The 71,087-nt window shown below is 38.1% G+C and overlaps 5 protein-coding genes and 1 long non-coding RNA gene across 11 annotated transcripts in view; 2 read left to right on the forward strand and 4 right to left on the reverse strand.

The window, feature by feature from the left end:
- Window positions 1-5,016, forward strand: part of LOC146458582 (uncharacterized) — a 6,135-nt gene extending 1,119 nt beyond the window's left edge. Inside the window, exons 1-7 of one of the 6 annotated variants that reach the window (XR_014858216.1) lie at window positions 1-332; window positions 728-935; window positions 1,254-1,345; window positions 1,597-1,661; window positions 2,785-2,855; window positions 3,264-3,394; window positions 3,787-5,016. The exon at window positions 1-332 is cut by the window's left edge and continues 1,119 nt beyond it. This is a non-coding gene — a long non-coding RNA (uncharacterized LOC146458582). The remainder of the gene's footprint in view (window positions 333-727; window positions 936-1,253; window positions 1,346-1,596; window positions 1,662-2,784; window positions 2,856-3,263; window positions 3,395-3,786) is intronic. The other 5 variants (XR_014858217.1, XR_014858218.1, XR_014858214.1 and 2 more) reach the window with 5 other exon arrangements.
- A 21,116-nt stretch (window positions 5,017-26,132) lies between these two features.
- On the reverse strand, window positions 26,133-30,098 carry LOC146458583 (uncharacterized). The gene is made up of 4 exons (XM_085090862.1): window positions 29,882-30,098; window positions 28,059-28,209; window positions 26,980-27,015; window positions 26,133-26,541 (listed from the first exon to the last, which is right to left on the reverse strand). The coding sequence occupies exons 1-4, from the start codon at window positions 30,077-30,079 to the stop codon at window positions 26,252-26,254; spliced, it is 675 nt and encodes a 224-aa protein (XP_084946988.1). The 5' UTR covers window positions 30,080-30,098; the 3' UTR covers window positions 26,133-26,251.
- A 2,818-nt stretch (window positions 30,099-32,916) lies between these two features.
- Window positions 32,917-36,214, reverse strand: LOC146458584 (small ribosomal subunit protein uS8-like). Its single transcript, XM_085090776.1, has 5 exons — window positions 36,132-36,214; window positions 35,793-35,932; window positions 34,352-34,431; window positions 33,527-33,612; window positions 32,917-33,050 (listed from the first exon to the last, which is right to left on the reverse strand). The coding sequence occupies exons 2-5, from the start codon at window positions 35,923-35,925 to the stop codon at window positions 32,957-32,959; spliced, it is 393 nt and encodes a 130-aa protein (XP_084946902.1). The 5' UTR covers window positions 35,926-35,932; window positions 36,132-36,214; the 3' UTR covers window positions 32,917-32,956.
- Window positions 36,215-36,255: 41 nt separating this feature from the next.
- Window positions 36,256-51,741, forward strand: LOC146458585 (echinoderm microtubule-associated protein-like 6). Its single transcript, XM_085091000.1, has 14 exons — window positions 36,256-37,596; window positions 38,017-38,142; window positions 38,586-38,772; window positions 39,563-39,668; window positions 40,574-40,768; window positions 41,512-41,726; window positions 43,661-43,849; window positions 43,953-43,997; window positions 44,752-44,871; window positions 46,078-46,249; window positions 47,617-47,745; window positions 48,704-48,969; window positions 49,289-49,445; window positions 50,294-51,741. Exons 1-14 carry the CDS (start codon window positions 36,707-36,709, stop codon window positions 50,389-50,391), a joined length of 2,895 nt encoding a protein of 964 aa, XP_084947126.1. The 5' UTR covers window positions 36,256-36,706; the 3' UTR covers window positions 50,392-51,741.
- Window positions 51,742-53,987: 2,246 nt separating this feature from the next.
- On the reverse strand, window positions 53,988-59,943 carry LOC146458586 (GFP-like fluorescent chromoprotein cFP484). Its single transcript, XM_085091001.1, has 6 exons — window positions 59,815-59,943; window positions 58,679-58,807; window positions 58,477-58,577; window positions 56,555-56,773; window positions 55,509-55,721; window positions 53,988-54,321 (listed from the first exon to the last, which is right to left on the reverse strand). The coding sequence occupies exons 2-6, from the start codon at window positions 58,778-58,780 to the stop codon at window positions 54,171-54,173; spliced, it is 786 nt and encodes a 261-aa protein (XP_084947127.1). The 5' UTR covers window positions 58,781-58,807; window positions 59,815-59,943; the 3' UTR covers window positions 53,988-54,170.
- An 8,232-nt stretch (window positions 59,944-68,175) lies between these two features.
- Window positions 68,176-71,087, reverse strand: part of LOC146458587 (uncharacterized) — a 3,703-nt gene continuing 791 nt past the window's right edge. Inside the window, exon 1 of the mRNA XM_085090777.1 lies at window positions 68,176-71,087. This exon is cut by the window's right edge and continues 791 nt beyond it. Coding sequence (XP_084946903.1) covers window positions 68,793-71,087 — 2,295 coding nt within the window. The 3' untranslated portion in view covers window positions 68,176-68,792.

Here is a 71,087-nt window from a genome sequence, read left to right on the forward strand (position 1 = left end):
AAGATAAGTTCCTACTGCGTTACAACGAAGAAAATCTATCGTGGGGAGAACGCCTCCTGGAAGACATGCACTTTAGATTAAGTTTCAAGACCATCTTTTTGAATCCTAGGTGAAACTTTGAAGAAGAAGGAGACAGAGGGTGATTCAAAAATGATTTCCTTGTATGCAGTCCAAGCTCTACCGCATTCAACAGAAGCTAACAAAGATGTTCCTGTTCCTGAATTTCCAATTAAATTCCATACAAAAGGTTTCAGTTAGGAATCGGACTATAGGATGGCCGGATGAGTGATACCAACAATCCACAATGTTACGCACAAGGTTATGAATAAAAGGTAGGTCAGAATTTCCTAGCTTTAAGAAACTGAGCAGACGGTTGTTGAAGACTTATATATCAGATATATGAAGCCAGGAGCCCTTATGGCTCCTGATGAAACTTATATATCAAATGAAGAACTAAAATTGTGTATTTGCCTGGAAACTTTCCTTTCAATAATTTCTTTCAAACCATTTCTTTAACGACTTAAGAACTAAACACCAAACCATGTGATTCTACAAGCGTGCTAAGTACGGAAACATCGTTCTCCTTCAGATCTCATCATCAATATAAATACCAATAATATTGCTTCAAGACGAGCAAAGTCCATCTGAGTCATTACGCCTCATGGAAGACATTGCTTAAATCAAAAGACGTTTAAATAGTTTCAGAAACATTTTTCTTGACTCCTAGATGAAGCTTTCAAGAAAAGGAGGCAGAGGATGGTTTAAGAAACGATATCCCGGCATGCCGTCCAAGCATTCAAGAAAAGCTAGCAAAGAATGGTTTTGTTCCTGTACTAACCCTACCCACCATACAAAAGGTTTCAGACAGGGTTCAGACCCTCAGTAGGGTGGGGTAGGGAATGACCGGATGACCAAAGGCGACCAATGAATTAGAGGTAGGTGAACGGTCATAACATCCAAGAAGAGTTGAATCACGTGACATTTCGTTAAAACAGAGTCCCTTTGCTCCATAACTTTCACCTGTTATAGAAATTGTTAAAACTACTATTTGTTTCCCGCAATATGAAAACAAAATAGTCCGATCTTTCCAAATTTGTCCCCTTTTCATGTCATGGTTGATGAAATGCTGGACTAAAAACACAGTCCGCTTTACATGAGTTCATTCTTCCCTTGGAAGGGGTGAGAGAGATTTGTAACAACTGAAACAACTGAGAATGGGTTAAATACTTTTGTATTTAACTTTATTCTTACAGTTCAACGCAGCTAAGGACAACCATCTTTAGTTTAGGGATAGCCACTTCGGATGATAAGAGGATAATAACTCAATATAATGAATAAAACACAGGTATGTGAGTATACTGCACTGATTTGATCACTGAATGTAGTAACCATACGCGACAAAGCAAGTATGCGTTTCCCAAGGATTTTCAAACATTGAAATAAAAGTTTTTTCAATAAAAGCCTAACGTAAAAGGTTAACGAAATTTGAAAAAATAAATTGCTATACTGAAAAGAATATTCAGTAAAATTCAGGTTTGGTATTTGAAAGAACCCTGAAAGAGTAAATAGAACTCAACCTAAATAGTTTTTTCCCAGTTACCAAAGACTGATGATGATACTTCCCACCAGGAGGAGACCGATGACAAGATACGAATTTACAGGTACGTAACAAGTGCTCTGGGGCCAATTTAATAAAATGTTTACACTTGTAGCTTACAATGTGGGCCCTTGTTATAACACGCTCATGCACTACATGAGTCAGCTTAACATTGTTAGAAGTCTTTACCAATAAGTTTTGAACTCGTTTCTGAACGAATCATTGGGTTAGTTTTTGTGTACGCTTCTCAAACTAACTACCCAGCTAGTAAACTACAAGTGTAAAATTTTTATTGAATTGACCCCTGATTAAAAAAAATTTAATTCTCTTCTGATTGCGATTGTAGAGCTTGGCCTCTGTTCAAGGAACAAAATGATCAACGCTTATCAATTAAAAACTACTCGATGTTTTCGTTTATCTTATTAATTCAAAAGGGTCCTTTTCTTATAGATTTATGATACTTATTATTTGAATCTGTCAAGGTAGAAATAAAAATTCAAAATAAATGTAAAATACAGAGATGCGAATTATAGAACTGAAGTTGAAGGCGCGGGGCCTGGACCCGGGGTGCGGATCTGGATACTAGGTATCGGTTAAAAAGTAACGTAGTGGCGACTCTAACCAATCAGAGCAAAGATCAGCTTTTTCCAGCCAATCAACATAAAAAGCAAAATTAATGTTGACTTGGTTCATATACACTTACTATCTGTTGCATATTTCCATATTTGAAGTTCAGTAAGTCGCCCTTTTCCGGCACTCAAAAACTATATAAAAACGTTTTTTAGCTATTAATATCTTGCTTGAATGAAAAGGTTATGACCTCGTTTTTTTTTTCGTTTAGAAGGTGGCTGTTATAGTTTAGCAGTAGGTCTGAGTGCATTACCTTTTTTGCTTCAATACTTTCTCCTAATTTGAAAAATGTCTACTTGCTCGGGGCAAAAGGCTAGAACGGTTTGTTTGATACTTGGGATGAATTTAACCGACACACGGTTAACATTGCCCAGTCTGCGTACGCAAACGGCAAAAACGGGAAAAACAAAACCTGTTTCTTCCGTCAATGTTTGCGCAGTATCATTTCTTCGTGTAGGCCTTAGTTCATGTCGGTTATATCAGTCACCTGTAGCGTAAACTAATCTTTAAGTACTCATAACTTAACCAATGATCACGATCACTGTTCTTTGTTGCAGCTTTATAGAGGCCGGATTCCGTCTCGAGACGCGACGATAGTTGCTCAAACAAGAGAAGAAGTGACTCAAAGGTATTTATGTCGGATATACGTGTAAGTCTCCTCGAAAATACCCCCCTCCCTCAAAGCAATAAGCGCACCAAATCTTGAAAGCCAACATCCTCTCGATAACAAACCCTCTTGGACCGTTAAAGTTAGCTGTTTAAGCTGTTGTACAATCTTAGCTTAGTGTTGCAAGACGGTGGCCGTCTTTTCATTGCCAAACTTAAGCAATATTGAAATGAAAATTCCTTCCAGTAATAAGCTCCTGAAAATAATTTCTGAAAAAGTCTTGGTACAAGTAAGCCTAAGGTACCTTCTTTTTAGTTTGATTGTGTGGATAATTTTCGCTGCTCAATAGTGCGGGAGCTATTCGAAGGCCTTTCTATCAATACTCATTGTCTCCAAGTAACGCGCCATTAGTTTTATTGAAAATTTTAGATGATTTTTGAGGGGAGAGAGGAGGGATGACTTCAAACAAGGAAATACATTAAACTGGAACTAGCTACGTACAAGATAGCAGAGCAGACGCCGCCTTCACAGGAAATTCTGCTCTGTCAGTTGGGTCACAGGTATGGGGACTTCAGTGTTACTACGCAAAGTTTATTTCATGGAGATGTTGTTGTTTATTGTGTATAGGACAAGTTTATCAGCATTATTTGTATTCAGAGACCTGTACCTGAATAATCAACAATAATAATAATAATAATAATAATAATAATAATAATAATAATAATAATAATAATAATAATAATAATAATAATAATAATAATAATAATTATAATAATTATAATAATAATAATAATAATAATAATAATAATAATAATAATAATAATAATAATAATAATAATAATAACTAAAATAACTAGACGTTTTTTTGTCGGTTTATAGTCTCTTTCTTATCTTCAACAAAAGAAATCTCAGCCGTTTGCAGGCTAATTCTTTAATTTACCATGACATGCAGCTCCATGAAAGAATCTTCGGCCGGCCTCACAAGATGCGAAGCTCTCTCAGCTCATACAACCGGAACAAGATCATCAAGATGGACCAGACGATGCTCTTGGGTGGTTACCATTTACTTTACGCAAACCACTCGGATGGAAATTTTCTGCATAAATACGAAATGATTAGGCATGTCTTAACTAAAGATGGATAACATGCAAAATGTATGAACATCAGCTGTAAATCCCAAAAGGAGTAATAAAAATGCATCACTTTGACCAGAAGCCCACAATTTCAGAAGTACTCAAAATGGAATGATGCATACGATTTGATTTTCCAACTGGAATCTCCGGGTTTTCCATGTAAATGGTAAGCATCCTGTTTCCTTTTAAAGTGAAGATTGTTTTGCATTATGCTTAGTAAAACTACTCAGTGAATAATCTTTCTAACTGAGTCCTTGTAGAGCGTTTCTTCAGACTGTGCCAAACTGCAGCTCTAAGGTTGCAACTGGAACTGTTTTCTAAGCCGATTATTAGAGTTGCATAAAGAAAAATACGTAACCATTTATAACAGGAATAGATTTCCAAGTTATATCTCCTGTAGATAACTTGATAGTTTAAAATAGACTAGGTTATTCTCTGGAATTTTGGCGATATTTTCAATAATTTTGTGGCCAAGGAAAAAGAAGTGGCACAAGCGCTCATAATTACGAGAACCAGAGAAAAACCGCTATATTAGAGGTACTCAGTATAAAGAAATGATTTTTATTATTTAGTGTGAGAATTTAATTTAAGGAGATACGTTAAGTTTATAATAACTAACGTGGATCAATGTCTATATGTTTTCTCACCCTTCTTGCTATAAAAAAAAGATCGCTCCGGAATGAAAGTTTTGAACGAAAGTCAAATTTATATGCAAACTACAAATTCCAGGAGGAATTTTGATTATAAGTTGGGAACGTTAAATGCTGTAGAATGCATAAATTAAAAGGGCATAATAACGTAAATTTTTAACTTTTCTGTAAGATTTGATAGTGACGGTTGGTAAAGAGACGGATTCAAGATAGCTCAAGAAGGAATGATATTTATATATAAGATATAAACGGGTAAAAGGTTTGGCAATAAAAAGAAAAAACTCATTAAGAAGGGATAAATTTATATAACATTGGAAGAGTGCGAGTGTAAGCTGACCAACTTAAAATTGAACATAATTAAAAAGGAAGAAGGTGTATATGTAAGATTACTAGAGTGTGAGTGGCAGCAAAAAACTAAAAACTCTATTAAGAAAGAATGATGGCGATTATATCAGATTAGAGTACAGTGCGCGTAAAACTAAACAAATATAAATAAATTAGGAACGTATGATTACAAATAGATAAGCAGAGTACGCGTGTTACTAAACAGTTAATAAATAAATAAATAAATAAATAAATAAATAAATAAATAAATAAATAGGAACGTATGATCACAATTACATAAACGAAGTGCGCGTGTTACTAAACAACTGATAAATAAATTAGGAACGAACGATCACAGTTAGATAAAAAGAGTGCGCATGTTACTAAACCAGTGATATATAAATTAGGAAGAAATGATCACAATTAGACTAAAAGAGTGCGCGTGTTACTAAACAACCGATAAACAAATAAGGAACGGATGAGCACAATTAGATCAGCAGTGTGCACGCGTTACTAAACAACTGATAAAAGAATTAGAAAGGAATAATCAGAATTAAATAAGCGGAGTGCGTGCGTAACTAAACGACTGATAAATGAATAAGGAGGAATGATCACAATTAGATAAGCAGTGTGCGCGTGTTACTAAACAACTGATAAATAAATTAGGAAGGGATAATGACAATTAGATAAGCGGAGTACGCGTGTTACTAAACAACTGATTAATAAAGTAAGAACGGATAATCACAATTAGATAAGCAGAGTGCGCGTGTTACTAAACCACTGATAAATAAATTGGGAACGGATGATCACAATTAGATAAGCAGAGTGCACGTGTTACTAAACAAATGATGAATAAATTGAGAACGGATGATCACATTTAGATAAGCAGAGTGCGCGTGTTAATAAACAACTAATAAACAAATTAAGAACGGATGATCACATTTCCATAAACAGAGTGCGCGTGTTACTAAACAACTGATAAATAAATTAGGAGCGGATGATCACAATTAGATAAGCAGAGTGCGCATGTTACTAAACAACTGATAAATAAATTAGGAACGGATGATCACAATAACATAAGCAGAGAACGCGTGTTACTAAACAACTGATAATTAAATTAGGAACGGATGATCACAATTAGATAAGAAGAGAGCGCGTGTTACTAAACAACTGATAAATAAATTAGAATCGGATGATCGCTATTAGATAATCAGAGTGCGCGTGTTACTAAACAACTAATAAATAAATTGAGAACGGATGATCACTATTAGATAAGCAGAGTGAGCGTGTTACTAAACAACTGATCAATAAATTAGGAACAGATGATCACTATTAGATAAGCAGAGTGTGCAAGTTACTAAACAACTGATAAATAAATTAGAAACGGATGATCACAATAAGATAAGCAGAGGGCGCGTGTTACTAAACAACTGATAAATAAATGAATAAAGAAGAAATGATCACAATTACATAAGAAGCGAGCTCGTATTACTAAACAAGTGATAAATAAATTAGGAACAGATGATCACAATTAGATAAGCAGAGTACGCGTGTTACTAAACAATTGATAAATAAATTAGAAACGGATGATCACAATAAGATAAGCAGGGTGCACGTGTTACTAAACAACTGATAAATAAATGAATAAAGAAGAAATGATCACAATTACATAAGAAGCGAGCTCGTGTTACTAAACAAGTGACAAATAAATTAGGAACAGATGATCACAATTAGATAAGCAGAGTGTGCGTGTTACTAAACAACTGATAAATAAATTAAGAACGGATGATCACAATTAGATAAGCAGAGTGCGCGAGTTACTAAACAAATGATAATTAAATTACAAACAGATGATTACAATTAGATAAGCAGAGTGCACGTGTTACTAAACAACTGATAAATAAATTAGGAACAGATGATCACTATTAGATAAGCAGAGTGCGCGTGTTACTAAACAACTGATAAATAAATTGAAAACGGATGATCACAATTAGATAGGCAGAGTACGCGTGTTACTAAACAACTGATAAATAAATTGAGAACGGATGATCACAATTAGATAAAAAGAGTGCGCGTGTTACTAAACAACTGATTAATAAATTTAGAACGGATGATCACAATTAGATAAAAAGAGTGCGCGTGTTATTAAACAACTGATAAATAAATTGAGGACGGATGATCACAATTAGATAAGCAGAGTGTGCCTGTTACTAAACAACTGATAAATAAATTAGGAAGGGATGATGATAATTAGATAAGCAGAGTACGCGTGTTACTAAACAACTGATAAATAAATTACAAACAGATGATTACAATTAGATAAGCAGAGTACGCGTGTTACTAAACAACTGATAAATAAATTAAGAACGGATGATCACAATTAGATAAGCAGAGTGCGCGTGTTACTAAACAACTGATAAATAAATTAGGAACAGATGATCACTATTAAATAAGCAGAGTGCGCGTGTTACTAAACAACTGATAAATAAATTGAAAACGGATGATCACAATTAGATAAGCAGAGTACGCGTGTTACTAAACAACTGATAAATAAATTGAGAACGGATAATCACTATTAGATAAGCAGAGTGTTCGAGTTACTAAACAAATGATAAATAAATTAGGAACGGATGATCACTATTAGATAAGCAGAGTGTGCGAGTTACTAAACAAATGATAAATAAATTAGGAACGGATGATCACTATTAGATAAGCAGAGTGTGCGAGTTACTAAACAAATGATAAATAAATTAGGAACGGATGATTACAATTAGATAAGCAGAGTACGCGTGTTACTAAACAACTGATAAATAAATTACAAACAGATGATTACAATTAGATAAGCAGAGTACGCGTGTTACTAAACAACTGATAATAAATTAAGAACGGATAATCACAATTAGATAAGCAGAGTGCGCGTGTTACTAAACAACTGATAAATAAACCGAGAACGGATGATCACTATTAGATAAGCAGAGTGAGCAAGTTACTAAACAACTGATTAATAAATTTAGAACGGATGATCACAATTAGATAAGCAGAGTGTGCGAGTTACTAAACAACTGATAAATAAATTAGGAACGGATGATCACTATTAGATAAGCAGAGTGTGCGAGTTACTAAACAACTGATAAATAAATTGAGAACGGATGATCACAATTAGATAAGCAGAGTGCGCGTGTTACTAAACAACTGATAAATAAATTAAGAACGGATGATCACTATTAGATAAGCAGAGTTTGCGTGTTACTAAACAACTGATAAATAAATTAAGAACGGATGATCACTAATAGATAAGCAGAGTGAGCGAGTTACTAAACAACTGATTAATAAATTGAGAACGGATGATCACAATTAGATAAGCAGAGTGAGCGAGTTACTAAACAACTGATAAATAAATTAAGACCGGATGATGACAATTAGATAAGCAGAGTGAGCGAGTTACTAAACAACTGATAAATAAATTGAGAACGGATGATCGCTATTAGATAAGCAGAGTTTGCGTGTTACTAAACAACTGATAAATAAATTAAGAACGGATGATCACTATTAGATAAGCATAGTGTGCGTGTTACTAAACAACTGATAAATAAATTAGGAACGGATGATCACAATTAGATAAGCAGCGTGCGCGTGTTACTAAACAACTGATAAATTAATTTGGAACAGATGATCACAATTAGATAAGCAGAGTACGCGAGTTACTAAACAAATGATAAGTAAATAAGGAACGGATGATCTCAATTAGATAAGCAGAGTGCGTGTGTTACTAAACAACTGATAAATAAATTAGGAACGGATGATCCCAATTAGATAAGCAGAGTGTGCGTGTTACTAAACAAGTAATAAATAAATTAGGAAGGGATGATCCCAATTAGATAAGCAGAGTGCGCGTGTTACTAAACAAATGATAATAAATTAGGAACGGATGATCAAAATTAGATAAGTAGTGTGCGCATGTTAGGCAACTAGTTATTATTGAACTAAGGTAGGGATGGTAATGCTTATGTAAGGTTAATTTAATTTTTGTGTTAGCAACCAACAATAAAACAACAATAAGAAGTGATTATGATATTTATATAAGATTTGTAGAGTGTGCGGTCTTAGAACAAGTTATAAAGTAATGAAGAAGTGATGGAAACAATTATATAAGACTAATCGATCTAATTATATAAGACTTATTGTTAGAAAACAACCGATAAATTAAAAAAAAGAAGGGTCGTAACAATTATTATATAAGTTTAGTAGAGTGCGCGTGTTACTAAATAACAGATCAATTATTAATGAAAGGATGGCAACAACAGTATAAGATTAGTAGAGTGCGAGTGTTACTAAACAACAGATAAATTAATTTAGAAGGGATAGCAACAATTATATAAGATTAGTAGAGTGCGAGTGTTACTAAACAACAGATAAATTAATTAAGAAGGGATAGCAACAATTATATAAGATTAGTAGAGTGCGAGTGTTACTAAACAGCAGATAAATTAATTAAGAAGGGATACCAACAATTATATAAGATTAGTAGAGTGCGAGTGTCAGCAAACAACTGATAAATGGACTAGGAAGGAATAGGTTTAACTGTAATAAGACTAGAAGAGCGTGTGCGTTAGCAGACAACTTATAATTGAATCAACAAGGGAGGGCAATGATTATTTAATATTAAAAGAGTGCGCGTTGCAACTGAATGGTGAATTATGAAGGGATGATGATGATGTTTATATAGGTTTAAAATAGTGCGCGCGTTAGCAAAGGACTAATAATTGAATTAAGAAGGGATGGTAATGTTTATATAAGATTAGTAGAGTACGCGTGTTAGTAAAAATCTTATAACTGAATTATACAAGAAATGGTAAAGTTAATATGAATTAAATTAGTAGAGTGCACATGTTAGCAAACAACTTATAATTGAATTAAGAAGGGATGGTAGTGTTTATATAAGATTTGTAGAGTGCGCTTGTTAGCAGCAATTTATAATAATTGAATTAAGAAGGGCGATGATATTTATATAAAATTAGTAGAGTGCGCGTGTTTGTAAACAACTTACAGTTGAATTAAGAAGGGATGGTGATGTTTTAAAATGTAAGAAGAGTGCGCGTGTTAGGAAATAAATGAACTAGGAATAATAATAATTTAATATTAGTTGAATGCACTTGTCAGAAGAGAACTGTTGGGTGAATTAATTGATTCAGGAACATGGATAATAACGATTAAATGCGATTAGTAGAGTGCGTATGTCAGCAAACAACTGATAAAAGAGTTAGGAAAAAATCGTGTCTGCTTACTTAAGATTTCAGGTAACTTATCAATAAATTAAAAAGGAATGATAATGTTTATATAACAAAACGAATGGCTTTTGTGGGTTAGCAAAATAACTTTTAATTGAAACGAGAAGGGATAGCAGTGTTTGTATGTGCTTCTGTTAATTAAATTGCCACGTTAAGAAACATTTAGACGAATGATGTGGTAATGAGCGATTTATACAATATTTAAGAGCGTACGTGTTCGTAAATTAGTGCTAGAGGAAATGTGCATTGATATGTTAAAGATTAAAATGAAAGGTTCACTGAGGTAGAACTACAAGTGTCTAAATAGAAAAAATTGGGATGAGACTTTTCTCATCCCAATTTTTTTGTTCAAAAACATGGGTACGACTTCATAAATTTTAGCCCTTGTAGGTCAGAGTAAAAATTCTCCCTTTTACTTTTCATTAAGTCACAAACATTGAAAACAGGTTGTGAAATTTTTAAATCAGGACGATTTTCACTTTCAGAAGTTGCCTGTTGCTTTGATTTTCACGTAGGTGGTAGGAGTTTTATACCTATCATAGAATCCTCGCTAACACGCGTTCCTTGTTATATAGTAACCGTTCGCGACCTTGCACGTGTGGTCCCTTTTAACTTTTCTGTTTCTAGAATTCGTTAACCTCACAAACGTTACTGCGTTGTGTTTCAAAAATGTGGCTCTCATGATGTAAAATAAACTTGTTTTATGTAAATATGAATAAAGGCGATTAGTTCTCCGTGCATTTAACTCTTTCACTTCCGGGTTCAAGAAAGAGCTGTGTCTGATGTGGTAATTTTTGAGTCTATAGATAAAATCCTGAAGTGTGACCATTTAAATGAAAGCTACCTTTCAGCACATTTCTGTGTTGCTGTTTATTATAGTGTACAAGGTTGTTTATAATTATACAACATTAGAGAGCTCATGACTGGAGTCGGACTCCTTCAGAATGAACACTCCAGTCAAGGCTAATACATAGATGGGTTTTTAAATAGGTTGAGAAAACAAAATCATAAATTTCTCCAGTTTCGAATTCCAGAGTGAAAGAGTTAAAAGGAGTTCACCAGGAACAGCACACAGGAGCTGGTCTCCAGGGCTCGGTTGTTCGAAAGCCGATTAACACCAATCCCTGAATAAAAGTTAACCGAGGTTTCCAGCTCAATCGTTAAAATGTTTTTAAAATCTAATTTTAGCTTAAAGTATAAAGAAAACTCAAGTCAAAACTCAAGGGAGTAAAATCTTTTGTAAAAATGCTTATTGATTAGTAATTAAACTCGTATCAAAGTTCACGTTAACCCAGGATTAGCTTAATCGGGCTTTGAACAACTGGGCCCAGGGTAGCCACAGTCAAGGAAACACTGAGTTTTTCTGAACAGTCAGGGAATTTTACTTTTCTCTATCCAAGAGGTTTGCAAAAGAGTTGGAAAAGGTAACAACGTTTCAAAAATGTTTGCGAACGAGTTCATTCCTGCAGCTTCTTCGCCGGCTTTGTTGCCAAAGGAATTGTCTTGGATGGTCATTAAATAGTAAGCGAGGGAACATTTTTATCCTCAGTGATGAACGGCAACCCTGGCAGCTGGTCTTGTTGTGTCTACCTTTCGGTGTTTGAAACGACAGCTCTCTATGGCCGCTAAGTGATAATGAAAGACGTTTTGTACGTGAATGCTGGTTTTTTAAACTGTTAGTTGTGTTTCCTTTCGGCCCCGCCCGGGAGGTCTAAGATTGGGGGTTTAGCTGGCCCGGGGTTTTCCTCCTAGGAGCGAGTGGCCGTACGGGGAGGTTTTTCACCCAGCTGTTGTTCCACAACCCCCTTTTCATTTAAAACTAGCCTTTGCTCATTTAGTTGTTCAGTTTTAATTTATTGCCAGTCTTTATCACTGGAGCCCTCGCCGAGCAGAATTATGTTATATGTCAAGCTATAAATCAACAACTTATTTTAGAGAACGACAATAAACATTCAATCTAAAAGTTCGAGTTATACAATCACTCCTCTTATCGGTAGGGTTCCGAAAATCCCAATAAATGACCGGGGCCCACAATAAGTTTCTTCAAATCGTGTTTTAATCGATTGATGAAATTTTTTATTTGCAAACTTGCCCAATGTGCTTAAGAAAGGTATGAAGATTTTCAAGATTTAGCATCCGAAATTAAACATTCACAACGAACACGCCAGAATGCAGAGAATCCAGCCAAGTACGCAAGTACTAGGCCGGGTTTAGAATTTGTTCACGGAGCTTAGCAGTGATCACTTGACCTTAAACTCAACCAATATCGAGCAGCTGTCTTTTTGAAATAATCTCTGGCCTGGAGACAAGTGACCTGCTTTTGGCCAGAGCCTTTTCTTGGTGTCATTTTGAATAATGCGTAAGACAAAGTGTAAGACCACGAAATACACGTCAAAAAGCATGTATTTCGTGGTCTTACACTTTGAGAACGAGCCACAGTTTAAAATGGAAAGAATAAGTCCATCTGGACGGGTCGAGAGAAGGCTTTTTTGGGTCTTATCAGGCCAACAGTATTAGAAATGTATGATTTTCAAGACGCGGTATCAATAATCCATACCCTTTTAGTTTTTCAGACTTAAAGACCAAAGTCGTTAAAAATCTATACCCTATTTTAGAGCAAAACAGCTCAAAACCCAAAACCTTTGGGGCCGCAAATATTTGCAGGAATGATAAAATTACCTCTTTTAAGAGTCATAGAGGCCCGCTGCTGTCACCCTCCAGATGACACAATATTTGCAGATTGCAAATATTTGAAATATATTGAATATATGTTGAATATATGTTTGCAATAAAGTGAAATCTTTTGCAACATTTGAAATTTTGAAGATTTGGTAATTTTTTAAGTGGGGTGTCAAGTACTGCTCGTGTGCCAGTGAGATACAGGTTCAGTAATGGAACCAAAAGGTCGAGACAGCAGAAAACAAATCGTAATTTTTAAGAAGATTATGACATTTTTTAATTTCAGTGTAAGACATGTTTCGATGTTGTAACTGACGATGATGTTTGTTTCGATGTTGTAACTGACGATGATGTTTGTAACATCGAAACATGTCTTACAAATTAAAAAATGTCGTAATCTTCTTAAAAATTACGAGACACAGATTGCGGTCACATCTACGCCTTAACTATAGTTAGTCTTCAGTTAAGACAATATAACTATAGTTAGATAATGAATACAATAAAATCTGCAATTCCACAGCGACAAACCAATGAGTGGTGCCGGATCACTTGTAGACCTGGATCAGCAAATTATCTCAAATACAAAATATTAACGGCAGACTGATCCCAACGGCGGAGGTGACGAACTACATTTTTTTCAACACTAACGAATCACGCAAAATTACTGACTACATATCTTGGAATTCCAAAAACCCAATCTATTTAATCCAACGTGAGAAGTGCCACTCCCAATACATTGGGGAGACAAAGCGCAAACTTAATGAACGTTTCGGGGAGCATCGCAGATCTATCCTGAATCACCATCAACTACTCAACCCTACTCCTGTCTCGCTACATTTCAACCAACCTGGCCACTCAATCAACGACGTCCAACTAATCCCGCTTGAACTTATACGCAGCAAACGTGACTCAGTTAGAAAGGCTCGTGAAGCTCATTTAATCAACAAAGCTAAAACATTGCACCCTCTTGGTATAAATAGACGTGACGAAACACGCCAGTGACATGTCTCACACTTGTAACTTAGTCCTAAACAACCAATCATTGTCACGAATTTTATATTTTAAATCTTCTTTGTAACGATCCTTTAATGTTTCTCACTTTTCTTTTTCGTTCAGCCCCCGAGGAGGGTTTGTATTGCAAACCGAAATATCGGGCAAATTTTTTTTTTTTTTTTAAAAAACAAATATATTTCAGTTATTCTAGCTTTTGTTGTTTGCTCTATCAAGCTCGTCACCTCCGCCGTTGGGATCAGTCTGCCGTTAATATTTTGTATTATAGTTAGATATTTTGGTAACGTGACCGTTTCTCTGTTTGTTCTAGAACGCTTTGACGATCCAAAACAAAAAGGATGTAGAGGGTGCTTGGGTCAAGACGGTGCTAACTATAGCTTGGTCTCAGTCACATGTGTTGGGACAGATCTCGTCACCCTGCCCTCTTAATGTTGCCGTTGGCAAGATAAGCTAGCAGAATAATTTGCGTTAAACAACATTGAGAGGGGGAGAGGAGCACGAAAAGGACATTTTTGACCTGGTCGTGAAGTGTCTATACTTAACTTGACTGAGACTATAGCTATTTTTATAATGTGAGCAGTACAAATTCCATCCTACATAACACAAAAGAAGCCGCACGGTACCAGACAATTCCATCCTAAGAAATTTATCGAAGTTGGTGTAAAAACAAACAAGTATAAACACAGTTGTCTTGCGCAGACAGAATAGACTGTTCACAGTCCCCCTATTTTTCCGTGGGATTCTCGAGACTGGTACGCTTCGATAGAACTGCCGCCATCTTGGTCTGTAAAAGCGAGCGCGATCTGGGGAGAGTGTCTAAACTACCGAGGGGAGCGGGAGTGGGTGTTAGTTGAGTTTTCCCGCCGCCTCCCAACTCCGCTACCCTCCCCTTGGTAGTTTAGACACTCTCCCCAGATCGCGCTCCAAGATGGCGGCAAACCAAGATGGCGGCAGCTCAATCGAAGCGTACCAGTCTCCAGAATCCCACGGAAAAATAGGGGGACTGTGAACAGTCTAGTTAGAGACTGGAACTCACTACCAAACCATATCATTGAAGAGAAAACAGTAGAGGCCTTTAAAAAGGCCGTCATGTACTATGCACGAATGACGCTGACCCTGGACACTTTTTAACATTTGCACCTCGTATTATTACAATTAGAATTAATGACCGCTTTTCCTGCTTACTCTACATGAAATTTATTCCTGGATGATTAAAAACAACAGATGGTAACTTTAGTTAAACCCAAGAAGGGTGAATGGGTTTAGACCTTAGTTAGGAAACGAAGAGCCAATCAAAATGTGTTCTTTGATATTTCTCTCGAATGCTTGCGTGTTATTTTATACAAGAAACACATGCTTCATTAACGGTTCGATTAACGTAGTTGTAACGATGAATCCCTCCCTCCCCTCCCACCTTCCACTCTTGAAGGTTCCTTGAAAAACGACGGATTGCAATCATTCCTAATGAGTTTTTGCCGATTTCTGTTTTCCAATTTAAGGCCCATTTTAGACACGGGATTTTTTTTGGCAGCTCTGGTCGCACTAAACTGCAATTTTTCTCGCGCAAGGTCGCATCTTCAAATTGTAAGCCATCTGCACTTTCAGCGCGTTATCGCTGTACGTTTTTGTGACATACACACAAGAAATGTGCATCGATTCAAATATGTTGGAAACACCTACAATGCTGCGGCAATAAATCGCGCTGAAATCACTAACTTACACACGCGATAAAGTTTCGTCATAAAAGTGCGACAAAAATTGCACAAAAATCTCAATGATTCATTCCTTTGTCATGAAGATAGCGCACGTGCGTTTCTCGCGCGTTGGTATAAAACTGATAATGGACATTGTTTTTTTCTACGGATCACCGATTTGCTATTGTTGGTAACTATTGTTAAACCTGATGTCGTGTGACTAAAGACAATATTATAGACTTAATTCAGCCTGTGGCTGCAAGGTTTTTGATTAATAATAAACTATCAAACTATAGAGTAAATTTCCCACTAAAACAACACCTTCGGCAGAAAGAGTAGTGTGAATTTCCAGTTGCGAGAATTTTTCACTTACGTTTTTCGACTTAGACACTAATAACCTTGCGTAAACAGCACAAGGAAAAAATGACAATCTCGCATGAGTCTGGAAGGAGTGCATATTTTTCGAGCAAAGAGGACGCCATCAACAAAGGCACAAGAAAACCATTCCAATACAAATCGCGGGCGCTCTCTTTATTCCGCAAGTCTGTACCATGTTAATCACAATAGAGTTGCAAAAATATTTGTAGTTCAATCAAATGTTAAGAAACAATTTTTGTAATCTTTCATCACTTCACGAATCCTACAACAATAATAAACCCTTTTGAGCCTCCTTTAGTTAGTCTACTAATGATCACAATGGAGTTGGCGGCACGCGCAGTAAGAGACCATATATTATGGAGTACATTTCGCGCAAAAAAAAAATAATCTTTAAGTGGTTTTCAGAATGGCCCTGTAAAGAAACACTTTCGGATGAAAATAATAGTGTGAGTTTCCAGGGGTGCGAAAAAGTATTTTTTGCTTCCATTTTTCGATTTCGCTTGGCGCTTTAATCAAATAGCCAATAGTAATTTTGTGTAAACAGCACAAAGAGAAATGACAAATTATCTGACACCTTCGGTTGAAAGCAGCTGGTGCGATCTAATTCGAGCATAACAATCTTTTTTGAGGCTATAATATTGTTTTGTAGAGTCATCAGTATACGTATGATAAGTATTGTTTGTCTTAAAGTATACTGGGGTTATAGTCAGTACATATAGTATGTCTTGTTAATGTCAGTATCGTAATAGACCTTTATCACGGTAATCTGTAGGCCAGGTAGCGAAGAACCATTTACACTGCTGAAAAGAGGCCAAGTTTGAGAGTTTTGTCTTTTAAAATAGCGAAAATATAGTTCCGCAAGTTCGGGATTTTTTGCAGACGTTTGTATGAAGACGGACAAAAGTTGCCCGTCTTCGTACAAACGTCTATAAAATTTTCAAACTTAACAAAACTATATCTTCATTATTTTAAAAGGTAACGTTCTCAAAACGATGCTCTTTCTAACTGTGTAAATGGTTCTGACCTCCAAGGAGAAAGGCTTTGTGGGCGAAAAAAAAAACAAAAATAACAAAACAAAACAAAACAAAAACAAATTATCTACAGAACGCCTTCAGTTGAAAGCAGCTCACACTCATTTAAATAACAACAGCAGAAGAGACAGAACTCTTTTTTGTGTCTGGTTGCTCACACGTAGAAGTAATTACCAAATCTTCGTTCAGTGCCTGAACTGTATTTAATCTTATCTACTTTTGTACAATTACCAATAAAAATAAACCTTTGGGACTATTTTTCTCACGTTTAATAGTCCACTCTTTAAATCTCCCTTTACTTCGTTTATGATAGGTAGATTGTTTTTAAAATGCATTTTAAGACTATTTTGGAATTATCCATGATGCAATTGTTGTGTAGATCTACATTAATCTACATATAGATCGCTTCCGGAAGTTGAACGTTTTTTGACTGGAAGCTAAAATCAGTTATACAATAAATTCAGACGGAGAAAACGAAAACAAAATAAAAAAGGGAGAGTCGACAAAACGACCACGTTGTACAATAACAGAGAAAGTTGAAGAAAAGTGTAACTTGATAAATCTCAATCAGATTAATTTTTATGTCATTTTTCTATTTCTAACTCGACTCTAACTCAGCTTGGTGCTGATCGGCACAGGCTGAGTAGCGACGAATTCCTAATGTTGTAACTGCTCAGTCATATGAATGTTAGACTGTTAGACTTCAGCTAAGGCTGAACCGGCGCGATTTTTTCCCACATTTTTTCTGTGACTAGATGTATGTGTTTTGAAAAACTCTGAAAACTGGACAATGGATCTGCAATATTAAATAGTTAAGTTGTCCGACTGTATTGTGCGGCCTAAGGGGTTTCGAATGCTTTGAAGCGGTGATCTGTCATACTCTACTCAAAATAAAATTGAAATGACCAAAAAATTATCAATTTAAATGAACGTCATTGCATAAAATCAGATATTGCACTTAATATACTCCGCCAGTTGACAGCGCGAGCCATTATCAGTCGACCGAGTTACACCAAGTAAACAAGTTATCGGAAGTTAAGTCAAGAGTTGAAAGCAAGGAAATGTTGTTTTTAGTCATAGCCAGCATGGCGTGTATGTTTGCTGTCCTTGGATACATGATTTATGTAACGGGAGATACTCTTGAGTTAACAGCAGCAAGAAGACCGCCTAAGAAGAAAAGACGCAAGAGAAGGAACCGTCGCAATAGACGAAGAGGGCCTGAAGAGAACGATGATGAAGTGCCAACCCATGTTACGATGAAATGATTCAGGTGAGATATTAATTTTGGCAAAAATGATTTGTCATAAAAATGTTTGTCCGGTGTTATTCAATAAGGCAGTGGTTGGTTTTTTTTCTTTCTTTCTTTTTTATACAAGGAGAACTGAATAAAATCTTCTCAGTCATCTGAAGAGGAATTTCAAAATATTCTCTTTAGTAAGTTGACTACCAACTTAGCTGATAAAACCCACCAAGACCAGACTTCGCTATATTTATTAGGACTAAGAATTACAGCTCTTATAAATCACAGGTATCGTGACTTCAAGGAGTTTATTTCGCCAACATGTAGTTTTGAAGGTTCAGTTAGAGTCTAGTTAAAGTATGCTAAAACATGAAAGAATGATACTTGAAATATTTAAGGGAAAGGCGCTTAATTGAAAGCTGAAGAATTATGAGGAGAAATTTTGAAAGAACATGATTGTTTCCACTGAATGATCCAAACCTATGCCGGCCACTGTCACGGATTACCAGTATTTCCAGTTTTCCCTTCGATGTCCGCAATTTCAATGCATTATTAACTGGAAAAAAGTAATTAACGCTTTAATGTAAAGAAAAATTAATAGCTTTATACCGTCAATCCACTAGGGAAATTTCTACGGGAACTCTGAAATGCGATGTTCAAAACTGACATGTAAATTCCAGAACTCCGTTCAAATTTCAAGAATACTGGCTACGCGTGATTCAGATTGACTGGATAAGAATACGAATTCTTGATAACAACTGCTCTTATCTGTAGGTACCTCGTTCGGCTCTAGGAAACAGACCTCCAGTTGCTGGCCTTACAACTGTGGAAGCAAAGTAGCGGAAAGTTTAGACTCAGAAAGTATGACTGTTCAGAAAAGATTCCGAACTACCACTGGTGGACTTCAGCCAAGGATGCCAGACTGAACATGATTTTATTTGGTCACAAGGTTTCCTGCAACTAGACTGTGTGTATTTTTACCGAGAAACTGGAGGATGTTGAATGGAATTTAATCAGCTATAGTTTTAATTGTGGTTAATGATTTTATGTTATGTTTTAAGCCTTGAGGATGTTTTGTCACAATTATGATTGTGGAATAGATGCAAGATTGTTTGAAACAATAATCTATTTAAATAGTCAACATAAACTAAATAAAATTTGTAGCTCAATAAGTTGCAAGTTTATTCAATATCGGCGCAGGTGTGATGCCACCGTGTTAAGGTCGACAAAAGGGAAACAAAAAAAACAAAACGTTCCTTTTGAAAGTTTCCGGCCCCTCCGGCTATTAAGAGCATTGCGGTAAGTGTCATGGGCTTTGTTCCCGCTAAGGGCGATTTTTCGCAGACTTAACAAAAAATAAAGGACTATTAGTATGTGATAAGACGCCGCGACAAAACTTTGAGAAAGTATTACTAATTAGCATGAAGTACACGCTATGCTATAAAAAATGTAGCATCCATGAATTAAGCGAGTTGGAAAAGCAACTGTTTTCACGAGATTTCCGTTTGTCACTCGCTAAGCGACTTGAAAAATTGCTCGATCGTGAAAACACGGCCATTATAGAGTAAATTTCCCGCTAAAACAACACCTTCGGCAGAAAGGGTAGTGTGAATTTCCAGTTGCGAGAAAAAATATTTTTCGCTTACGTCATTCGGCTTAGACACTAGTAACCTGGCGTAAACAGCTCAAAGAAAAACGACAATCACGTATGAGTCTGGAAGGAGTGCATATTTTTCGATCAAAGAGGACGCCATTCAAATGCAAATCAAATGCAAATCGCAGGTGGCAATCAATAATGTTGCAAAAATATTTCTAGTTTGCTCAAATGTTTAGAAACGATTTTTGTAATCTTTCAACACTTCACGAACCCTACAACAATGATAAACACTTTTGAGCCTCCTTAGTTAGTCTACTAATGATCACAATGAAGTTGGCAGCACGCGCAGTAAGAGACCATATATTATGGAGTACATTTCGCGCCCAAAAAAAAGAAAAAAACACCTTCGGATGAAAATAGTAGGGTGAGTTTTCAGGTTTTCGCCTGGCTTTTTAATCAAATAGCCACTTGTAATTTTGTGTAAACAGCACAAAGAAAAATGACAATCGCGCTTGAGTCTGGAACGGGTGCTGAGTTTTTCGACCAAGGAGGACGCCATCAATCAAGGTACAAGAAAACCATTCAAATACAAATCGCGAGCGGGTTCTTTATTCCAAAAGTCTTTAGTTACTTGAGAGTAGCAAGTTATCTACAGGACACCTTCAGTTGAAAGCAGCTGGCACGATCTAATTTACAATTCAGTTGAAAGCAGCTGGCGCGATCTTTTATAACAATCTCTTTTGAGGCTTTTTGGTGAGCTTAGCGCGAACAGTTTATATTTATTAGATTATGCCATGGCATAATGCATGTGCCAATATAGCGGATGAGTTAATTCTGTCCGTGATAAAAGTAAGAATTTCTAAAGCTTACTGTAATCAGTGTTTAATGCTTTATGTTGAAGTGATTTCGGAAGGAAAAATCAGTCTGTTTTGAAAACTGAGTTGCACAAGTGGCGGGATACATAGCCTGTTTTTTGTAACTCTTTTTTCAAAAGAAACAAGAGGGAAGTTTTCTTTCAATCAATTAACTCAATTATTTAGTCTTCTCTCATCTGGACTAAAACCGTAAAGGTTACTTATAAATTTAGAAGCACCTCCATACGTGTGTTTCTGGTAAAAAATGCTAGGATACCGGCAAGAAGTTTCCTTTTTTTCAGACACGGTTGGTAGAGCGCCGGTTTTGGCCTCGATTACTGTTTTTCGTTTTGGGTGAATATTTCTTGGCTCGTTAATAGTAAATAAGGGCATTTTAGGGCCTAAACCGCCCTTATTTACTACTCTTATTGCGTTCTCGGATATAAAAAACTAACACTTAACACACTTAAACAAATAACACTTTATTAAAAAACAGACAGTTACAAGCTGGTTGGCTTTTTGTAATGGAAATCGTTGTTCATGCCTAAAAGAGGCCTCGATCACTGTTTTTCGTTCTGGGTCAATTCTTGGCTTAACACTTAACACACTTAAACAAATAACACTTTATTAAAAAACAGACAGTCACAAGCTTTGGCTTTTTGTAATGGAAATCACAGGCCTAAAAGATAAGTTAACTTTCAAAGTTCAGTCGACAAAGTTAAAACTACATTTCTTACAAAAGATTTCGAACAGGCACCCGACTTCCGTGGCAGTGGCAAAGCAGCCTACACTCAATAGCCTTGTTATGCACAACTGTTTTTTGTATCTGATTACCCACACATCGAAACAGTTAAACCAGTAATTATTAAATCTTCGCCTACGTTAGTACAATTTCGCATATAAAGTTTATCGGGTGTTAGTGCATTAACTGTATTTAATCTTATCTTCTTTTGTACAATTACTAATAAATGAAAACCTTTGGGACTATCCTTCTCATATTTAATTTTATAAATTCGTAACGATGAGTAGATTGTTTTTAAAATGCATTTTTGGACTATTTTGAAATTATTTCATGCTACACTGATCTACACATAGATCGCTTCCGGCCTGGTTTAATTGCGTTTTAGTTCTTTCGTAGCAGTGGTGGGTTTACCCAGCAGGGGACCTAGGGTTCTATTGTACGCCCACCTGTCTCAGGGCGAATTGTAAAATAAAAGAAAATAAAATATATTTTGTTTTGGCAGTGGGTCTGTTTCCCAAGCTGCCCAGCATTTTGTGTTATAAACCAGTGGCACTAATCGGCAGTTTTATTGCACTGAGTGATAATTTATAACAAAACTAGACAATTATTTTTTTGTTTCTGTTGTCAGACAAACATTTTTGGGTTTTAAAATGGCATCAAAATTTTGTGATACTTTCAATTTAATCTTATCTGCTTTTGTACGGTTACTAATAAATATAAACCTTTGGTACTATCCTTCTCGTATTTAATTCTTATAAATTCGTAACGATAAGTAGATTGTTTTTAAAATGCATTTTTGGACTATTTTGAAATTATTTCATGCTACACTGATCTACACATAGATCGCTTCCGGCTTGGTTTAATTGCGTTTTGGTTCTTTCGTAGCAGAATATATATATTTTTGGCAGTGGGTCAATATCCTAAGCTGCCCATAGCCAGTAGTCAAGTTCGGCTTTGTATTTTGTGTTATAAATCAGTCTCAAAATTTGCCACCCTACCAAATCAAACTGTTCAGTTGTGCCTGGCCTCATAGCCTTGAAGGCCAAGTGCGACTCCCAAAAGAAGCCACCGCTGGCTGACGTTTTCTAACTGTTTTAAGGCGACTAGTTAAATCACTCAAAGGGGAAGGTGTTCGTTTTTGACTGAAAGCTAAAATCAGGTTTACAATAAATTCAGAAAGAGAAAAGGAAAACAACAATAAAAAAGGAGAGCCGACAAAACGACCACGTTGCATAATAACAGAGAAAGTTTACTTTTAAATCTCAAACAGATAATTTTGAGTCATTATCTGTAGACGACAAATTCCTGATGTTGTAACTGCTCACTCAAATGAATGTTAGACTGTCAGACTTCAGCTAAGGCTGAACCGGCGCGACTTTTTGCCACAATTTTTCTGTAACTAGATGTATGTGTATTGAAAAACTCTGAAAACTGGACGATGATAGTTAAGTTGTCATGTATTGTGCGGCCCTTGGGGGGTTCGAATGCTTTGAAGCGGTGACCTGTCATACTCTGGTCAAAATAAAATTGAAATCATAATAATTTCATCGGGCATTGCGGCGTATTTTGCGGGCTAAAATGAAGAATTCAGCGAACATATTTTAGCCCGCTGCTCTGAGCCAATAAGAAAGAAGAAAATAACGTAGCCAGCCAATCAGAACTGGTGGCAGAACTCATTTTAGCCCTCGCCTGCGGCTCGGGCTAAAATGAGCCTGAGTCGGGCCAAAAACATATTTACGCCCGCGAACATCAACTCTATTGTTGTATTAACAATAAGAACAAAATAACATTTAAATTAGCAATTTGAATGAAAGTCATGAATAAAATTTGATATTGCTCTTAAAATACTCCGCCAGATGACTGCGCAAGCCATTATCAGTCGACAGAGTTAAACCAAGTACTAGTTAGTCAAGCGTTAAAAGCAAGAAAATGTTGTTTTTAGCCATAGCCAGCATGGCGTGTGTGCTAGCTATGTTTGCCGTCCTTGGATACATGATCTACACATGGGGAGATACTCTTGGGTTAACAGCAGCAAGAAGACCGCCTAAGAAGAAAAGACGCAAGAGAAGGAACCGTCGTAATAGGCGGCGAGGGCCTGAAGAGAACGATGATGAACAGCCTTACAACTGCCGACCCATGTTACAATGAAATGATTCAGGTGAGATATCAATTTTGGCAAAAATGATCTGTAATAAAAATGTTTGTTCGTTCTTATTCAATAAGGCAGTGGTTCGGGTTTTTTTTATACAAGGCGATCTGAATTGAATCCTTTCAGTGATCTAAAGAAGAATTTCAAAATATTCTCTTTAGTAAGTTGACTACCAACTTAGCTGATAAAACCCACCAAGACCAGACTTCGCCATATTTATTAAGACTAAGAATTAGGCAGCTCTTATCAATCACAGATACCGTGACTTCAAGGTGTTATTACGCCAACATGTAGTTTTGAAGGTTCGGTTAGGGTCTAGTTAGAGTATGCTAAAACATGAAAGAATGATAGTTGAAATATTTAAGGAAAGGCACTTAATTGAAAGCTGAAGAATTATGATGAAAATAAAAAATACTTGGGGACCAATTGTTATTTCTGAAATACTTAACGCGTACGTCAATACACTAATTTCTACGGGAACTCTGAAATCTCGCTGGCAATGTTCAAAACTGGCATGTAAATTCCAGAACTCCGTTCAAATTTCAAGAATACTGGCTACGCGTGATGCAGATTGACTGGATAAGAATTCTAATTCTTGATAACAACTGCTCTTATCTGTAGGTTCCGCGTTAGCTCTAGGAAACAGACTTCCAGTTGCTGGCCTTACAACTGTGGAAGCAAAGTAGCGGAAAGTTTAGACTCAGAAAGTATGACTGTTCAGAAATGTTTCCGAACTACCACTGGTGGACTTCAGCCAAGGATGCCAGACTGAACATGATTTTATTTGGTCACAAACTTTCCTGTAACTAATCTGTGTGTATTTTTTACCGAGCCGGGGCTGGAGGATGTTGAATGGAATGTAATCAGCTATAGTTTTAATTGTGGTTAATGATGTTATGTTATGTTTTAAGCCTCGTGGATGTTTTGTCACAATCACGATTGTGGAATAGATGCAAGATTGTTTGAAACCATGATCTTAAATAGTCAACATAAACTAAATAAAATTTGTAGCTTAATAATTTGCAACTTTATTTAATCTTGGCGCAGGTGTGACGCTTGTCACACGGAAGGCAAACCAAAAACATCACGCCCCTTTTCCGGGCCCTCCGGCAATTAAAAGCAAGGCCATCAGTGTCATCAGTTTTGTTCCCGCTAAGAGCAATTTTTGGCAGAATAAACATTATATAAAGGACTTTTAGTATGTGATAAAACGCCACGACAAAACTTTGAAAACGTATTAGCTAAAGTACACGCTATGCTATTTAAAGACTAGCATCCATGAATGCTCTCAATAGTGGTGTTACAAATGAAACGAGGCGCTACACAGAAAGAGAAATATTTTCCTTGAACTAAAATTACTCGGCAATTAACCCACAATTATGAATCGACGTGACTGCTGGACCCAGTTTTCACCAGCGACGCAAGGCGCAAGCAAAGTATAAGGGCTTTATGTCAACTGAAAACGAATGCAACCATGCTCCTGATGCAACGCAAGCGCAAGTGCAAGCGCAAGAAATGGAAAAACTTTGATGCTTGCGCTTGTGCTTTTGCTTCAACCATGCGCCGCATTTCTTGAGTCTCAAGCATGCTAGGAATTGGAATAAACAATTGCAATTATTGAGAGTAGTTTCAACAAGTATGGGTAATTAACTGAAAAAATCAGTAATGGACAGATCACAGACGAAAGTTGCATGAGCTAAACCCGCTTGTGCGGATCCAGAAAATCCAGAAAGAGGGGTTCGAAGAAATTGCGTCCGTAAAAGGAAACAAGTTTTCACGAGCTCGCTCATCCACACAGAGCTCATATCTCCTTTGTTCCTGTAAACTGAGATGGATTCATCGATTAGCTTTCCAATGGTCTATTAAGCCGGATTTCAAGTAAAAGGACAATGTCATCTATTTGTAGTGTAACTTTCAGAACCCTCAAAAAACAAATTTGTATCGATGGAAACGCTCAAATAATGTTTGAGCTTTGTAATAACACTACTAATACTAAGAAACGAGTGTTAATTATCTTTGATTGCGGATGGCCAGGACTGAAATAGATTACAACTAGAAAGAAATTGGTTTTTCCTGCGTGTTTGGAGAAAGCGACAGAAAACGGATAATACTTGTGCCTTTCCCAGCAAAAAAATCACTAATATTTTCTTTTCCGGTGCTCTAAGAGCAATTTGATGTTAAACAAAACGTACTTTGTTAAATGTTTGAGTAGTTTTGACCAAAACACAGAGAAATTTCCGTGACAGTGCCCCTTTAAGATTAGGTCTTAAACATCTTATCCATCTTTGCTTGGAAACCTGGGACAGATAGTGGGGCGAGGAAAAAGGGGGCGGAACTAGTTTTTTCGTGGCATTTTCCCCCGACCGTTTCAACTTTTTCTTGCCCCCACTATCTGCCACTGGGTCTCTGAGGATGGTGCTTATCCAGTGATGGTTGCTCCTGAACAATGTTCAGTTCCTCTTTGACTCGAAGCGACAGTATCTAAGGTGGCAAAACATTCCTAGGACTTGAGTTGTCTAGAGTTGGCATCAAGTATCTAACATCTTCGGACACTTTCTCTAAATTTATTTTTATTTTTTCCACATGAAATAAGATATTTTGAACTAGTTTATAATCTCTAAATGACCTTAAGATTATTTCTAGGCTATTACAGTTGTTGGCTTTCCTGTTTATTGTCATTCATAAAAATTCCAAATAATCCTAAAGTGTATTCACGTTGTCTCAAACTCTCTCCAAACTTCTCTTGTAAGGTGGAGTAATTTTGAAGTATTGGCGCTGGGCACGGTTTTTGCGTCAAAGCTTCGTTGTAACACTGTCTCCATTTTGTCGTCTTAGGCCATGCCATGTGATTCACCACCATCTGATAAAAAATTGTCTTCTCACAGCTCCGGTGTATGTCAGCAGCACATTTCTCAGAACCAGGCGAACGTACCTCGACTACCAGAGAAAAATAGGATGAGTATGAAATATAGCGTTGGCAAAGCCTGACTTTATTGGGGAATGGGTGGGTGGGGATGAGAGTTTTTACCAAAATACAATAACCGCTGTCAAATGCGTGCGCGGGCATCAGATTGGAACTATAAGGTGGGTCGGTTTTATGGATGTCGCAGGTCCTTGGTGAGTGATGTCCGCATTGTCGGGTGTCTTGAAAAGAGGTTTGGGAAGAGGGACCCATTGCCGGAATTAGCCCGAAAGTTAATTCAGTTATGGTACTGTTAAGGAATGCCACGTGTTATAAATAAAAGTAGAGAGCTTGAGCCCATAAAATTAGCTGAAGACTAAGAAATGACCGAAAATTTCACTGATAAATGAAATGAGTATCCCCATTTGCTTTTTTTTTTTTTGAAAGGATGAAAATAAAAATAAAAATCTCACCTGTGGAATAATTACTGAACAATGCTTGGACAGAAGCTAAAAAAAGAAAGTGTAAGAGCTGGATATTACTGAATGACAAGTTCACTTATGATATAAAGATTTCAGTTTTCTTCCCTCATTTGAAAGATAATCTTTTAAAACATTTATGTGCAAGCTACTAAGTTGAACCTGCCACGCCCCGCGGATTCTGACCTTTTCCGGTGAAAATAAATGAATGAATGCATCTTCATTTATCCTACAAGATGGATCAGCGGATAGAAAGTAGACAATGGTATAAACCGATATGTGTAGCTATTAAAATAAAGTTTCTATGTACATGTCTATATCATCCCGTATAACAGTTAAGGCTTAAAAGTCTACAACGGTGAAACAATACACCAACAGAAAGAAATCAATCGAATTCTTGAAAGGAAGAACTCATGATCTGTTCTAGCGCTTTTTGGAAATACTAATGCGAGAAACTTTTTCAACTTTTTCAAGTTTCACCCAGTCAATCTGTCGCCAGAGACACTCATCGACCCTTTTAATACATTGAGGTGGTAATTTGTAACAAAACTAGACCATTAGTTTAGATTTCTGTTGACAAACAAACGTTTTTGGGTTTTTGAAATGACACAAATTCCCTTGACTCTTCCCCTATCAGTAGACACATCTCTTCCGGTGACCTGCTCCAACTCGGTTATTTGATATGGTTATTTCTGGGAAGTGGTCAAAACTACTATACTCGAACAAGACCCACTAAAAGACAAAATAAATGGTGGTCTCTGCCTGCACACCCCTTCCTCAACCTCAAAAGATGGTGTCTCTATTATATAGCCACCCCTCTATCCAGAAGTAAAAATTGACAGTAAGATTCAAAAACCCACTTTTCTCGTTTATCTAGCCATGTTGACTTTTTCTAGCTAAATATTTCTGTGTCAACTCAAATTTTAAAGCCAATACAATTTTTTCGGTAGTGTTCATGAGACAGGTGGTGTCTTCGATAACCTCCCTACCCCAGACAAGGTGGGTCCTCTTCGAACAAAATTGTTATGACCAGTTCCCTTAAATGTAAAGACCACTACACTGCTTTAACTGACCGGAATTCTGGATGCTTTTCCGCAGTTTCTCGTATTTGAGGTCAGGGCACATAAGTGTCTTGTCGACTATTGAAGACTGGAGCAGGAGAAACCTGTCTTGATCCAAAAGATTTCCGGATCCTGGACTTTTCTCAAAACAATTTATAACTTTCTGCAGAGATGAATGAAAAATAAATTAAAACTAACTCCTGTGAAATTAATTATCCGATTCTAATGAAAGAGGAATGGCAAATGGTCTTTCAAAAAACACGAGTCTGCTAAATTTAGTCCGCCGGGCAAATTGCGCACTTTGTCTTCGAGCCATACCACTGTTGTAAATGTGTCCATACAAGAGAAAATAAAGTTATTTTCTCTTGATTCGTGCTAAAGAGATATGACATAGCAGAACTTTTTATAGGTTAAATTGAAATTTAAAGAGACTATGTCACCCTATGCGCATGCGCACGTTGATGAGGAACACTTTCATTCTCGACTCCAGTGCTTATGCTTCTAACAATCTGAATGAACGTGCAGCCGGTCATGCGCAGAAGGAACTGGAGTCGAGAATGGAACACTTTGAAATCGTTGGCCCAACTTTTTCATACACCGTCGGAGAGTTCAGGAAGCTGGTTTAATCTGTTTAAATTACGTTTATCTTCGGAAAGTTAGCAGAATGATTTATTTACAAATGTTCTTGAGTAATTATAATAAAAGCTGTTTGTTGCGAAAAATTTGAAAGCTTTTGCAATGGTGAAAAAACAAAAATCCCGCGACGAGTTGTATGCAAATCAGTCTCAAAATCTAAAAATACATATTATTTAAAACTGACTCATTGAATAGCACAGTTCGAGAGTTTTGATTGGTTTAGCGGCCATGGTATATGAGCCATTATATCATGCCCGACAAAATGGTAAGACTGAGGCGTCAGGGAGAAAAGAAAATATCACCGAATAGGCAAGATACACTGTATAGCGATTTTTCGTGGTTGTTTTTAATAAAACAATTATTGCACTCTCGCTTGTTTGATACGAGATGATGATAGCCAACTCGGTGCTGTGCACCTTGTTAGTTATCTACCATTTTGTATCCAAGGCGCGCTCGTGGAATAATTGTTAATTAAGCACCGCTCCTCTCACCCCTTCTTGTGTAATTGTTTTAAATTCAGTTTCATTCTCACTTAAAAAGCAGCCTGGTGGATGGAAACTCCTCCGAAGCTTTGGTGGGGGTTTGCGTCTTGGTTCTCCCAAGCCTGACTCTATTTCAGACCAAACATTTTAATCAGTTTCCGGTATCCCTTCTCAGACCTGGCACCGAAAATATATACCAATTTTTAGATCTGATTTCAAGAATCCAGACCCGTTCCCTGAAAAACCATAACCGGTTTTTCAGACTTTCTGAGCAAACTGGTCAAAATCTGTGGCCTATTTCAGACCAAAACGGCTAAAGAACCATACCCTTTTGGCGCCGCACATACCTATATAGCTTTATATATAGGGGAATACTCCACCCCCTCCCCCCCAAAAAAAAACAAAAAAAAAAAAACAAAAACAAAAAAGAAAACAGTGTAACTATTTGTCTATTTACAAGTGAAAACCGGAGGCCTTGATGTAAAGTTCATAAAAGGTTAACAGATTTTGGGGTCAACAACCAATAACATCATATATGCATGTATCAGCGTCTTTGGATTAAAAACATTAAATCCAAAGTAATCAAGTATGTATAAAAAAAAATGTCAACGTATGTATGAGCTTCAGGACATACTGTCCAGTGACACTTGTTGGCAAAGCAGACAACTGTCGACTTGGGATATATAAAGTGAAATAGAGGCATGCTTGTGATGTTACCTGTTTTATGTCGCACGCCATTGCCGGAAATGCAGGCACGCCGGAATCGATCATTAGACGGTAAAGGATTCCATTACAATCTTTGATAATATCATTTCCTGATATTTGTGTCGTGTCTGCTAAGGCAGCTCTGGTGAACAATTTCTTAGAAAGTAGAACCACTATTAAAGAGCAGATGGCATAAAGATCGCTATTCATCTTTGTGTTCGGATTATGGGAAAATACAAGTGAGGGGTGGAGATACGGGTTGCCTGGTGTCCAAACACCTGTTGCAACAGGTGATTAACAGTTTTTATTTTTTTTTCCATGGCGACTAAACAAGTGTCTAATGTATTTTAGAATGTAAATTAATAACGGTGGATCAAAATCCATCATTTTGGAAGTTATCCTTTGTGGGACTGACTGGACACTGCAAATGCGGCCGTTCGTTTTTTTCCCACTAATTAGAATCCCAAGTAACCTCACTAAAAGGCCAAGAATTTCTCAAGGAATTTCTGACCATTATATTGTTTCTATTTCCAAAGTTATGATTGATAATTATACAAACAATTTCATGCTAGGGTTATGAGAGTCTACCACTGACTGAACAAAAAGACACCTGCCTCAGTTATTATTGGCTTAAAGTTGAATTTAACGGTTTGTTGATTTCGTCGATTGGCCACGCTCATATTTTATCGAGTGAGTTTGGTGCTTGAAAGTGTGTTTTGACGACTTCCATTTGCGTTTAGATAAACTAGCACCCCTTACTTGTTCCGACCACGTCTCGTTTTGACCTGCGCAAAACTTCATGAAGTCATTTTTCTGTGTCCGAAACCCTCCCCCCACCCCCCAAGGGTTTTTTCGATCAACGCGTTATTTTTTGGCAGTTTGTCAGTGGTCGGGAGGTTCTCGGCTCGATGATTGTGATTTTATCGAGCAACATGCAGCCCAAGTGAACTTCCCTTCCTGCCAGTCGCTGCATATATGTACCAAAGACCGGGAACACTACTCATCCCCCACCCCTGGTGGGGTACTTCCTATAATGGACTATACGAGAAGGGTCAGTCCGATAGGGGTACCTTTTTCAGGATGGAGGCATATAAAAGGGTAGGGATTTCACAAGCTGAAGTATAGAGAAGGGTAGAGAAAACTGTCATTTAGGTATTTAAAATAGCCTTTCAAAATATCTCCAACGGACCCAACGAAAAAAGAGAGTGTTTCTGCTGTAGGTATGTGAACTTTGAGGTACCATTTTCTATGGAAGGTATATGAAATGGCTACCCTTCCTGTAAAAAATGGTATGTAAATGGGTAAGGGTCTGGATTCCGGGGCGGAGCCTCCGCGTTTTCTTGAGTACGCCCTCCCCCGGGATCAACAAGGAGCTCGATCAATTTCCTATAATTACAGCTATAAACTGTGGAATAACCCAAAAGTACCGAAACGTCTCGCTGATTTCTTTCTCTGGTTCAATTCCAAATCCAATTTAACAGCTTGGAAAATCACTTCCTAGCGTCACTCTAGGGGAGGGGGTGGGGAGTGGGAGAGAGGACACAGAGAACGAGTGACGACACACTTAGCTTGAGTCCAGCCGACGTAAAAGCCGTTTGAGTGGAACGGCTCATCAGACAAGGACTACGACTTAAAAACCTAGGGCGCATGGCTCGAGTTTACTGGCCAGCAGCAAAGAGAAGCAAGGTCTCTATTTGAAATGCGAAGTTACACTCTAGTTTGATCTGAAGGTTGCTATTATTCATCACTTTGCTGCATAGATTATGGCAAGCTCCCCAAACGAAGTGTTATATTTCGGTCTGTTGTTGTATCCCAAAAGAGTTCATAACCCACTGTAGTTTTAAAACGATGAAGGTCTGGAAGGTCACTCCCTAGATAGGCGTTCCTTCGCGCTAAAGTAAAAGAAACTTATCTAATGTCAATAACACAGGGAGTGCTTCCACAATCTCCCGAGCCAGAGGCTCATGATAAAGTGTTTGACAATAATCCAGATCGAATTGGAATTTGGAAATGATGGTTTTTGAGGAGAGAGGAAAACCGGAGTAACTAGGGCAAAGATTTTCAAAGAATTATTGCTTCTTTATATCAACTGATAAATTAACAAACTCGCTCTCTACATGCACGGGGATGGGGGCAAGAAGAGTATTCCACCCTGCGCAGGACTTGTAAATCTTGAAGTTGTTTTATCTCATCAGATTACAGGAGCCTAGCCTCCGTGGCAGCCGCTAAAGAGTGTTGATAGTGGGAGGGGAGGAGGGGGGGACAGCTTCCCCTCCATCATACCCCTTTCTACCGCCTGCCATGGAGGCTAACCTGAGCCAAGAAGTTTATTACAGGACATTGTTTGCAACATCAAAACTTCATGTTTGCCCATTTAAAGTTGTGAAAAGTTAAATGTCAAAAAGTCGCTTCATTGTCTTTGTACATCGGAGAAGAGACTTTCAACGAAGTTTTAAGTTATTTTTGCAAGGGACATGTTGTAAAGCAACAGAAGTCTGTACACTTAGAGACATGACAAGATAACAGGTAAACAAAACATTCCATGCACTTTGTGATACATCAACTCAACATCATCTCTGTTGTGCTTTTCAACACAAAGATTACAGAAATTGTCCCCATGACATGTTGCTCAAGTTAACTCCATAGAACATGCTACTGCTATAGGTTGCTGCAAAATGATCCCTTCACAATTGGGCATCTTTGGTGTTGCAAAATGTCACTGGTGCACCCCTCCAAAAATGAAGCCAAGATAATGCAAAATCTCCCTCTAACGGATTTGTTCTTTTGATGTTGCCATGTAAGGGCGTTAACTTTGCCTCCCAGAGGGTCATTTACTTTGCCTCCCCTATCCCCACTAATGTTTTTGTTGTGCAGGGCTGAGTTGATCAAACCCTGATTAGCACTAATCCTGGGGTTAACAGTGAACAGAACCTCTCTCTAATGGTAGTTACCCAGACTAGTGCTAATCATGCTTTGAACATCTTGGATCAGGAAGCTATAGTATCTGGGTACAAAGTCGTTCACTTCACCACAGCAAATAACTCAAATCACAGGTTGAAACTGTCTGTTTATTTATACTGATTCTGGTCAATAGAAAAACCCTAGAAGTTTTCCACCAGTGTGCTTTCTTCTGGCTTCTTCATGGTCCATAATGCCACTGGATGTAGAGATGACGAGGTATCTGCAAACAAGACAACAGTATTATAGTCTAACACAGCGCTACATACAAAGACAATACCATTGGGCAGGAAATGTAGTGTGTAACAGTCGTAACAGTATGTAGCAGTTGTAACAGTGTGGCTACTGGTTACTAGTGCTGATGACAACTCTCTTAAGTCTCCTCTCCTTTTTATTAATTTCAATGGGTTATTGCTATTTGATTGGACATGTACTGCAAAGAGATGGCAATAACATGGCCAGAACTGCACTGACTTGGGCACCAGAAGGCAAAAGACGGGGCAGACCACAAATAACCTGGAGGAGGAGAGCGGGTAGAGAGCAGGAAGAGATGGGACAGCAGTCGTGGAGGGCCACAACTACATCTGCGAAAGACCGAAACAGGTGGAAGGCTTTTCTGAATGGCCTCAAGTGTCCTCAGGGGCATGAAGAGGATAAGTAAGTAGGTAAGTAAGTAAGTAGCATTGCTATTGGACTTACCCAAACTGTCTGGATGGCAGGAGATTGCTTGCCCACTGTTCAATGTCATGAACTTTCAAGTCATAACGAGGACTTATGACACCACACTAAAAAAATGCAAAGGAACATTATCAAGAGAAACGTTCAAAATTATGGGGTTAAGTAACATTTTGGCTCGAGCACCTATGTCCAATGCCAATGGAAATACATGTACCTAAAAAAATAATGACTTTTCTGACTTGGACAATAATCAAACACTTCACACACAAACTGAAAAACATTTTTTTTAGAATAACGTTATTCAGTCTGCGGCACAGGCAGAAGAAAGAAATCCAAGTTCTCCTAATAGAAGTCAAACCTATGACCTTCCCATTACTAGTTTGGATGCCCTAACACTTAGATACAGAAGATGTGTGTGAACTAGGCCATTAAACTGAAATTTCTTTATTCTGGAAATAGCAGTTGCCAAGTACTAAATAAGACTGTTTCCTTCTAGACATAAAACTCCAGACAAACTAAGTAAATTCAGGGGCATACAGGTGCACAAATGTAGTGGTGGAATATGTAGGTCAGCAAAATGTTTCTAAACAGTTTTGTCCAAGATTGTAGTAAGGAGATTTCACTTTTTAATCAAGACATTACTGTTTCGTGACCATTCCCTTTATTCTCACAACGTGAATGTTTGATCCAGCAGTAATTTTGTAAGGAGAAAATGGATACTGGTCGCTGATGCTTCGCTTATTCAGAGGTTTCATTAATTTTATTTTCATCCAAACATTTAAACATCTGAACATTTTCAAGTTCAAGATCATGAAGATTATTTGTAGCATATCAACGGAAACTTACCTTGTTGAGTCGCCCTGTCAGCTGAACCACAATTTTTCCTGCTCTGTGGTCATCCACAATCTCAAATTCACCGATATAACCTGAAAAATACAAAAAGATCTTCATTAGAGACACAGAGTAAGCCCTAAAGCCCTTTGATCACAAGCATGATCAATAGCTTAGTTCTCCATACAGGTTCAGTACATAGTGAAGCAGATATACTGCAACTCAAATGCTGGCTACCATCTATTTAGTTTCTTGTGGGTACATTGTACTGCATAAGTACATGTAGGCAACAAGATTAAAGAAAATCAACAAATAGCTAGGGACTGTTCCCTTGAAACACAACAAACCTAGCAATTGACCTCTCAAGGGAACTTCATAGCACAAACTACTGTTTGCAAATGCAAGCTAAACAAAGAAGTTAGCTTGTATTAACATCACGACATTGGGAAAATATGTTGTTAAACCACTGAGATAAAAATAACTAGTCTCTATCTCGCCACCTTTTCCATTATTTGAATACTTGAACACCTGTTACCAGATAAATTTAAGTGTATTTTTTTAATATTAAAAAGCTTTATAAGCTTAGTATTAAAAAAGTTATGAATGTTCAAAGTCAGCATGGGCACTCTTTGTCACACAGCCTGAATACGGTTCAAGCCAATTAAAAGACAGTTCAGCAAAAGTTGAGCAGCAAGTGTTATACATACCTCTTACTTACTGAGTTTGAGGTCCATACTGTAAGTTACGGATCCTTGTTTTTTCCCGTTGATTTATGGCCTGCGCGCTTTGCGCTTTGGCCGTAACTTACAGTATGAACTGAGAAAACAAGGTTAGTAAGATATTTATTATATCTCCGAGGTTAATCCCACACCCGGGAAATGAAAATAGTTGAAGTTTAGCGGGCCGTAAAGTGGAATACAGCCGCAAAATTGACCAATCACACTGCACGTACTAACTGAGAGATATAATAATGGCTGTTCAACAACTGTTGGGTGTTTAAATTTGAAAATAGACCATTCAACATGTTGAACACTGTATAACTTAACAGAATAGAACCTGGTTCTATTGAGATCAACATTGTGCAGTATGTTGAATAGCAAAATTGACCACACCATTCACCACAATGCCAACAAGACTAAACATCATTCAATATTTGTATCAAGCAACAACTGTGGAACGCTAGTGCACTACAGTATGTATCATTTGCTTTGGAGTAACAACAAATGAAACTTATCATGCTAAACTTGTGTGGACACCTGATAATGAAAAAGTTTTGTGTATATAATATAAATAAACAAAAACTTCCATCACAGCGGAGAAGCATAAAGTCTACTCAGTCACTTAATTCGTAAATTTACAGCTTAAGACTGCTTAAGATTGAAGTAATAGCGACACGTGTTTATCAACACTCTCTTCGGTCGTCTAGTATATAGGTACAGACTTTAACTAGACCTACCATGTTTCATCATTACAGTCAGAAATTTAACTATGACTTTTGAGGAGGGACGCAGAAGAACCTGACGCTTTCCTCGTCTTTCAGCATTGCATATGGCGTTTAGAGCGTCGCTCAACACATTAACTCGCACCATATTGAACCTTTAAAACATAAAACGCTGATGTCAACAGAAGCCTTGGAAACAATCGCCTTTAACATGGATATTTGAACAATAACATCGATTATAACTACTCAGAAGTCAAGAACATTTACTGGTTTATTTAATAAAATCGCAAACTGTTTGAAAATCGTTTTGGTGAGGCGGATGCAAACGGATTTTTCACTGACGTTTTACTATACCTGGTGGAAAATTCGCGATCGCGAGAGAGAGAGAAAAGCTAGTTCCTAGACCATAATATATTCCCGGTTGCCTCGCTCTCAAGTTCTTCCAGTTTCCAGGCGCGGTTCACAGCTTCCTCGGTAAACAGAAATCAACAAACTGTATGGCTACGATTTTTATGCCTTTTTTGAGTGTAAATATTTGTGTTGCTTTTAATCACTGATGATTGTCATCTATCACCTATCGATGATAATCTATCTTCCTGGTGCATGGATCCAAAAGTAGTTTTAGAGCTTGGTGTTGAAGGTTTCAAATGAAGCACGAGTTCTTTTTGGAGACTCGAGGTATCGCCTGGATTCAAGTTCATTATGAACTTGGTGTAACTTTCGTTGGAAATATATTTGGTTAGATAAGAAAATATTGCTTAATCAACGTGGCATATGTTACGTGATTGATTTTCAAACATTTAGCACCCAGTTGTTATTCATGAATTTCGCACTCGGGAGAATTACCATTAAGTTGGCGTGACCTCTCTCTGTCGATCTTTGGATAACATTTTGTATATCATTAAGCTTACTTATGCCCGCTACTTACAATGTTTACAAGAGAGAAAATAAGAGTGGACCCTGCACGAAACAACACCAAAAAGGGTCGCAAAGGGAAAAACTCAAAGGCAGCTTGGGAAACTTTACTTGCTAGTTCGCAAAATGGTACTAGTAAAGCTGTAGGCAGAACAAGGACACCATTTGGTTCTGAAAAGAGGAATGGATACCCACATGTGCAGTGGTCAGACGATGATGATGACGATGATGACTATGACAAGTACAACACCTCCATAACTCCAAGTGCATCGTTAAACTTTTCTGGCAGTCACTCAAAAAGCTTTGAAACCTTATGGAGGTCGGCTGCCGCTGAGGCAAGGACCAATCACTCCTTGAGCAGAAGCTTTGAATCCCAGCAAGTACCAATTGAAGACTTTCAGGTACATACAGGCCAACCACCTGTCCCAAAAGAAATTGTTGGTCAAATACGTGAAGGAAGATACATTAACTTTCAAGAACTTCTTCCAGAAAATCTTGGCAAAGAAAATGCAAAGAACAAGATGTTGATAGACGAAACTGAAAGAGTGGATGACATCACTAAATGGATTGATTGTATGGCAGTTTACACTGCAGTGTTTACATATTGTTATCCTAATCGAATCAGGGACTTACTGGCCTATCAAGGTATAATAACAAGGTTATACCGTGAATGCCAAGACAAGAAAGCATGGCAAAGGTACGATGTAGCCTTCAGACGTAAAGCATCTCAGAATGGACTTAAGTACTGGAGTACAGTCAATGAGAACTTGTGGATAATGGCTTCCTCGCGAGATGCACGGAGAGCTGTCCTTTGCAAAGCTTGTCTGTCATTAGCACATGACCAAGCTTCTTGCCCACTGAAGCCTAAAGAAGAAACTTCAAAGACTCCGCGACAGCACTCCTGGTAAAGTATAAGTAATTATTAAGAGAAGCAAGATTTTATCCATGTTACCAATAAACTCTGATAGGGGGTCTAAAGGTTACCTAATACTTTTCCATCATATACATGTAGGTAATAAGCACAAATTCTGTGTGAAGGTGGTATAATGTTAAGAAATAGATCCCAGCTTTATGGTCAATTTTGGCCCCTTGCAGGTGGAAGGTACATGTACAAGGAGGTTCAACTGGGCAATACCCTTTTATATACATGTACCAGTACCTACTTTTACCAAAATGGTATCCCTTTCATACCTCATATCTCAAGGTTAAGTCAAGGCCTCATTTTTGCCTTTGTTTTTTCTTTTGGCAAGCATAATCTTGTCTTTAGCTTAATCTGTGTCATTTGTTTTTATCCAGTCTTTTTTGTATAAATTTCATTGTTTAGGTTATCTCGATCTTTCAAATCTGTCAAGAAGGAAGAAATGGATGTGGAAGAGAGGCCGCGCTCAGTCAGTCCCACACGGGGTAAAAGAGGACCTAATGAAGGACTAGATCTCAAATTTGCATTTGGGTAAGTGAAAGTGTACAATGTATATGGCAGAATTTTTATTACCTTGATCAAATTGTCGTGTCATTCTTGTATAAAAAATGTCTCATTTCTGAGTGAGTGTCTCATTTCACATCCGGTTGGGTACAATTCCATGAAAGACAGGAGACTGGGGATACAGTAGTAGGGCTGTAACATCAATACAGGAAAGCTAGGCTCATGATTTCTTTATTCCGCAGTTGTTTGTCATCTGCAGAGAAAGAAAACTGTGGTTGAAAAAGTGAATATAATTGTTGAATACTCAGAATGAAACAACTGAGGAATAGAGAAACTGCAAGACTAAGCATTCCTGTATTGACATCAATGAACAGTGCAATGTACATAGAGAGTTTTTACGTTTTCGATTAATTCCTTCAGTTAGAAAAACTGTGAACTTATTTCAGTATTTTTTTTATAATATCATCCAGGTACCATGGTTACAATGCATGTAACAATCTGTTCTACACTCAGTCTAATGAGATAGTGTTCCATGTGGCGGCACTTGGGGTAGTGTACAGTGCACCAAGCCATCAACAGAGGTTCTACAAAGACCATACGGATGATATCCTTTGTCTGACCATTCATGATGACAAGGACCTTGTAGCCACAGGACAGGTAGGATATCTGAAAGCTGACCCTCTCTTGTAAACAGCGACCATCAGAATCAGGGAAGGTGCTCAAACCATTTGAACAGCCCTTTCATTAGGAACCCAGTGGCCAACAAAAAGGGTTGTTTTCCACTGGCTCTAAGGAACAAAAGAAGCTGAAAATGTTTTCTCACCCACTGGCTGGTTGCTAGCACATGGGTTCTAGGTCACATGGTTTATTGTAGTTCTCAGTTTTTCTTGTTGCTATTCACTATTGCCTGACCTCCCATCCATCCACCCTTCTAGTTTTAAGTAGTACGATTTTCAGTGTTTTTCTTTTTCATTTTTGGGAGGCCCTCGTTGGGCTCTGAGTTTATTGCAACCTGTTGCATTGTTTGCCAATGTGTTCTTTTTTCTGTTTCCACAGCATTTTTGCTACTAGGGTATTGTTCAATTGCAATGTTTTAAATTAATGTTATTCTGGGGAGCGCAAAATTTATTGCCAAGAACTGAGGTCCTTGGCTTTACACTGTATACCCCCAGAGCTAAGTACTCATCAATAATCTAAAAGACATTTGGCAGTGTCAACCAGCCTGACATTGTTACAGTACTAGTCAACAAAACATCGATATTTATGAGCGACAAAAGTAACTGGTGATGACCAGCAACTCAGAGTTTGAAAAATTATTTATGTACACTGTAATAAAGTATTTAATAAACACAATATTAGCCCTGGGGGGAACCACCCAATTTGCTTCTAAGACGTGAGGCCAGCTCCTTCAAAGTTTAATAACGGCCATGTAATGAAATGTCAACAGGTGGGAAAACTAGCGGAAACTCATGTGTGGGATGCGAGCACCATGAAAACTGTGGCAGTACTTAAAGGCTTTCACAAAAGAGGCATCATATGTGTTGACTTCTCAGGTACTGGAGGTTTTTATGAACTAAATTAATTTAACACTCAACAGTTAAAACAAAGGAAAAGAAAAATTGACCATTAGTAGCCTTTTTAGTTTCATTTTCAGTTTGAAGTGTTAAATTCTTGTAAAAAAAAAAAAAAAGAAAAACTTCTTCTATCAGGAGTTAAGACAATAATTATGACTGAAATAATAATCTTTTAAAAGCCATGCCATGAACTAGTAGAAATAGGAAATCTGGCTTAAATTAAATGTTACTTTACTTTCAGTTTGGAAATACTAACATGAAATGTTTCCAAACTCAGAGAAACAGATGGTCAAAGTTAATTTTGAAACTTTATTTAGCAACTTGTATTTTGTCAACAACAATGTAATTTTCAATCAGTTTCAGGAGAACTACAATGTAGCAGTCCTAAAAGTCTTTTAGTTTGTATGTGGGAGGTATGCCAGAAGTATAAATGCATGACCTTCTACACCATATTCATATACGATGGACATATTGTGGTTCAAATTTTTTTTTGGTTTAAAAATTTTCAACCCAGTTTGATTTTTATCTCTCTTTGTCTCACGTTATTGTAATGAATACTGTACAAAGGAAAATAAAAATTAAACTGGTTTGAAAAATATTAAAACAATTTATTGGAAAAAAATTAAACCACAACATACATATTTCTCGTGTGTTATTTTTTAGTTCTTGAATTGTGTAAGATTTTTGAAAAAGTAAATCTAAGTTTACTTTGAAAATAAATAATAAATAAAGAAGTAATTTGGAATAAATTAATTTTTCTATAACACTCCCTCTGTAATAAGCTCTCCTTCCCACCTTTCCACCCTTCTTGAGGTACATAAGTTCTCTTTCACTTTCGCAGTTTCTCAAGTTGGCTTATTGACTTAGTATAATGTGGTTGATAGGTGATGGTAAGAAACTGGCTGATGTTGGTCTTGATGATGACCATAGTATCTGCATCTGGGACTGGAAGAAGGAGGAGAAGCTGGCTTCAACTCGTGGACACAAGGACATGATCTTTGTCATAGAGTGGAATCCATTCAACATAAACTACCTTGTGTCTGTTGGAGAGAAACACATCAAATTCTGGACACAAAAGGGTAACGTGTAAATTGTTAATTATCACTGTGGTTTGTTACAATCTCAGTCATTGTTAATTTATTTTAAAGGTCCTATTTATCCCCACAAGATCCACTGGCATTATTACTTAATGTGTGTACAGTGATGAGTCTAGTCAAGTTTATAAGTTTAAGTTTATTCAAGTATATTAGTCATAAGTTTATGTAAGTTTCTTCCATTTACCAAATACTTAAGTAATCAAATTCCCAGTCTTTTCATTGGAAGTGTGTAATCTTGAGAGTGGGCTGCCCTCGTAGAAGCCTGGTCATTTCTGGAGTTGTCCTTGCCATTCTAATTTACGTATGTGCAGTGTACATGTACAATACCTGCCCTATTATTTAACATGTTACTTTTTAATTAGACAAGAGTAATGACTTAGAATAATTTGTGATAATAATTAAGACTTTTAAATGACAATCAAAACTCCTGTAACCTCTTTTTAATTCTTTTGCTTTTGTATGGTAAAGGTAGTAAAACAAGAATGAGATTTCAAATGTACATGCAAAACCTAGAAAGAGACTGATATATGAGTACTGTACATGTAGCTGAATGCCTCTGCTTTGAGAGGTCACTAGTTTTCTGGCTTGGTTCCCAGGGGGGGCTGGGGCTACTTCACTGCCTTATGTGTAAACTCATTTTCATTCTTCATTTTTGTTCTTTTTCAACTCTTGAATAGAATTTTTTACATTTTTTTCTTTAATTTTTTGTATTTTGTTTGTTCCAGGTTCAAAGTTGGAGAAGCGGCCAGTGACGTTTGGTAAGGCTGGAACTGCTGCAACTATGCTGTGCGTGTGTCACAGTCCTACTGATGACCTGTGCTTTACTGGCAGCGACACAGGATTAGTGTATGTATGGCAGGGAACAACTCTGCGCCGTTCAGTCCAAGCCCACAATGGAGCTATATGTGCCATGTATTCACTCTGTCAAATGAAACAGCAGGTAACAACAGGTCACATGACTTAGTTCTCATGTTTCATTTGCATTCTTGATGGTGTACAGTTAGGATGCTGTATTCGTTAGTTTCATTCCCACCCCTCCCAAACTTTAATGGTGCGGACAGGTTGTTAGAATTTATGTTTATCTTTCTCCCTGCATCGTCTTTTGTGGTCGTTTATGGGTAAATAATAAACCACCTCTTGCCATGCCAAAGAGTTTGATCGGTGTCTCAGAGTCCTTTATCTCAGTGTTTTGGGTCATGAGGGAAATTAAAAACAAAACAGGTGTGACTGTTATCTATGTTATGTAATATATCAAACACGAGAAGGCGTGTTTCATCAGATATCTAAACACTTAGAAGTAGGTTGAAAAAACAGGGCACAGCCAAGTTTTTTTAAACGACTTCAAGGTGTTTGGATATCTGATGAAACACACTCTCGAGTGTTTGATATGTCTTCTCAAATGATCAATAATTCTTGAAGAAATTCAAATCAAGGCTAAAGTTGGCAAATTTTATGGTTATTAGGAACGCATATTCAAATCCAGTCACAGTTACTGTAGTGATTTTCTTTGTTTTCTCTTGATGAATTATCAATGAGTTTGAGAAGTTAATTTCAAGAGTGTTATTTTATGAAGGGAAAGTTCTATATGCTTGACATTATAGGGATACAAGCAGCAGCTCAAAGATCAAACATGTTTTTCCTTGGCTCATATAGAGTATGCATTTTTCCACTTTCATTTAATGCAAATTTTTTGTTCTCTTTTTATTTATGCCATTTATAAAACCAATCATGGTTTTCTTTGTGGGGAGAAGGAGTTATTGTTACTTTATTTATAGCCTGCTATTGAAACTTGGTAATCATCTTTGTACGCTCATGTTAATGGAGACTGTATCTTATAATAAACATTGCACTTTTGCAAATGTCAATCATGCAACAATTGTTAATAATTATTGTCTGTATTTGTTATTTCGCATTACTACGGTTATGTATTGTTGTTGGCAAAAATACATGTACAGTAAAAGCCACAATTGAATGGGATGAAGTTGTTTTCTACCTTACAGCCTTACCATTTGTACATGTATTTTGTGTTTTTTCAACCCATCAATCATTCCTTTCCCATGAACAAGACTGTTACATGTAGCTATTACAGGAGCTGCTGTCTTCATGTAGATGAACTACTTAACATATGAAACTTCTGCTCTCTACTGTCTTTATTGTGAAATCTTACTCTTTTATGTCTGTTCTATCCTTCTGTGCTGCCTGATTCCATCTGATTCTCTACCTTATTGAGCCAGCATCCTCTGCTTGCAAACTCTGTAAGTTCTTAAAAAGAGACTTAATATTTGAATAGTTAAGAGTGTTAGTGTCTAAAGAAACCGTGGTGCTGCATTGGTGGCCATGGGGGAGTAGAAATGAATGCTTGGCTTTATCAAGGGAGTTGATAACTAGGGTGATGTAATTTGGCTAGCTTTAGTCCATTGTCAGAACGAATCCTATGATCCAAATCATATTAATACTATGATTTGTGGCATTCTAAGGCATATTGAACAAATCGACAGCAGTTTTCTATGGTCTATACTCTTACAGACCATAAAATGACGTCAAAAAATGTTCAAAACTCAAGTGGAAGCGAGTGGTTTCACTGCCAAGTTTTGGACATTTTATGGCATCATTTTTTGGTTTATAAGAGCATAGACCATAGAAAACTGCCGTCAATTTGTTTTTACAATAACATGGAAAAAGTACGAGTGGAATTGGCCATTTTTTCGTTGAGAAAGCGCGCACGTTACATCTGACGTCATTTTTATTGTCTGTACTCTTATAGACAATAGCTACGAGCCAATCAGCGCGCGGGAATTTAGACAGTTATTGTCAGTAAAATCATATTTAGAACCATTGTGTTTGTTAAGATGACTGCTTGTTTGATTATTTCAGGGTTACGTAACTGGTGGCAGAGATGGTGTAGTGACCATGTGGGACCCCTTGTTTGAACAGTGCCTCAAGGCATTTAAGGTTGAAGAGGCTTCCATGAACCCAGGGTCTGTCCTCCTACAGAATCTGCCGCCTATTAGAGCCATACACACAGATGAAGGCAAAATACTTGTTGGCACTGGACATGATGAGGTATGAGCAAACTTAATTAGACTGAATGATGTTTGCCATATTGCATGGCAATGATTTTTGTCAATCGAAGCATTTAAATGTTTGTTTACTTTTTCACGTGCAGATAATTGAAATTGAGGAAGATGGAAAGATGACAATCCTTGTGCAGGTATCACTCACGCTGATGGTTTACTCATAAAGTATTAATTTTGTTTCTTAAGTATTTCTGATTGGAGAAAAGAGGTTAGAACAGCATGTACATTGGTGATTGAGAGATTGTTCCCAACAGAGATGCAGAGTTATGATAAAGAAGTCAAACTGCGTCCCAGGGGTGATGGAAGACGTGCTGCTCTGGAACATGCTCAATTTTCCACTATTCTTTTCTGCCTGTGTTCTTCGGCCTCAAGTTGGCTTTGTCTTAAAACATATCTTGTTAGTCACTTACTGAAGATCATACAAACTAATTTTCCTTTGATGCACAAATCAGCCACAAATTGCCCACACCTGAACACAGATTTGATCAAGATGTTCAATTAAATGCAATAATTCCTGTATCTTTGTAGACTGCAAGCAGTTGCACTTTTTTCCTCAGATCATGTGCACAAAGTGACAGTAAAAATCATGCAAATTAGAATAGTGAATGAGGAGGAAACGGGGAGAGGGAGGAGTGCCCGCGTTTCTCTTAGCTCATAGCTTCGCCACGAGACATTAGATCCATTATAAACACTTTAGAAGTTAGGAGAACAGTCTAGTATCTTTGTAGCCTGCGAGGAAGCTCTCTGTTATATCAGCTGCGAAAGGATTATAGGTGAGCGGAGCGCAAGAAGATTGGGGTAGCTGACCTACATGTAACAGAGGGAGCTTGCTCATAGGCTAGTATCTTTGTGGGCTGATCATCCTTGTTTTGCTTTTCTTCCTGTCAGGGTCATGGTGAAGGGGAGGTTTGGGGTCTAGATACCCATCCCACAGATGACGAATGCATGACAGTCAGTGACGACAAGACGCTTAGAGTCTGGGACCTAGCTAAATTGAGACTCAAGAAGGTAATACAATGACCAACCAGTGGCTCCATCAAATAGCCTATTTTATAGTTGTGGCCTAGTGACCTGGTCTTTGATTGGTAACGAGGCTGGAATTGACTTCGTTTTCGTACAAACCTCACTGCTTTCCATATGGAAATCATGTTCTTATGCAAACTAGTTTACATTTACATATTTTTGAAAAGTACTGAGGTTTGTATCAAAACAAAGTCAACTCTATGCATGCTTCTACTCAAAGACCAAGTCAGTAAGCACACATCTGTAAATTGGGCCATTTGACGAAATTGTTGACTTGTCTTAACCCTTTAAGTCCCAATTGTGACCAGCATCCAAATTTCTCATTACGACATTCACTGTTGATCAACCACTCAGATTATGAGAATAATGGAAATGATCACTGAGGAAAAGTTGTTTTGATGTGTAAACAAATTCTCCTCACTAATACCATAGGAAATATGAATATTGATATCAGGGCTTAAAATTAGCGAGGATGTGAAAGTACATGTGTAGAGATCCTTCTTACAGAACAGCCAGCATTTTGTTAGTTTTTTGTAATGGTTCATTCACTGATACACCTTGATGAACAGCGATAATCTAGGCGATACATGTGTGTGTTGATCACCGAGAACCCACACAAATGTACAAAACAATGGAAACTGAGGCAACTAGATGCGATGATAAGTGTTGCACGAAGTTCGAGTTTCAAATCATGATGCAACTAACTGTCAGTGCATTTAGCAGAGCACTAATTGGGAGCACTTTCCAGATCGAATTGGAATTCAGAAGTGTTGGATTTTGAGGAGAGGGGAAAACCGGAGTACCCGGAGAAAAACCTCTCGGAGCAAGGACGAGAACCAACAACAAACTCAACCCACATATGACGCCGAGTCCGGGAATCGAACCCGGGCCACATGGTGAGAGGCGAGTGCTCTCACCACTGCGTCATCCCTGCTCCCCTATACATGTAAGGGAGAAGGTGACAAAATGTTCAAAACATTTCCTTAGTAGCAGTTTCTAACACACTTGGTAACACTCTGATACGTGCATACCTCAAGACACTTACAAGAACTGCGGACCTCGCCTCCTTCCGCGTTCAGAATTGTTCTTTGTAGTCTTGTATTATTATTAATGCTTGGTTAATCCTTTGGTTACATATATCTATAGGCATGGATGCCACAAGTGGTGGTCTCTTTTTGCTGTCTCTTTTAGGTCAAGAAACTCAAAAAAGGTGGCCGTGCAATAACATACTCGCCAGATGGTTCAACAGTAGCTGTCGGACAGAATGATGGCGGCTTTCTCATCTTAGATTCTGTCTCACTGGAAAAAATCGTTGGATTTAAAGACCGAAAAGAAAGCATTTCAGACGTTAAATTTTCTCCAGGTATCGCTCGCTTGCTTTCTACTTGCCTTTTGGTTTAACATTTGGAAGTAGCTTTGTGTTTGTTTCAAATGGTTTTGTAGTTACTGTTCAAACTTTGCAACTGGCTTACTCCAGTCGCTAATGAGGACCAAAACAAGGTTCAAACACGACTTTGCTTACCCGCGTTTAATTTTCCCGCGCCTGAGACGGCTGCACGCTTTTGCTGTGAGTTTCGATTGGTTCGTTGCACTGTGACGTTATTTTTCGTGATTGGTCAATTGTTGTTACCATGGTTAGTTTGGATCATGAGGAAAACATCGGCCCCAGTTGTTCAAAGAACGGGTAATTTTATCCACTGGATAGGTCGCTATGCGGCAAATAAATGTGTGCAAGAATTTGCCTATAGCCCTATAATTTGTGTATAGAGTAGAAGGGTATGTCTAATTAAGTATGGGATTGTGTGAAAAACTTCCCAGAAGCGTTGTTTGGTATACATTTGCACCGCTGGATAGCAACTTATCCACTGGATAAAGTTATCCACCCTTTGAACAACTGGGGCCTGGATGTTGACCACGGGCAGGAAAAAAAAAAAAAACCCGTATGGATCATTGCTGAAATAAGGCCGGTTTACACGCTACGATTTGTCGGCCCGACGCGTATTTTGATAACCCGGAGTTTGATTTTCAATTTTGATTGACGTAACGGTTTATCTTGCACTGAAATGGTAAAGATTTTCCAAAATCAGCGTACATCAAGAGACCATGTACCAACCGAAAGAGATGTTGCCATTTGCAATTCCCTGCTACTCTCCGTGGTAACAGACTGGAAACGAGAGTAATGATTTACGGAAGTTTCCGACGGTCGGTTAGAGAGAAAGATCAGGCAAAGAACGGGAAAAAATTGGGGACAGTATTTTCGGAAACACTTTGATTTTAAACTGAAATTGCCACCGATTAAAGGCGAGAAAGATAATTGATTCGCACTGTGAGGCTGCCTGTTATCTATGCAAACATAACTGCAGACTCAATGCATAACTGACCTATGTCGCCTTTCAAATCGCTTTTTGTTGTTTTAACTCAGATTCACCGCGCTGCTTTTGCGCTTCGTTTGCAGTAAAAAGCTACGATTATGGCCAAGATTTCTGTGTTTATAACAAAAAGAAGCGCAAAGCAGCGGATAAAACATTGGAGCAACGAAACTTCGGTGAATCTGAGCTAAAACAGCTAAAAGCGGTGTGAAAAGCGACACAGGTTGGTTACGTACTGAGCCCCTCAAATTTTTATTATTGTGATCATCATCATCATCATCATCATCATCATCATCATCACCATCATCATCATCATTACCATCAGCCGCTAATCGTTTCCTTTCCTATTTTTGCTCCACAGATGGTAAGTTCTTGGCCGTGGGTTCACATGATAACTTTGTGGATATCTACAGTGTGAGGCGCGGTAAAAGGACTGGTGTCTGCAAAGGTAATTCCAGCTACATCACGCACTTGGACTGGGACACCAAAGGTACGTGAGCCAGCAGTCACTTCTATTCAGAAAACTGGGAAATCCACGGGCTGGTCAGTGGTCCATCTGCAGAGTTTTATGCGGGGACGCCCTCAGGAAATTCCAAGGAAAACTGCTTTGCTTGCCATTGCTAGCTTATTTGCATTCCGTGTGCTATTCCTTTAAATTTTTTTTCTCGCAGTGTTGGTGTATTTTCTTAATAGTTTATACTTGTAAAATTACAGGTGTTTTTACAACGGTTTTCAACAGACCCTTTTCCAAAATGGCGGCCGAAAATTCAAATAAGTTAAAATTAAAAACATATACCAGTATTAGAAAGAGCACTTTTACTTTAGTAACCCTGCAAAGTTTGGGCATATCAGGTGTAATATCAGCTGAGAAAATGTAAGTTGAAAAATGAAAAATTTACAGACGTTTGTATGACTGGGGGTATGACGTATACTCCCAGTCATACAAACGTCTGTAAATTTGTCAAATTTCATTTTACATTTCCCAAGCTGATATAACACCTAATATGCTGAAACTTTGCAAGGTTACTAAAGGAAATGTGCTCTTTCCAGTGCTGGTATCAGTTTTTCATCCAGTTCAATTTTAACTCATTCAAATCTGTTGCCGCCATTTTGAAGAAGGGCCCCTTCTTCAAAGCATGTGCGAATTTCTTTAGACGCTCAATAGACGGTCTATTGAGTGTCTAAAGAAATTCGCGCATGCTTTGGTTTTGTTTTACTGTGCTCTGTGATTGGTCAGAAAAACTTGCGCCACTTTTACGACCAATAAACAACAAAACCAAAACGAAGTATGACTTGGTCACACGCCTTTTCCCGTGCTCGGACCCGGTTCCCTGCATTTGCTTCGGATGCCAAAGTTATTACTTTGGTTTTGGTTTTACACAACACTCAATTGAAAATCGCTCTGCGAGTGAAATTAGTCTTTGAATCAACACGTTACGTTTTTTCAGGTAAACTGATTCAAACGAACTCTGGTGCCCGCGAGCATTTGTTTTACGAAGCGCCCGCAGGCAATCGTAAGACCATCAGTGTCTCGGATGTAGAGAGGTTGCAATGGTCTACGTTCACTTGTGTCCTGGGTCCGACTGTCAAAGGAGTGTTCCCGCCAGGAAGTGACGTCACTGATGTTAACGCTACCTGTCGTACTAAGGACTGCAGTTTACTGGCCAGCGGTGATGATTTTGGTTTTGTAAAGCTTTTTGAGTACCCAGTATCGGTGAGTATTTTCTGCAAGAAATTCTTGTAGACTCTGAACTGATCAAATCTAAAATAACCACCAAATCCTCCCCAGTGATAAGACGTTAGCAATACAGTAGAAGGTTGAATTTACTCTACGTTTTACAATGTACTTCCATGGACAATAAGTGGTCGAAAATTCAAGCTACTTATTGATGTTGGGTAAGACAGAGATACGAAATCTGAAATATGCACCCCGGCTGATTGTTCGTGGAAATTCGGTATATCACAAAACATTGTAGGAATGTTTCAGAAAACGATATCAAATATGATGAGAACTGTATCCTTTTTCTGTGTAGCATCGTGGTGCACGCGGGAGGCAGTATGGAGGTCATTCGTCACACGTGACCAATGTACGATGGACATGTGACGATCACGTGTTAGTGTCTACTGGGGGCTTAGACACGGCCGTATTGATCTGGGACCGGTTGGTTGTTTCAGAGGTTGATGAGCCAGGTAACAGTTCAATTAAAAATTTTTTTTTCAGTAGAGCAGTGTACGTTTTGATTCAACGAAGTCTGATTTCCCAGATTTACCCACTAAAATAATTTTGCCAAGCCTATTGCCTATACAGGCTGAACAGCCGACACAAGCATCTGTTTTGTACCGCGCCCCTTCCCCCACACAACCAACCCCACCCCCACCCTCAAAATCAATGTTGTCTTGTACGTTGCCTTTTGGACTCCCGGGTTCAATATTGTAGCGGGAAGGGGCGGGGAGAACAAGGATTTGCTCTTTGTGTATTTACAGAGATAACAGAAAAATGGAGTTCGTGAAATAAGTGAAGTAAATTATAGTAAATTATAATTTTGAATTATCATTTATTTTTTGTTGTTATTTGACATATTTACTTTTATTCAACTTATACATATGTACATATATGTGTATATATATGTATATTTTATTTTAGCTTTTATTACAGTTGATGTGATGTCTTACAAGATTTTATCAACTTAATAAATGTAGATGTAGATGTTCAGAATTGTGGCTTCACGTTGTTGTACGAGCAGTCCCGTCTCTCTCCAAACTAATTTTTCTGTCTTGCACGTGTTAATGGGGAGTTTACGCAACAGGACGGCTGATGTGGTGGGACGGCAAATTTTCCTTTTGTGACCAACGTGGCGTAACATTCCTACCGCTCGTGGTCTTCACGTTGTAACAGATTAAAGAAAACCAGTTTTAATCGCAAATCGCCTAAAAATTCTGAAGGTACTAAGATGTCATGTTGGTCACACAACGATAATTCAACGTCCCCTTCCGTCAGCCGTCCTGTTGCGTGAGCTCACTATTATCTCTGTCCACAGACAAGGCGCTGGAAGAGAAGGTGTTGGTGCAACCCAAGTTTATTCCGACCGGACCAATAAAGAATCCTATCGCCAGGGGAAAGCCTCAGTGGGATTAATAAGATATATCACTTTATTTATAAATATTTTTATATTGGTAGATCCATTCAGTCTTAATCCTTAGAATCCCATATTCGGAGTAAGGGAACACAGGAAACCAAAACGGGCAACTAAAAGTGAAACAAAATAAAAACGTTTAGTAGTTTAATCTCGTGCCCAGAGATTTTCTCTTTGCTGTTAACCTTTGGAAAAATCAGTCACGATCTCTTATCTGATTGGTCAACGAAAGAACTCGCTGCCTGTCGTGTCAGCCAATCACGTAAGACCTTATGAGAGCTGCTACATCGCCTGTCGCGTCACCATTTTCGCTGCTTTGCACGTGCGTGTTCAAAGCTTAAGGAAAATGCTTCTTGACCCTTCCACCAAATGATTTCAAAAAGCTAAGCGTTTCATTAAATTTTTATACTGTTTTTACTAAACTTGAAGTTTGTGAGAAACTTTGCTTGGCAACCCGACGCGTATAACTAAATTGTACACCTAATACGGCGTGCGCACTTCCGGCCCTATGCCCCACTGGGGGCTCAAAGGACTAAGAGAGAGAGACTTGTTGACATCGCTGTCAACAAAATTTGAGCGGCAGCTTTGTTCTTTTCCAAGAAAATCTTTCTGAATACGGTTAGTGAAGCATTGCCTACATATTTAGGGACAGAATGAGCTTGAAAATACGTCTTGATTAACGAGGTTTTTTATTTTCTTTCACGAGAGAAATCTGTGAGCAAAGCTTGTTATTGAAAATGGTGACCATGCGCTGTCGTACAATGTGTCACATTCCTGACGCATGACGTCACAAAGACGGATTTTTATCTGATGTTTTCTCCCAAAGAGTAAGACGATCTGGGTACGAGATTACTCAATTTTTTTACTTACTTTTGTTATTGCGTAAACCACGTTTTCCCATAATGTTTGAGAATCGACATAGTTATTACAACATGCTCGGTAGCACACGGAACGGACCATTTTATTTCTGGCAATTCTTGCACAGCGTAACAGAGCAAAAACATTCCTACAAAGCTTTTGGTCACGAAAAAACTCGGGCAGAAAGAAATTGCTGGCAATCGCTTCTCCCTCCCCACCCTTAAATATATAATGGTCCGCCTCTAACTTGACGATTTTGCAGACATTGTTCTGCTACATTATGACTTTATTATCACTATTAAATTATTGTATCTGTTAAACGCGACCCTTGTTTCTAATTTTCTAACTCGGGTAACGCAGACATGTTTTATCGCTGGGAAACACCAGTCAATTTTACCCACGAATATATTTATCAATAACTCTTTGTATTTATTTAGTATATTAGATAGGAAAAGTTTATGTATGGGTATTAAAAACACAAAATCGTTTTCCTCGCTGTTAATGCAATTTGTTTATATATCACATACATGTTACAAGAAATCCCTCCCAGTTTTAAGTATTGCCATACATGTTTGGTATATTATCGGCAAGGCGATGGAACAAGAAAACGGCATCTCAGGTCCCTGCAACCAATATGGAAGTTCAAAGCGGTCCCAAGGCCGATTTATCTGCACAATCACTAAGTTCAATCGCATGAGCCAATTTACACGTTAAAATTTGTCGGCCAGTCTACAGGGCCCCACTGATCTACAGGGCCCCACTGAATATCACTTTCGTGATGTGGGCTCCCTGTATAAAGATTGTTATTATTATTATTATAGTTTCTTTTTCTGTTGGCCTAGCGTGAGGTAAAAATCAGCCTGATTAAAAAAAATATGTAGCACTATCAGCCAATTTTTTCTCTTTGAAGCGACAAAAAAAAAAAAAGTTACGAGACCAAGCCGAACCCACACAAGTCGAAGGACAACGCGAACTCAGTGGAGTTTCGATTTTGACGCCCAAAATTGTTAAGAGGCGTGCCTCATGCGTCTCTGCCGGATGCCCGGATCGGAATATCTGTCTGGCTCGTGCCACAAAACCTTAACTCAGACTTGGAAAATTTCCATCACAAGACATCTGCAAGAGTTTCATGCAAGAAACTGACATTTTTCTGTCATCTCTTCGTTTTTGATGGGCGAGTCAGCAAGATCAGAAACTTTTAAACTACGTTATTGTCTCAACACCTTCGAAAAAAAAAGTCCACAGTATTTTTCGGCACCTTTTCAGCAACCATTGCGAACGATTTCTCTGACATATTGCCCTTTGAGACAGAAACTTTCTCCATCAGTTAAATCCTCATCGAACGAGCGTACTTTGCAAGTAAAAAGAAAAAAAAACATCACAGACTACCTTAGCTTTTCACTCTCAAAGAGAACTGTTTATTTCTGGTACATAACTTTCAAGAATGTATTAAATTTCTTTGACATTGTGAGAAAGTTATTTTCTCCGAAGGTTTCTGCATAGATCAATCGCCAGTCAATAGCATGCCGTCCATTTATTGGAAATTCTGTCCATAACCTTTGCTAATATTCTTGCTTTTAACTATCTTTGTTGCTTCTGGTTAACGGTTTAAAGCTATGTTCGACGCGGACCAAACAACTGAAAAAGTTTTGAATTTATTTGGAAAGAACACAGTTGAACTCATCATAATGAATTTGTGCGATGTTCTCAAGATCAACAGCCCGGAAACACCCAATCCAGAAAACGGGAGCAAGCAATTGATGATTGAAAACTTTCTCAAACAACTTTAAATAACCAAGACATCTGCAAGAGTTTCATGCAAGAAACCGACATTTTTCTGCCATCCCTTGGTTGTTGATGGGCTAATAAGCAAGCTCGGAAACTTTAACCTACGTTGCCCTTACAACACCTTCAGCAGCCATTGCAAACCATTAAGAAACCATTAAGGACGGTGCCTCGTTTTGCTGCTACTCCGCACACGTTCTGCGCATCTCGTGAAGGTCCGAGAACCTTAAATTTCTTTAAGGAAGATGCTAACTAATTCAAAGATATCTTGGCGCGATTTTTGGCTAAGCGGGCTTTCGAAATCCAAAAATACCATTGAGGGCAACAACGCATTTTCCAGAGATAATAAAGCTTCAATTTGTCAAAAAATGCCATACATAATAATTTTAAGGCTTTTTGGAGATAGTGTTGGTTAATTCTCTGTGAAGAATGCTTGGTTAACCCCAAGTTTCTTTTTGGATCCCAACGGCCTTTCCTAAGATCTGCTTTTCCCGGATAGTTATAAATGCTGCAAAAAACTGCTGTATTAGGAGATATCGTTCTTAAAAAAATATGTGCGATAGCGTAAGAAGTAGTTATTCTTAAAAAGAACTTTGGATCGTCATGCAGGCTGCATTTGAAAACAGCGAACCTTTTGGAAATCTTCGGAGTGGGGGACAAACAAATTTTCACTGCACGAGTTTTCTTTCAACTTAAATTTTACGCGGAATTTTACTCCGGGCGTGCAAATTTCTCTTCTTTCTTTTCTTTTCTTGAACAACTTCTTACAGGCGTTTTCCGGACCTTCGTTGGTTTTATTTTTTTTCTTTCTCCTTTTTTGTGAGTGACCTTTCCCTATTCTTGCAGTCTGGGAGTGAGGGATGAGGGATATGAGGAGGGGAATAATTGAACTTAAGTATAGGAGACCTCACACTTTTACTGACTTTTACCGGGGAAATAGAAGACTCCATTGAACTTGCTTCAGGCAACAAATTTAATAATTACAAACGTTTTCTTACTTAACCAAAACATCTACATCAGCTCCAAAGAGTTAATTTAAACTAATTCAAATTAAATGGCAAAGAACCACGGTTGTCGAATCTCTTATGAAAAGAGACAAACAGGGCGGTTTTGCGTCTTGTTGCCTTGCCTTTTCCGCTTAGGTAGCAGCCTCGATAGTAGGCAGCGTAGAGTAACGAGCATGGGCTATTTCACGCAGCTCAACATTCGTGAAGTCTTCGTCATGCTCCGTTATCACAATGCGGTGTTCTATGAAGTGAAAGTCTGGCATGTTGACTGAGCCCTTGCTTCTGCAAAGGAACAAACGTTCTCGGATCAGTGACACTGAGCTGACTAGGCTAGCTGGGAAGAGACACTATGATATAGCAAGTGGAATCCTGTTTTTATAGGCGAAAATTCTTCCCAGTGACGTTAACAAGCAAGCAACTCCAACTGAGACTCCTTCAAGTAAAATGATATCCCGCGCAAACGTTTTTTTTTAGTTCTTCCATAAGAAATCTGTTTGGTGACAGTTGTGTGGTCTTGTTCACCACGAGTCTCTCTTAGAACTCGGTGGTAGAGTATGCAATCGACACCTGGGGCTAAGACTTTGGATTGTACTCCCTCCACGGAAGATTTTTTGTTTTGTACCCCCCTTCCCTCAGGAAATTCCATCTAGGCTTCGTACGTTTCTTCAAAAATTTTGGCATCTAATGCCCCATCCCGCTAAGAATTTCCGATAACCTTCCTTGGGGTGGGTATGGTTTTTTTTTCTGAAACTGCCCATTCGACTCCAATTGTTTTCAACTTGAGAACATTTCTTCATTTTGTTGACTTATTTTAAGTCATCAAATCACTTAATGGGAAGTATCATGCGAATTTCACGTAATTAAAAAAAAAAAAAAAAAAAAAAAAATGGTTGTCTGCCAACAGAAAGAAAAACAAAAAAGTAATTGTCTGGTTTTGTAATAACTTATCACTCCAGGCCCCAGTTGTTCAAAGGCCGGATAACTTTATCCGCTGGATAAGGCACTATTCAGGGTCTAAAATATACTTCACATAAAACGTTGTCCAAGGTTTTCGTTCACTCCCAAACTTAACTGTGGTTAGAGTGTGCATATTCGCTTGTACAAGAGGAAATACTGAAATCTTTGCCCAGATTGAAACTGACGGGTAGCGACTTATCCACTGGATAAAGTTATCCGGCCTTTGAACAACTGGACCCAGTGCAATAAAACTGTGGATTATTGCCTCTAGCCAGAGAGAGTTAAATTGGAATGGATTGAAACTCGAAACTTGATAGGCTAACGATTTTCAAGTTCTCGAAATGCGCTACAACCGATCACGAGTTCTTCCTTTTTAAAATTGAGTTGATTTATTTCCTCTCGTTGTTCTAGAATTATTTTGTAGCTAAGTGAAAGTTTTCAGTATTTCACTATTTTTAACAAAACGGGTCAAAAACCCCATGACACTTCCCCTTTAACAGATATAAACTTACTTGTAAATACTTGTGTGTTCAGATTGGTAATAGCCACCTCCTTCAACTCGAAAAGTCTTTTCATCATAGCCCTCCAGAAACCCATTACGAGGATACATGTTCTCAACGGATGGCTCATATCCCAGTAACCTCCTCTGCATGACTGGACCATTAGGGGGAAAGTTCACACAGTGAAATCTGATGTTAAGGGCAAAACGCATCTCCTCTTTCAAACTGTTGAAAAAAGAGTCGGTTGTGAACACGACATTCAAAGAGAACTCTTTTAATCTTGAGGCATATAGCAGTCGGGTATTTTCTCATCTCCAGACTTGAAGTAAGCTTAGCATTTTTCCTCCTACTCGGTACTCGTTGTAGCCTCCCTCGCAGACGTTCTTTTGGCTCGTCACGCAATCTCTTCTCCCCAACGTTGAGGAGGAAAGATTGCGTGACAAGCCAAAGACCATCACCAAGGGAGGCTTTACTCGTGGTCACTGCTAAGGCATTGTGAATAATGATAGACAGCTCTTATTTCTCTCACTTCAGTGATCCAACGCATACAAAAGACATGGTGGATCCAACATTCCTGAGTATAGTGAGTCCATTACCATCAACATGATCATCATTATGTAAATGTTCTTCTGGTAAAGAGCTATCTTGACAGGGTATGTATTGAGATCCACTGCAAAAAATTATATTGCAGCCATTGTTGTTCAGAGAGTAAAGAAATAAAAACGAGAATCGTATCATTATATTGATAGTTGTAAAACAGCAAGCCGTATTCAGGTAGTTTTACATGTAAAACATCAGAAAATTTCATTAAGTGTAAAGTTACGTAGTGAGGAGTTACAGGTTACATCAGAGGAACATTGTTAAACAGTCTTAATTGTTTTGTAGTTTACCAATTGAGAGAGAGGGCATCGTTCTTGTTCCATCGCAGAAGACACCATTTAATTAAATTAAGGTTTAACGAAAAAAAGTTAAGCCATAACGAAACAGACTGAATTCATCTAACGTGAACTCAGTTATCAGCTCAGGCCCAACCGACAGCACTTTTACATGAAGCTAACCTTATGTAAGCGGTAACCGTGCACGTGGCCTGATCTTCAAAGGGCATGACTCTTTCCCAGTGATACCCTTCAGGAAACGACTGCTTGAAAAAGTCTTGTATCTCTGATGGATACTTGGTGAACACTCTGTTGCCATACTCGAATGCTGTTGTCAAGATATGATAAGAGAACGGCAGAGGAGCACCACTGACGACCTCAAGGTTCATAACCTGGTCTCCTCTAAAATACAAAAAACAATTTAAGACAATCAGAAAATCTGGGAAGAAGTGAAGGTAAAAAGTCAACTTCATGGGGGAGGGGTCTAAGCATTTATAGTAAAAAAATCTTCAGGACTGGGACTGGGCGAAGGGCGTGCATCGTGAGAGCTCCGAATAAATACCCCTTCGACCGCCGAAATGTTGCTAATGTTTAATTTTTAAAGTAAAGAAAATGACAGAAGACCTAAAAAAAAGATGGTCCGAAGAATTAACCAAAGAAAGACAGTGCCGCCGACGACAAGGGAAGGTAGTTATCAGACTGTTGAGGAAGATACCCATGAAGTTCGTGAACATGCCTGCCAACAGTGCTGCGATGCAAATGCGAGATTTTCCAGCATCGACGAGAAGCTGTCTACGCTCTAACAAATATTACCAGAGTTCGCAATATACAAGAGAAAAGTAAAAGATCCAAAAAAACAAAAAACCAAGATACAACAGATAAGTAAAAACTTCAAGAAAACAAAAGCATGCAAAAGAGTATTGAAGATTCGCAAGCCGAAGCGAAAGATCTGGATTCTAAGCTGGCAGCGACAACTTCAAAGTTGGCAGAGGTAACCGTCAACAAGAAGCGACACACTGTGCCCTTCAGCGGGCTCAACAGGGCCTTGCAGAATTGCAACTGCGCCACATCAGGCTGGGGTGCCACAGTCGGCGTGGCAATTTAAAAATTTTCGGCATAAGAGAGGACGCAAAAGAGTCAAACAGCGACGCAGAAGAAAAGCTAAGAAACGTCATGATTATGCTGCGTTAAACGAAGTGCATTAAGTGTAAATTAGTTGCAGTCCTACTTAGTTTGTAACGTGTTGAGTGGAGAATGATGTCTGAATCACAGTTGTGAGTATTGCGTTAAGAAGATAAATAAATGTGGATTTATGAAGAAAAAAAAGGAAAACTTTCAATAATCTCGAACAAACTGCATTATTCGTTTCAAATTTACTCAGTTCCAACGCTGAACTGGCTATTGTAAACTTTAAAAGGTAGCCTCATTTGAAACTTCGAATGTTTTTTGTTTCATGAGTTTGGTGGTGTTTAATTACATATTTTAAAAAAGTATGAACGCGGCACTTTGTGCCAGTTCTCCTTCCCCTCCCCAAACCTAGAGTTAAAATTTTGTTGGTTTTTGTTGTTTCATTACCGGATCGGAGATTGTGTACTTTTTTTAAAATCCAAAACCACTTTCAATACATAGTTCAAACCCTGCTTCAATAACAATGATTCCTGCTGTAAAAGTGATGTTTTTTTGCTTCCTTTGAGAGTGCAGAGCCCTTCTGGGAATAGTCATTGACTACCAAACGAAGTTGTGAAGAAAACTAGGATTGCTACAAACGAAAAGAAAGTCTTTGAATCACGTCGAAAGGTCACGAGTTTCAGATATAACGCTGAAAAGGTGGATTTTTGGGCAAGGATCAGTCCGGCTAGAACAGGCTGACGGAAATTCTTGCCAAACGTTCATTATCTGTTCGGGTTATTAACCTTCTAATGAAATCATTTAGGTAATCATGTACGAAAACAAAGATGGCTCCTCTAGTCATGTCTGCTGTGCTAGTCTGAAGAACACTAGTTTTCACGGGCTCACTATCAGATATCGGTTGCTCGCTGGAAGAAGACAGAGAAATACATCCCACTTCCTACTAAAAACATTAACTGTTTTACAACTTTTCTTACTTGTAAGGGTAGCCTGTTCCTTCGCCTACAATTGTAAAGGAGTGCCCGTTAACAATACCCTCCATAAGTACGTCAGTCTTCATTTCCTCTGCAATTCCATTCTGTGAGATAAAAATGGAAATGAATTACCCATCAGTGGTGAACAATAGAACAAAATCATTGGCGAAAAGCAAGAAGAAAATTTTTTCAGTGCACTGCTTACCTGGAGGTAGGATTGAGGGGAAGAATCCGACAAATCAGCACTAGTACTGCAGGAGAATATGATAACAATGAAAATGACGTTCTTTAGAGCGGAAATCGCCATCACTCATAGGTTGCTTTCAGACGAGATCTGTCAACAAAGCAGTAGTAAAAATTAGATAAAAAAAAGTGAAACTAGACCTGAAGATGATAAAAATAATAAATTGAAAAAAGTGAGGTTACAATAAAAATTGTAATTGTAATCCAAGACTCCCTTGATACATTTAAAAACCTAAATCACCACGGTGAATGGCTCTTCAGCGTTGAGCGGTACTGTTATAAACCAGTGTCACCTTCAAAATCCACTTAAACCAATACCAAAAAGGGACACCCTTTTGATAGAGAAACATGAAATATATTTATTAGTTTGCCGGGATAAAAATTAACGATGTCACAAGTTACTTTGTTTTAGTGCCAGAAGAAAAAAGGTAATTGAATTTCTCGCCCCTGATTGATCCCTTCAAATCAGAAAACTCCCGACTTATTTCACCGACCACCTGTGGCGTAGTTTCTACAATGCTTGATTCCCTGTATTATTCTTCGCTTTATTTCTTACGCCATACCCCACATTCCCAGTTCCCATGCAACTCAGTCAGGGCCCTCTTTAGCGTTGAACTTCACAGTGGATTGTTTAGGCTTGGTCTGTGCCATTCGAACCAATTGACTACTTGAATAATAATAGATTAGTACACTGGAAACGCAATTGCCGCTCCCCTATATAAGCTATCTAGGTATGTACGATATGGTTTTTGAGGCGTTTAGGTCTGAAACAGGTATGGATTAACCATTTTTGCCTTAAAGTCTGAAAATGGGTATGAATTACAGATGTTAACTACAATAAACTACATTTCAGTCTTCGTTCCCTTTTTAGCAATATCCTTATCAATTTCGAGTCTTTCTCGGCTAGTGTTATGCGTAGCTTATCACAGCAGCAATGAAAGCGATGTCTGTTCGAATCGAAAAATAACACTTTCATTTCTAGAAAACAAGATACTACGTTGTTCGTGGAGCTGCCTTTAAACTGAAGCACGTAGAGGATTTTCTGTTCCAACACTCAACTTAACAAAAGGTAAGTCATCATCAGTTAGCTAGTCTCACCTCTGGTAAAAGATTTGACTTTCTTGATTCCAATGCGTTCCTTCTGCAGTCTCAGAAGAAAATGATTCAAAGCACTCATCGCCTCTATTTTATGCCCCTCTGGAATCCATGGAACCTCTCCTTAGATGGTAAAAAGTTTAAATGCAGACATTGAAAGAAAATTCGAGATTCTTGATAAGTAACACCCAGAAATTATTGCTATAGATAAACCACTTTCTTTAAACATTGATTGGCAGGGCAACGTCCAGTTTGGCTAGACAAAGGCGAATAAATTATCTCTACGGGTCCTAAGTTTCGCTCTCCTGAAAGCAGGCACCGTTAAGTCTTACATACTCTTCTTACATCGATATAATCATTTTCCTTGATGACCGATCTTGCATTCTCATTAGAGTAAAACTAAGTTTACTCAGAAAACAGCCCCAATTTCTTGACTCCGTAATTACCCTAGCAAAATGGTCGGTAGTGTCCCTTGTAAACTTTTCTGAGTTGCTGTTAATAATTGTAATGTGCGGCTGCTCTTTGACTGGAACTTTAACTCGTCTATAATGCATTCATGCAGAGTTGCTATTGATAATTGTAATGTGTCGGTGTGCTTTGAGAGGAGCTTTCTTGAATTATCTTCAATGTTTTCAAAATACAATCATGAATGAATTAGTTAGGGCCATAGCCACTTCCAAGAGAGGCGAGGCAAGTGAAGGCGCGAGCCCCAAGGATTGTCTGGGGCATATTCCCACGGAACATTTTGAAGAGCAACAGCGCTGAAATGCTACTTTTAGCACTTTTTCGTATATATATTTCTTGAAAAAATCAGCCTTGTTCAAGTGTAAAATGGCAGTCTTTTTATTTCGTATGGGACTGGTACCACTGCTCACACTTCTGTCTGCTCCTCCGGTTGCTATGGCTCGAGGGGCGTGGTGGGGGAGCGTTCAAATATGGTGGAAGAGGTGGAAAGCCTGCGCGACTCCTTCTCCATGTTGGCCTCTTTCCTCACGGCCTTTGTTCCTTGTGTACATTTATAGCGGGCTACCAGGATTTGGGGGATTTGTTACTCACTGTCAATTAAATCTTGTACCAGATAGGAGCTGATTCATTGTTTGGATCATGGAATAAGCTTTATGATGCATTTGTATAGTGCCGGGCCCGGCAATTAGTCATTGTTGTAAGATGCTGTTGAGCAATACCCAAAAATTATTGCGTTAACCATAGGAAAATTTCCATAGATAACCACTTTCTTAAAATAACGGCGACGACGGAGGAAAGACTGAGGAAAGGACGTGGTTGTGGCGCGAAACTGGAAGCAGTTAAACAGGGGCAATGCGACGCCAACTTCTCTCAAAGAGGATTAAATATGTCTTTGTTAAAAGAGGTCAGAGATCAATTGACGTTCTGCTGTTTTAAAAATGAAATAACCGATGAAGAGTTTTTACTGTTGCACGACTTGAACAGGTCAAGAAACCCTGATCTCCCCTACCACTCGTACGACTAAGAGAGCGTGTTTGTCGCATTTACTTTGCAGTTTTCTGAGGTAAACAATTCAGAACATTTGATATCTTTTTAAGTCGTAATAAAAATCACCGATATAACTTGAAATAACAATGAAGATTAACATTAATTTACTTGAAATGTTCTGCATCGAAGGCTGGGATTTCAAGAAACGCTTTAGCAGTACGTGCACTCTTGAAAACTTCGTTATCGTTGCGTCTTAGAATTTGAACTGAAAACTATAATAATAATAATTAATATTTGTACGACAGTGGTTCGTGATTTGGACGCTATTTGTGGTTATTTTTTCTAGCTTAAATGTAAATTAAAAGTTCTAGTATGTCAAATTCTAAATAAGAAAAAGGAATGTTACCCTGATGTTAGAGAGAAACATCGATAAATGGTGTCAAACTCGCAAATCATTTCTAATTTTGCGGGCATCGTCACTAGCTGTCTTTTTTGTAACAGCCGACTGATGAAGTTATCCATAGTTTGGGAAAAAATAAGGCAAAAACTCATCGCGTACTTTTCCTACGGTATCCTCAAGTACCAAGCCAAATTAAAAATATATTATTTTCAGGGCAAAAATAGAGGTAAAATATGTGAAATTCTAGTCACGTTTTCGAGCAACATCAAACGAATAAATTATCTTTGCGGGTACAAGGTGCGCTCTCCTGAAAGCAGGCACCCTTAAGTCTAACATGCTCTTCTTACATCGATGATGATGATGATAATAATTAACAATTATTCACCGAAGTGGAGGTGAATAGTGATGGATACCGACAAATGGTGGGAAATTTTAAAATCTTGCGCGCCGCGCGGTAAGCGATTTCTTATGGTAGAAAGTTCCGTCTCACTTTCTTGCGGACAAATAAAACTTCCTGGAGGCACTTGTTTAGTTGCTACGTGTCTTTTCGTCGATTTCTGTGTAAAATTTGTCCTGTTGTTGAAACCATACTGCAAAACATTAGATGTTTCATTGTTTAAATTGTAATTACAGTGCTCGACCGACAGTTTTCGTAAACAAAACATTGTACTTTTATTTTTTGCCTTAGAATATGAGGTTTTAAGATTCAATAACTTACCATGTAATGCCGTCAAACCAAACTTTGTTGTCATTTTTTGTATTTTTTGTTATAGCCGTCTCTTTTGTCGAAATATTTTCCTCTTAGGTGACCGTGGCGAAACGGGAAGCCATCTTGTTTCTCTTCGGCTGCTCGGAGGTGAATAGTACTTGGCTAATCACCTCCGAGCGAGCCAATCAGCGCGCGCGAAAAGCACTATTCACTCGTGTGGTATATACTAATAACAATAATAATAATAATAATAATAATAATAATAATAATAATAATAATAATAATAATAATAATAATAATAGTAATAATAATAATGATAGTAATAACAACAACCTTTATTTACCCTCGGCAGTGTCATTTTCCTTGATGATCGATCTGGCATTCTTATTAGGGTAAAAGAACGTTTTGCTCAGAAAACAGCCCCAAATTCTTGACACCGTAATTACCCTAGAAAAATGGTTATCTAGCGTCCCTTGTAAACTTTTCAGAGCTGCTAGTGATAATTCTAATGTTCGGCAGGAGCCCTGTGTTCGGCTTGTCTTTGACTGGAACGTTAATGCGTCCATAATACATTCATGCAGAGTTGCTATTGATAATTGTAACGTGCGCATGTGCAGATACTCTTTGACTGGAAATTCAATGTATTCATAACATATTCATGAATAAATTAGTACGTTCATGAGAGTTCCTGTTGATTCAGACTGTTGATAATGTGTCGGTGTACTTTCCTTGGAACTTTCTAGAATTGGTGTAAGCAATGTATTTATAGTACATTCATGAATAAATTAGTACATTCATGCAGAGTTCCTGTTGATAATGTGTCGGTGTACTTTCCGTGGAACTTTCTTGAATTGGTATAAGCAATGTATTTATAGTATATTCATGTATAAATTAGTACATTCATGCAGAGCTCCTGTTGATTCAGACTTTTGATAATGCATTGGTGTTTTCTTGAATTATTTGCAATGTATTCAAAATACATTCATGAATGAATTAGTACATTCATGCAGAGTTGCTGATGATAATTGTAATGTGTCGGTGTGCTTTGAGTGGAGCTTTCTTGAATTATCAGCAATCAAAATACAACCATGAATGAATTAGTTAGGGTCGCAGCCACTTTCAATAGAGGCGAGGCAAGTGAAGGCGCGAGCCTCAAGGGTTGTCTGGGGCATGTTCCCCCGAAAAATCGGAGGTGAAACAGGTCTGAAATGCTACTTTTAGCTCTTCTTCTTATATATCATATTTCTTCAAAAAAAAAAAAAAAAAAAAAATCAGCCTTGCATGTTCAAGTGAAAAATGGTAGTCTTTTTATCGCGTACTAATCAATATTAGTGGCTACCAGGCCATGTGGGACTTGAATACAATAAAATCTGCAATTCCACAGCGACAAACCGATGAGTGGTGCCGGATCACTTGTAGGCCTGGATCAGCAAATTATTTTAATAATTATTTTAATAATTATTTTTGTAATTATTTTCCGCTTGAACTTATACGTAGCAAATGTCAGAAAGGCTCGTAAAGCTCATTTAATCAACAAAGCTAAAACATTGCACCCTCTTGGTATAAACAGACGTGACGAAACACGCCAATGACATGTCTCACACTTTTAACTTATTCCTAAACAACCAATCATTGTCACGCATTTTATATTTTAAATCTTCATTATGTAACAACCCTTTTATGTTTCTCACTTTTCTTTTTCGCTCAGCCCCCCGAGGAAGTTGTGTTGCAAACCGAAATATCGGGCGAAAAAACAAATATATTTCAGTTATTCTAGCCTTTGTTGTTTATTCGATAAAGCTCGTCACCTCCCCCGTTGGGATCAGTCTGCCGTCAGTATTTCGTGTGGGACTTGTACCACTGCTCATAATTCTTTCTTCTCCTCCGGTTGTTATGGCCGGAGGGGCGTGGTGGGGGAGCGTTCAAATATGATGGAAAAGGTGGAAAGCCTGCACGACTCCTTCTCCATGTTGGCCTCTTCCCCCACGGCCTTTCGAGCAATTTAGTTTCTTGTGTACATTTATAGCGGGTTACCTGGAATTGGAGGATTTGATACTTACTGCCAATGGGGTCCTGTACCTAAGTGATAGGGTTTGAATAGTGGATTAAGCTTTATGATGCAATTGTGTAATTCCGGGCCCGGCAATTAGTCATTCATTGTAAGATGTTGTGATTTACGCCTCTTCAATCCTTTCTTTAACGTTTTAGCTACTAGTAGAGACATGTTACACATCATAGAAGGCTGAAGTCTGTTTTGAATTGCCTTGGTTATGGCTGTTTTGTCATCGCCTGGCTTTCCTTTGTTTGTGTTGTATGCCAGTGTTATGACTGTGTTTTGATTATGCCAATTTACGAGCAGGCGAGACTACGGTTTCGAAGTAGATCTCATCAGTTGCCTGGAATGGCTGAGTTTCTCTCAACGCAACGTCATGTTTCTTGCGGCATAAGAAGCAAAGTCGCAAAACAAACAGAATTACCGAGAGGTCAAATTCAAAATAAAAAGAAAGCAAAAGCCGCAGAACTCATAATAACGAAATAACGCTTAAACCCAGTAAGTGTGAGGGATAAACTTTAAGGACACTATCTTAAATGCTATTTGGGAATTATTTTTCAACAAACAGTATTTATTTAATTTCGGGATAAAACTAGACGATGGAACAGCCTCGTCTTGCCTCATGCTAGTTGACAGTCCTGTTAGTACATGCATCATGAGTTGCTATTGATAATTGTAATGTATACGATAGCACAAATGCTGACATTGGCACAGCATTTTCAGAGTAAATTTAATTAGTATCTTGTGTAACGAGCTGTAAGGTTATGACTATCATAAGACTTGCAGATCTAAAACTTGTTAGATTTGAAACTTATTTGATAAGTAATTAAAAAAATCAGTCGCGAGTATTCAAAAATTAGGAGCATTTCTTCGTAAAACTGAACTTCCAAAAATATGCTCTTATTTCAAACGGTTTTACTCCCTCAAGAAAATAACCGATTCTTAAAATTTAAACATGCTGCATTTTTCACGCCAAAAATCAAAGAAATCGGTACATATTTTAATTCTTACCAAAAAGCACGACTCTTAAATTCAGCTGACGCGCCAGATAATAGGTTCGGAGTTCTGCTAAAAAGATGCCCACACGGTGCTTTTACCATAAGCTTCCAAACATAAATATTATATTGATTTTCTTTAGTTTATTTATCTGGCCCCAGTTGTTCAAAGAGTGGATAACTTTATCCACTAGATAGGTCGCTATGCGGTTGGTAAAATTTGTACAAGAATTTCCTTATAGCCCTATAATTTGTGTATAAAGTAGAAGTGTCTGTCTAATCTAAGCATGGGCAGGAGCCTCCTGGCATGGGATTGTGTGAAAAACTTGCCAAAAGCTCTGGTTGGAGTACATTTTATCCGCTGGATAACAACTTATCCACTGGATAAAGTTATCCGCTCTTTGAACAACTGGGGCCAGATGTATAAGAAGTGTGACTTCTTCAAGATAAAAGCGAATGAATGATCTCTCGGCCTCAATTCCAATGAATCGTTTTTATAGTCCATGTACAAAGTAAGGCAACAGGTCATTTTCCACGTTTAATACAATTTTTTGAGATCCATAGTACCTTGTTCTTGATAAGTTCTGTTTTCTACTGATCCATTTTATTTTCATTCAAATAATAGAAACTTATTTTCAAAAAATATCCACATAGTACAATGACCAACTTAAAGTACGCGTACATGAATGTATGCAAGTGACTTTTTATTAGATTATCCTCAGTTCGGAGGTATAGATCCTTTACTTTAACGAAAGATATTTCAATTTCACAAGAGCAAAAAAATGGTTCTGCTCAAAAACCGTCAATATATTTTTATCAACGCAAGAAAACGCACACCATGATCTTTCTTAATTAATCAAAGGGCGTCGAAGGACAGACAGTTTGGTTTTCCAAGAGAACGCAAATGGGTGCATGATTTCTGTAGCTTGCGATTTTGAGTGCATTCCTTCTACATACTCTACACAAAGAAAGAGTTCGAAGTAGGCAAACTACCCGCTGTATACTTTATTGTAAGATCTACAGAATTTTTGCGCTGAGAGATTTTGATTGCCATTCTATTTTCTTCAAGATAAAAGGGATCGCGAATGAATGGTCTCTCGGCCTCAATTCCAATGAGGCGTTTTTATAGTCCCTGTACAAAGTAAGGCAACAGGTCATTTTCACGTTTAACCCTATGCATACCAACAACGCATAAATGCCTCGAAAACACCGTTCTTGCTTCTATGAATTGCTTCTTGTTTAAGTTAAAATACAACGTCATGATAATGTGTGAATGGCACCAGCTGATGTATATTGCCATCATCACACCCAGCAAACCGACTTCAACAAAGCCCAAAATGCCAATTTTTCGGCCAAATAACATCACCAAAAATTACCCTTATTTATCGTCAATTTTTAATCCAAATAATTTGTTCAAAAATGAAAAGTCTACATTTACAGCAAACCTCAAGGTCAGACCTTGGTATCTGACTGGAAGTTTTCCTCTCAACGCTTTCCGAGGGCTATACTTCAGCCATTTTATCAGACCCAGTCTTGCGTATCTCACGTTGCCTCGTTCACGCCCGAAAAGAATTAAGTGTCGGCCATCCAGTGCTACCAGCAAAATTTCGAATCCATTGAATATTTTACTTCTCCAAATTGCCTTGGTAGGTCCTTGAATCCATCCACAAAGCGGCCAGAGAGACAACTTCACTCGTGGGCCTCCATGTCTGCTACACAGCATGTTTGGCGACTCAGTCAGCATGAAACCACCTCTCACCCCTGTTTTTTTTCAGAGGCTTGCCTCTACCTACATTCCAGCTTAGTGATGTCAGAATGGGGGTTTCTGCAGAGGAAAATGGCTCGAAAAACGCCGATAAAGCGATGATTTTACCAGATTCCTGCTCGTGTTCGTGCTCGTGCTGGAGCTGGTGCACTCGCTCGAACAAACAACAACCGTCACTGACTGGGTCACCGTCACTTGCATCACGTGACAATTTAGCCTGAGCCCACAGTTTCTTAAGACCGCAGATATTTTTATTTCATCTCCATTTATGGAGAAATTAAGTGCTTCAGACTATTTATTGCCAAAAAGTTATTGAAAAAATAGCACACACCTGGTATTTAAAGGGTTAATAGATTTTTTGGAGATCCATAGTACCTTGTTCTTGACGAGTTCTGTTTTCTACTGATCCATTTTATTTTCATTCAAAGGTCTTCAAATAGGAGATTCTTATTTTCAAAAAATATCCACATATTACAATGACCGAGTTAAAGTACGCGTATATATATATATATATATAACTGCAGACAGTACTGTTTCGGCCTTTAGGGCCTCATCAGTGCAGTGCTGATGCTGGAGTTGAGGTTTGGCAATATAGCCACCTCAGACGATTCCACACATGTGGTATCATCGTACCATGTCAGAGTGCTCAAACTAGTAAACTAGTGAGCTACGCATGCGCGCTAGCGACAATGGTACACTCCAGATAGAGTGCTCAACAAGGCATGAGCCTAGGAGCATATCTAACTGCAGACAGTACTGTTTCGGCCTTTAGGGCCTCATCAGTGCAGTGCTGATGCTGGAGTTGAGGTTTGGCAATATAGCCACCTCAGACGATTCCACACATGTGGTATCATCGTACCATGTCAGAGTGCTCAAACTAGTAAACTAGTGAGCTACGCATGCGCGCTAGCGACAATGGTACACTCCAGATAGAGTGCTCAACAAGGCATGAGCCTAGGAGCATATCTATATATATATATATATATATATATATAGGCAGAATATGAAGGTTTACACAAACAATGAACTCCAAGCAGAAGGATCCGAAGGATGCAATACCACCACGTAAATTTAAAGACGAATACTGAGCAAGAACAGTGGGGTTAACCTCTTACCGGTCCGACTTGGTTTAATAACGTTTCGGCTTTCAGCCTTCTTCAGATAATGTTAAAAACTAAAAACTAAAAACTATTTACAATGGCTGCGCGTATCAAAGGTACAGGCTTATATAACCAACTTAATTAGCGTTACAAAAAGGTTTGAATCACAAACAAAATAACAATAGAATAAAAGCGAGTGACAAAAGTTACGTAATAAGCCAAACGTAACACATTCCCCGCTAGAGGCCTCTGAATGAACATAATTAAGGCTATAACATGATCCCAAAGCAGGGGCCCTTAAACAATACTGTAATAAATTCCCCGCTGAGGGACCATGAACAACCCAGCAAAAATGAAAATAACAGAATCCTCCAGCGGGGCCCATGAACGCAAAAGGCGAGTCACCCAACATTTGAAACTATTTACAAAGGACTAAGAAATAAATAAAAATAGGAGCTGGACAAGTGTCAATTCATTTTCAAAGCAAGAACATGTGAAAGGGTCTAATTAATTGCTATAATTAATACGATTTTTGGAGCGAAATTCCCGCCTTTTGTTAAGGCCATGTGGATTAAGTGTGAATAATTGCGTCATCCAATAGGCTTCTCTGGTAAGCAGTAACTGGTCTAAATGTAGCGGATTTTTGAAGGAAATAATTTGCTCAATGATGATAAACCTTATTTGAGAAATGTCATGTTGGGAGCTATTAAAATGTACCGCCAATTCACATGTTCTTCTATTGTTGAGCATATTCGATTTATGGTTGCGGAATCTACTTTTGAACTCAGTTGATGTAGAACCCACATATTGTAAATTGCATTTACAGCATGTTGCGAGATAAATTACATTTTTGGATGAACAGGACAATTTCTGTCGGATAGCATAATGCCTACCCGTGGCCGAGCTTTGGAATTTAGAAGCTTGAAGTAGGAAATTCTTACATAAGTCACATCTATTTTTTTCACATTTAAAACAGCCGCCCTCATTGACCGTCTGATTAGTAGCAGGGCTTGTTTGGAATTTAGAAGGTGCTAAAATTTCTTTGAGATTTTTGGTTCGGCGGTAAGCAGGAAAAACAGATTTTGCTGGAAAAATTTCTGCGATTAGAGGTGAAGATCTTAACAAATGAGCGTGCTTTCTAATGATGCTTTGAACGTCCGGCAAAATTGGATTATAATTGAGTACCAAAGGAAAAACTTTTTTGTTTGCTTTCACCTTTTTGCTTAAAAGTTCCGATCTTGGAATTTCAAGAGCCTTATCAAATTGTTTGTCAACTAAATTGGCCGGGTAATTCTGCGACGTAAAGTACCCTTTGTATTCCTTACATCTAGTTTGCAAAAAATCATCAGTAGAGCAATTGCGCTTAATTCTCAAGGCTACCCCATAAGGAATAGCCCTTTTGCAATGTGACGGGTGTGAACTAGAAAATGGCAAATAGAGGTGACTGTCAGTAGGTTTAGAATAAATGTCAGAAACAATTAACCCATCTTTAAGGTGTAATGTAAGATCCAAAACGTGCAAAAAACTATCGGAATAAACCAATTCAAATTTGATAGTGGGGTACAAAGAATTAATATAATCAGCGAATTCCAGCAATTTAGGCAGCCCTTGAGTCCAGAGGTCAAAAATATCATCTCTATACCGCCACCAGAGTAACGGTTTTAAGTTCCCTTCAAATTTGGCTTTTTCATCGATTATGCCCATTGCTAAGTCTGCGTAACTACACGCATTTTTTGGTCCCATAGCTGTACCATGTTTTTGTACAAAATTTTGTTCGGAAAATTGGTAATTGTTAACACGGAGGCAAATTTGAACAGCTTCAGCTATGCAATCAGTAGAGGGAAATTTATAAGATCTAGATTCAAGGGCCTTTCTAACGGCGGTAATACCTAAGTTGTTATCAATGTTAGGGAACATTGAAACCACATCCCAGGAAACGAGCAGGGAACCTGCTGGGAATGGGCCTTTTGCATTCACGGCCTCTATCTTGTTGATTAAATCGGTGGAATCCTTAATAAATGATGGAAGGTTCTGAGAAAGTGGTTTAAGGTAGAATTCTGTAAAAGCAGATAGTCGTTCAATGGCTGTACCACAGCAAGATGTAATAAGACGGAGTGGATTGTCTCTTTTGTGTGTCTTAACATTTCCAAAGGCCACTTCCGGTTTTGGCTCTAAATTCGTAATCCATGTGGCAATCTCCTGACTAATCTGCCCTTCAGAGAGCCATTTACGCCCCCAGTTCTTAACCTGCTCAAAATGATCAAGTGTAGGATCCGAATCTACTTTATCGTAATGCAAACTGTTGTTAAGTTGCCCTAACATCTTGCTGTGATACTCTTGTTGGTTTAAGATAACAAACCTTGAACCCTTATCTTGAATCCTAATAACATTATCACTATTCTTTAAATTACGTAAGGCTAACCTTTCTTCCTTACTTAGATTGTCTTTTGGTTTCCTTAAGTTCTTTGGCTCTAGAATGTCCTTTCTCACGTTGTTTAAGAAAAGTTCAACTTCAGGATGGGGTGACTTATGAGGCATCCAATTACTTGTAGAACGGATGGCAGGAAAGCAAATTTCTTCCTCTTGGTTGTCATCGCCTTTGTCCTTGTCGTGATGAAATACGGCAAGGCGGATACGTTTATCAAAATTGTCAAGGTCATCGATAACTTTCTGCCAATGGACATCCTTGGGCACTGGACAGAAGGCAGGTCCTTTCGTTAAAAGGGTAGTTTCTGCATTTGTGAGAGCAGTAGATGATAAGTTGATTGGGTTCAGGTCTGGGGCGTTTTGGTCCGGTTCGTC

Source organism: Pavona decussata, unplaced genomic scaffold (assembly GCF_977016875.1).
Source record: "Pavona decussata unplaced genomic scaffold, jaPavDecu1.1 SCAFFOLD_233, whole genome shotgun sequence".
Taxonomy (NCBI): Eukaryota; Metazoa; Cnidaria; class Anthozoa; order Scleractinia; family Agariciidae; genus Pavona; species Pavona decussata.

Bases quoted from the DNA above. Each gene is read 5' to 3' on its own strand.
- LOC146458583 (XM_085090862.1), bottom strand. From the start codon at position 30,079: ATGAATAGCGATCTTTATGCCATCTGCTCTTTAATAGTGGTTCTACTT. The intron at 28,210-29,881 runs GTAACATCACAA...TCATCTCTGCAG, and splicing joins TGGCGTGCGACATAAAACAG to AAAGTTATAAATTGTTTTGA. The intron at 26,542-26,979 runs GTGAGATTTTTA...TTTCTCTGGTAG, and splicing joins GTTCAGTAATTATTCCACAG to TCGAGGTACGTTCGCCTGGT.
- LOC146458584 (XM_085090776.1), bottom strand. From the start codon at position 35,925: ATGGTGCGAGTTAATGTGTTGAGCGACGCTCTAAACGCCATATGCAAT. The intron at 33,613-34,351 runs GTAAGTTTCCGT...GCATTTTTTTAG, and splicing joins TGACAGGGCGACTCAACAAG to TGTGGTGTCATAAGTCCTCG. The intron at 33,051-33,526 runs GTAAGTCCAATA...TCTTGTTTGCAG, and splicing joins CTGCCATCCAGACAGTTTGG to ATACCTCGTCATCTCTACAT.
- LOC146458586 (XM_085091001.1), bottom strand. From the start codon at position 58,780: ATGGCGATTTCCGCTCTAAAGAACGTCATTTTCATTGTTATCATATTC. The intron at 55,722-56,554 runs GTTAGCTTCATG...TTTTTTCAACAG, and splicing joins ACGGTTACCGCTTACATAAG to TTTGAAAGAGGAGATGCGTT. The intron at 54,322-55,508 runs GTAAGTTTATAT...GTTCCTTTGCAG, and splicing joins GAACACACAAGTATTTACAA to AAGCAAGGGCTCAGTCAACA.
- LOC146458585 (XM_085091000.1), top strand. From the start codon at position 36,707: ATGTTTACAAGAGAGAAAATAAGAGTGGACCCTGCACGAAACAACACC. The intron at 41,727-43,660 runs GTAACAACAGGT...TGATTATTTCAG, and splicing joins TCTGTCAAATGAAACAGCAG to GGTTACGTAACTGGTGGCAG. The intron at 43,850-43,952 runs GTATGAGCAAAC...TTTCACGTGCAG, and splicing joins TTGGCACTGGACATGATGAG to ATAATTGAAATTGAGGAAGA.